Source organism: Ciconia boyciana, chromosome 5 (assembly GCF_034638445.1).
Source record: "Ciconia boyciana chromosome 5, ASM3463844v1, whole genome shotgun sequence".
NCBI lineage: Eukaryota > Metazoa > Chordata > Aves > Ciconiiformes > Ciconiidae > Ciconia > Ciconia boyciana.
In genome coordinates this window covers 7747909-7813206 of record NC_132938.1, presented here as the reverse complement: position 1 = coordinate 7813206, position 65298 = coordinate 7747909, and the positions used below count along the sequence as shown (strand labels likewise).

At 36.3% G+C, this 65298-nt stretch overlaps 3 protein-coding genes and 1 long non-coding RNA gene across 4 annotated transcripts in view; all 4 read left to right on the top strand.

Moving 5' to 3' along the window:
• Positions 1-22748: 22748 nt before the first annotated feature.
• LOC140651765 (uncharacterized) lies at positions 22749-23667 on the top strand. The gene is made up of 4 exons (XR_012042511.1): positions 22749-22792; positions 22871-22911; positions 23073-23149; positions 23599-23667. It is a non-coding gene; the product is annotated as an uncharacterized lncRNA (long non-coding RNA).
• A 14808-nt stretch (positions 23668-38475) lies between these two features.
• On the top strand, positions 38476-45430 carry SPON2 (spondin 2). The gene is made up of 6 exons (XM_072861637.1): positions 38476-38998; positions 39798-40023; positions 40382-40605; positions 40874-41065; positions 42138-42312; positions 44511-45430. The coding sequence occupies exons 1-6, from the start codon at positions 38831-38833 to the stop codon at positions 44687-44689; spliced, it is 1164 nt and encodes a 387-aa protein (XP_072717738.1). The 5' UTR covers positions 38476-38830; the 3' UTR covers positions 44690-45430.
• A 5790-nt stretch (positions 45431-51220) lies between these two features.
• Positions 51221-56549, top strand: LOC140652123 (transmembrane emp24 domain-containing protein 11-like). The gene is made up of 5 exons (XM_072862467.1): positions 51221-51350; positions 52241-52341; positions 53088-53213; positions 55395-55541; positions 56400-56549. Exons 1-5 carry the CDS (start codon positions 51221-51223, stop codon positions 56547-56549), a joined length of 654 nt encoding a protein of 217 aa, XP_072718568.1.
• A 3393-nt stretch (positions 56550-59942) lies between these two features.
• RNF212 (ring finger protein 212) overlaps positions 59943-65298 on the top strand; it is a 22587-nt gene continuing 17231 nt past the window's right edge. The window contains exons 1-2 of the mRNA XM_072863301.1: positions 59943-60054; positions 61676-61737. Of these exons, the coding sequence (XP_072719402.1) occupies positions 59943-60054; positions 61676-61737 (174 nt within the window). The remainder of the gene's footprint in view (positions 60055-61675; positions 61738-65298) is intronic.

The window sequence follows — 65298 nt, the reverse complement described above, 5'->3', positions numbered from 1 at the left end:
TAGTTTGTGAAATTGGCTGCCTTTTGCAATTGATGTTAAATTTGACATGTGTTGGAGACTGCTGGTGCTACATTTTCCTTACCAGAATCACTGATGGTAACTGCTTTAGGCACTTCTGAGGTCCAAAATGGAATGATTGCAAAATGGAACAATTCAGGCAATTGCTCTTTTTTCAGTTCTTGTGCTTGGCTCTTGTACATTACATAATATTTCATGTCCTTGCCTTTTCCTCCTCTTCCTCAAGTCTTTCACAGGAAATATTTCTACTATATATCCTGATTAGATTATATATTTAGCTTTAAGTTGCCTTTGTTGTGATTACATCCTCTTTAAAACACTGTGGTATAACATTACAAAATATATATCATGAGAAATGTGAAAGGTACACATCTTTAAAGATTTGTAATATGCATTTTGGACTATATATGTTTAAATAAAATTGACCTAAGTATGAAGTTGCCAAGACCACATAAGGTACCCCTTTCTGAGATTGTGTTAGATTTAAGGAACCCTGTCACTCTGTTAAATTCCTATTATCTTATAATACCCATCTAAACTTGTAGGCTCTTACCAAATATATTAAGAAGTTTTTTTCTGGCATTAAAGATTAGGCATTAATATCAAGTATGTATAAATAAAAAAGCCATTTTAATACATTTCCTAATAGTGCTGCCTAATAGTGCTGCCTAATAGGCATTTCCTTTGCCTTTATGTTTCCTCCCAGTGTGTTATTATACGAGCCCTCAAGAAGGTCTCTGTATTTCCTACATTTATAGCCTCGTATTTTAGATAAAAAATTGTAGTCAAGATAATTCTGGCAAGAACTTTTTCTTATGCCCACTAATACTAATAGTCCATAAAAACAGAGGTCAAGCTTAAATAATACAAGATGTTGCCTCTGTGGCATATAAAAAGATGAAAAAGATATGTATTTTTACTTTGGTTGGGAAGATGAGAAAAGAGAAAGACTGTGACACAGTGTGTTTTATAGCCCTGTCACAAATAATGTGCAAGATTTGCATAAGAATTTTAGTAATGTCTACAATTAATATTTAGGTGTTTTGAAATCTTTTAGTTATTGCTTCTACTTTTTGAGTGGTTAAATGTAAAACAGAACAAGAATAAGACTAACAGATCCACCAGATTTCTGATTATTATTGTTACTGTCTTCTGGATAATCTCTAGCTCAGCTTCAGCCTTCTTGATCTGTGACAGCCAAAACTGAAAACAGTGAAGTGTTACTCTGTTTCCTTAAGACTAGGGTACAGAGGAATAAACTGCTGATATATCCATGAAGAACCAATGTTGTATGAAACATTTATCATGTATGTAACGTCGATGCTTCTACTAGGCTTAATACTTGTTTCCTCTACAGTTGTCTCAGCTGCTCCTGAATTTTTGCAGAGTCTCCACCTTTATTCTGTTTTGAATTTGAAATGAGAGTGTAATACCCTGAAAAAGAGGTAGCGGTAAATTGGAAACAACTTACTGAAATTGTTTTGGAAATACAGAAATGTAATTCAGAAAGTTCTCAGTCCAAGAAAGATACATTCTCCTCACTTTATTTAAAAGAGCTATGGTTAAGAAACTTGCACTGAGTATGTCAAGCACTTGTCCAGTTTGCTGCTCCAATAAACACTTATGTAATGTGGAAGAGCTGCAGTCAGGGAAATGAGAATCCCACCTTACAGTAACCATGGTCCTGGTGGTGGAATGTCCACTTCAAATAGCTCCTGATTCAAGTCCCTAACTGAAATCAGGTGTGCTTTGATTGGATGTACCACAGGTGAAACGAGTCATTTGACAACAACTCTCCTGCCTATTATGAATTTCATTCTGGACCCCAGAAATGGCTTCTAATAAAAAGTTAATTAATTAAACTTATACTTTACCAACAAAGTTTCGTTTTCAACAATTCTACACTTTATAGTAAAGAAACCCAAAACAATGACAAAAGTATTCCTGATGAACTGTTTGGATTGAATGGAGGTGTAAAAGAGAATGGTAAACATTCAGAGGGTCAGACAAGTTGTTAACCTCTTCAAACAGTGACAGAGAATCACAGAATGATAGAATCATATAATGGTTTGTGTTGGAAGGGACCTTCAAAGATCATCTAGTCCACCCCCCTGTCTTGGGCAGGGATATATGTCACTAGATCAGCTGCTCAAAGCCCCATCCAATCTGACTTGGAACATTTCCAATGATGAAGTATTCACAACGTCCACCTGTTCCAGTGTCCCACCACCCTTGCTGTAAAAAATTCTTCCTTATATCCAATGTAAATCCACCCTCTTTCAGTTTAAAACCATTGCCCCTTGTCCTGTCACTACAGACCCTGGTAAAAAGTTTTTCTCCTTCTGTCTTATAAGACCCTTTATATATTGAAAGGCTGGAATAAGGTCTTCCTGGAGTCTTCTCTTCTCCGGACTAAAAAACCCTAGTTCTCTCAGCCCTTCTTCATAGGAGAGGTGTTCCAGCCCTCTGACCATTTTCGTGTCCCTCCTCTGGACCCATTCTAACAGATCCATGTCTTTCTTGTACTGGGGACTCCAGAACTGGAGACAGTACTCCAGCTGGGCTCTCACGAGACCATAGTAGAAGGGGAGAATCACCTCCCTCCCGTGACCTGCTGGCCACACTTCTTTTTATGCAGCCCAGGCTACAAAAATCTTTGATGTAGAAGGTTATAGTAAACAGGGATTTTATAAGATTTCAGTGCTTCCAGTTACAATAGCAACAGGAAAAACAAATCTCTGGGAGCAATATATTATAAGAACCAGAAAAATATTCAAGAGCCTATGCAAAAGTGGTCCTGATAGCATTTGTTGTAGCTTACAGTTGAGTTGATAGGTTAGATGCAATTAATCTCACTCATCTTTAGCTACCTACATATGTCAGGCTTATTTTTAGTTTTACAAGGATTTAAATATGTTCATGTTATTAGCTAGCAAACAGTAAATTAAGCACTGTGACAGTGCTCAATCTAGCAAAAGCATCAGTAAACAGGAAAATGTAGTAAACAGAAACAAATCAGCACTGGAAACAAAGCTAAGAGGTATCGTGGAAGGTCTCAGATCACAGGGAATGATGAAGTTCTAGATAAAATCCTACTTCTACATGCATGAAAGCAATGGGGAAGCAGGACTGGTGTCTGTACACAGTGAGGGATAAAGACAGGAAAATGAAGGAAAATATGAAAAGGCTAAGTCAGCAGCTTCTCATTACCTGGAAAAACACCTAAAATGCTGGGAAAGTTATTTAAATAGGACTTTAATTTCAGGCATCTATACCTATAGATGCATCTATATCTATATATATCTATACTGCAGTTAAAGGGATTCTCCAAAGCTGCTCTCAAGTCTAGGCTCCATGTCCAAATCAGTGAATTTTCAAATGTGATCCCCCAGTGTAGATGAAGCACAGGGGAGCCTGCAGGCCCAGTCATCTAATACCCTGTTGGTATGGTATCAGGTAATTAGTATCTCTGCAAGGAATGCTCCAAAGTGGTGGTAAGGTCCCTCATTTTTATTTGAAGTAGATCTAAGATGATACCATTTTAACAACATGCACCTAATAAGAATATAGAGGAACGCTGGCTTCACACCCACAACCAAGAAGCTAAAAAAGGATTTCTCAGCGATGAGAAATCTAATATCCACACATAACTTTGAATATACTAAAAATCCTTAAGTAGGGATAGGATTGTACACAAGAGATGTATTCCCAGACTACATGACATTAAATGTAAACCCCAGTAAAAGGGTCAAGACAATAAATTAATACAAAATAAATATCAACATAATTACATGGATAATAAATTCAAAATACAAGGATTCAAACTATGAGAATCAAGAAGGGAAACAGGTGACCCGAAATACAGGCATATTTGTCATGGTGCACATTATGTGGAAAACAATGTGCAGAAAGGCAGAAAGAAAAATGCCCTAACTTTAGGCAATAAAGCACAATGTGTGGGAAAGAGAATCACTTTATCCTCTAAAGTCATACTACCTCAAGAAGGAAAAAATAAGTAACAATCACCAAGGCTGTAAAGATTTATAGTAAAGGGAAGGATAACTTCAGTGTAACTTTAGAAGACTAAGAGACGCTGAGGATGAAGTTTTCCAGAAGAATGCCAATTATTCTGTTTCTATGTTTGCAACTATGCTGTTAGACCAGTGACTAAACTCAACTGCCACTGGTTTATGGAGCCAGGTGCAATTTAATGCCAAGAACACCAGTAAACAGCAACATTAAACTGGAGAATTAAGGCCAAGTGTTGATCATTTACAATAAACTCATTCAGGAGCCAGTGGACAAATACAGAATCTTGGTAAGAAGCCCATGGAACCAACAGACAAGGAAACCAAGGAAATGGTATACTAGAGGCGAGATGAAACTAGAAATAGTTCCTCACATAGTCTGTAAAACTACAAGAACACAGAATGTCTTTCATGTTGTTGTAGCTAATAAAGATGGATGGAGCTGCCTACAAAAAAGGTATCATTTCCACCCTTGACATTCTCAGCGCAGCTGTCTAGAACTGGTGAAAAATCCTTCAAGTAAATTGTCAAGCGCTCAAAACCCAGATATTTTAAAGAAAAAATAAATCATTTTCATGACCTCAACCCTCAAATGCTACTATCATGCAGAGTGATTAGAGTTAAAGTGTAATTTTCAACAGCAAATTAGGAAAAACATTCATCTAAAACTAGCAGGCCAAAGCTGTTGCTAGTAGATAACTAGTATGCTCAGAAAATGCATTTGGAATAACTGTATGATTTGAGTTAGAGTCTTATCTCAGAGTCATTAGAAAATGACTATTAAAAAGCACTGCCAAGTGTACCTGAACGGTTACAATACATGCTTTTGAAACTTCTGTGCTGTGAGGTTAGAATAAAAGTTACTTAAAAAAGCCACTTATGGTGGAAATACAGTGTAGGGCAAACTTGCCAGGATATGGAGAGTGCAATGGAACATGAGATAATGTTATCAATACTCTATAACATCTCTGCAAGACTGAAAACCAGTATAGCAGAATAGTGGCAGCCAGGGCCTCAAAAAAGGACCAGGAAGAGTTTTGGGTATCACTTGGCTTTGTGCAGAAGTATAAAAGGTAATGTATATTAAGAACTACTAGGATACCACCAAACACTTTGAAGACATAAATAACTGTGCGACTCCCACTAATAACAGTACAAACATGAAACGCTTTGAAGACTATCAAGTTGGGAGGATTGTGATGGTTAAGTATATGCAGTGTCAATATTGTTCACATCATCTACATTCCAGCAACCTGTAGTCCCAACAATTTATTAAACACTTTAAAAAAGGCACAGAAAAAGCAGTATTTAAAAGGCAATAAAAGAAACCGTAAGGAGCCTGGATATACATCAAGAAGCCTTAGTCTGCAGGAGGCAGCTGGAAGTCAATCTTTATGGGACTGGATTAATAGCTAAAGTGGTAACCCTGTTGTAAATAAAGCATTTGTTTAGGTTTTCTGTCATTAGTCTTTATGTGATATTCATCATCCTGTGGTCCATAAATGAAGCTGGACTTTTTTTTTCATTTCCCTTTGTAGAAATAAATATCTATCATTATTCCAACAAGATGAACAGCTAATGGGGGCAGGGAGGTTTTTTTGGTTTTTTTGTGAGCCATATTTTCAGAGACTTGAGAAATTTTCCAGAACCCGCTCCAGGCTATTCTATTGATATTTCCAATTCCTCAGAGGTTGTAAGAAGGGATTAACTGTTGGATGATATTCACATGAGAGACCATGAACACTAGAAGTTGAAGGCTTTGCAGCATAATAATCTGTGGAAATGTCATCTGAAAAGCTGAGATAATGTCTGAAATTTGCCAGTGGGCAAGAATACTGTATCTGGGGATGTAAAAAAGATAGGCTTGAGCTTGATTATAAGAATTCAAGAAAGATGGAATTGAATAGAGAGACTTGTGGCTCTTTGGATTATGCCTCACAGGAGATAAGCACTTGCTGACCTTCAGTCCCTTAGTGCTCTTCTGCCCAGACTTTTAGTGCACTTGAATGTTTGTTTCTTGAGCTTGAGCCCTAGCAAAGCAAAGAGGTTTAGAAATACTTGAATTGGATCTGTTGTTATGATGATCTTTTCATGAATAATTTTTTGGCGAGGTTACTGTAAATCTGGATGCTATTCATTAACTGTTAGTGTTGCAAGGTACAGAGGAAAAATCACTGATTCTGTGAGAAGAGCAAATGGCAATGTGCTGTCAAGGGTAGGTTGTTATCTGCAGGACAAATATTTTGATGAGCTGTACGGTCAGATATCTTGCAAGTCAAGAACTGCAGAAGGCTATTAAGGAAAACATTATGTTGAATTTCTGTTCCATGTAGTCCATTATAGATAACTGTGATCAGAAGACAATTCACACATTTAATATATTAGCTACTCTTCTTTGGTTTTGGGCACTGAGTCCCTAGAAGTATATCAGTGTAGCTCTGCGTCCAGTCAAACTAAGGCCAAACAGCTATGTCAGGAATTAGTAGTGTGGCATCAGGATGCACCTAACCATGCAGTCTTGCCAACCTATAGCTTTCTTGAACAAATATATCTAAAATGGGACGTAGTACACCAACTGAGGCCTTTTCAGAGAGTGGTGAGACATAGGTTAAATAATATTTTATGTCTCTCTATGTGTTCTAACATGATGTTTACTATTATTTTACAATTGTATATTATTGACTTCAGTAAGATTTGTAGTCTGCAATAACTCCTAAGCTTTATTTCTGAAGAGCTGCTACCTAACCAGTTCTTCTCCCTCTTACATTTGCACAGATGACTTTTTTTATTTTTTTTGGCTAAACAGAGTACTTTGCTCATACCCTTATTACTTTTTGCAAGCAGAGGTTTCCTCTATTCTCAGTGCCGAAGTGCCTCTCTTCCAACTCTGTTTATGTATTAATTTTTTTCTGCATCTGAAAAACAGTATCTTGAGGAGTGTTGGGCACTCAGTCACTCTTACATGGTACTGTGCAGAATAATGTACCTTACAGCTCAAGATATTCAGAGGTTTTGGATCCTTTTTCTTTTGATATGAATTTAAGCAGGCTGTACTATTTTTCTCTCTTGTGCATTGATGTTTCTGAAAAAGAATCTGAAGCAGAATGAGACCTGGAATGTTTCCACTCTTTTTGCAATGCTAAGGATGAATTCAGTTATGTACCAGATGATTCATGAGGTATCTAGTAGTGGGCACTACTTATCCTGCCCACCCTCTTTAAGGGAATTGATAAGTATCTATTTTGGGAGAACACAGGGTGTTCAAAAGTTAGAATATTTTGGGTTAAATACCATATACTCCAGACAGATTTGCGTTTCTAGGAAAATTTTATTTCCATTACCTCTGAGCAGTTTGGGTCTGCTGGCAGTTGCAGGAAGATCCTCCTCTTCCCCTTAGTCTTCAAGGCTACAGTCTCTGAGTTTCCTGCATCTCTCCCTATCTTCATTCTAAAATATTCTCCAGGCTCAATGTGGTCATTTGTTTTCAGGGAAGTAGAAATCTGCTTCTCTTTCCTGGGAGCTCTTTCTGATCCAGTGTCCATAGGCAGGATAAGACAAACAGGTGGTCTTCCTTCCTGCCCAGCCACATCCTCTTTAATACTGTATACAATATACTGTACACACAGCTAACTATGGTCAAAGAAACCAATCAGCAGCATTTCTCACTCAGACGCTGATAAAGTACATGTCTTTAACATGATATTTTGGTGACTCAGGAGTTGGTGGGTTATTTCTCATCCAAGCAATAAATTTGGCTTAGACAGCACTGGTAGCAAGGAGGTAGATACTCTATCTGATCTATCTGATTCTGGATGAAATACACCTCAAAGAAATACTCTACCCTCCAGAGGTTTGCCATCTTTAGTCTGTGTTTTGTATGTTGTCAGGGCTGCCTGACAGGCAAGATGAATCAGAAAATGTTTAGGTCATCAGTCCCACCACACTACAGAAATAAGGCAGGTGCAGAGACATCTCAGCTCTCTCAAATTTTGAGCACTTCAGCACAAGCCTGGCAGCTGGAATTCTATTAAAAACCGGAGATGCCTAGGGAATGTCACTGCTCCTAGGGGAAAAAAAAAAGACTTAAACAAAAAAAAGAAGCTGCTAGGTGCCCCCATTGACCTTGTGCATATTCTGCTATAGCTTGGAAAAGGTACATGAGTCAGACCACCTATCTTACAGTGATGGGATTTGCAAGTTTCTTAATGTAAATTATTCCCTTTACTAGGTTCTTCCTTCCAGTTATGACTTGGCCAGCTAGCACAGTTATGAAAGGACTAAATTGCATGCACAAAAGCTGCTAAGAAGTGTTTCAATTAATTTTCTGACACTTGAACAAACCTGAAATTTGTATACTGTTGTGTTGCCAGGATCTCAGGGATGTTCTTATAGCTTATGCAGAAGAGGAAACTCCATTGTCATTTCTTTTTTTCTCTAGAAGCATTTAAGAGTTAATTACCTATGTACAAACTCTGTATTAAGGTGAGTGAAGTGTGACTGTAGCTCTTCTCCTGGGGAATGAATTAAGACTTTCAAATTATGTTGTCATTCAAACAAATTTCCTGCAAATATAAGTAAAAACCTTAATCTTTTAAAATTATATGTCCAATAGTAAGTATATAAATCAAAGTTTTCTGATGTATTTGATGTTGCTTGTAACATAAAACTTTAACATTACTATCATCCCTCACAGTGATATGTATGACTTGTGTATTGGGTGCAGTCATTGAAGATGGAAGTATTTGGAGAATTTATGTACATTTTATATTGGCTTTTGCAATTATCTTTGTTCTTCAGGGTTCATACAGGGCACTGTAAAATGTTTTAGAGTGATGTACATTACAGAGAAACATCAATTGTCCTAAAAAGTGTGTATGTTGATGCTTGAAGGCTTTAGCAAAAGCTGTGGGGAAAATGTATTTTCAGGTCACTGGATGTAGTCAATGGCACTGAGTCTCATTTCAAGTGACTGAGATATTACTTATAAATCCTGGAGCAGAAGCTATTAATCTGTTCAACGTAAATAAGTTATTATTTGGACTATACCAATTAATGGACTATACCAATTCTTCTGGTATAATGGACATTGTCATTAATGGACTATACCAATTTTTGAGTACACAGAGAATAGAAGGCTTTATTTGGAGAGACTTGTGAAGCTAATGAGACTTTTAGTCCTCATCTCAACGTTTTGGCTCATAGTCTTGTATTTAGAACTTAAATTTTTAACTCTGGTTAGGAAAAAGAACAGGAAGTGTTTTCAAGGACAAAGAAAAGATTCTATTCAGGTGACTTCCAACACTTAAAGCCTTCCTTGTGCTAACAGCATTTTGCTTTTTCCATTCTTCTACTACATTATTCATTTTTTTAAAATTGATCTACATTGTCAGTACTGTGAGGACACCCGTAGGTGTTGATAGCCCTGAGCAGCCTCACCTGAAAGCCTCAACCATGCCTCATCCATGGGCCCAGGACCTCATTTCAGCTCAACCCAGGGCCATCAGTCCCTGCCCCAGTGATGCTGTAGGATGCCAGTTCCAAGCTCTGCCAAAGCCCTGCCTTCACCACCCTGGGTCCTGCCGAGCTGGGCTGGACCTGTGGGCTGATGTCCCAGCCCGGTCTCAGCCTGTCCCTGTACCCAGGGAGATGCCCAATACACTGACCTTGGGGATGCTCCCAGCTGCCCCCCAGCTTGCCCTCCTCCCTGGCAGTGGGATAAACCCTGCCCTGTGGGACTCCATGGGGACCCTCTGCTGCTCTCAGTGCTCAGCCTGAGGGAGCTGCTGACCCCGCTGCACCCTGGCATCCATTATTTCATAACTAAAATCTGAGGCGGAGATGTTAATTTTAGCTGTAGACCAAACAAATATTCACCCATCCATTATACAGTTACATGCTGCTATGAATCTTAATGTATGTCTCTGTAAAGGAAGGCTTTTGTAAGCTGAATGTTTTAAGTTACAAACTATGGAGTAGATTGATAAGAAAAATGTAGCTTTGAAATTGCTTAGCAGTTGGAAAGTAATATTTGAGTAAATAAGTGCTTTACTGGTCTTAAATTCAAATTATTTCTATGAGACATTAGTCTGACCATATTCTAAGAGATTTTGAAAGTAAATATAATTGTGTATTTGCTATTCAAACAAAACAATATCTGTTTTGGCTAGGTGAAAAGTTTCCAGTTTATAAAACCTTTCTGAATATGTACACATTTCATTTAATCATCCAGAGCCATCATTTTTACCAGTAAATACAGAAAAGTTAATTTCTACTGAACTTATAAAAATCTATTATTGCTTTCAGAAACCATTTGTGGTACAGTTCTGTATTAATGTCACTCTTTAGAGTGTTGTGACTCTTTAGAGAAAACAGCAGAGCATTTTATTTACAGTTGCTTGCAAGCCTGAAACTAAACGAAGCCCTGCTTTTTCAAGACCTATTGAAAGGGTGCTGAGCACTCCACAATTAATAGCCCTGGCACACTGAATCTTCCAGGGAGGCCAAACATAAGAGGAGGGAATTTCCATTTCTATCCTTCAGAACCTGTCTGTATTTGGATTTATTTCTAGATATCTTCGGAAAGCAGGAATACATAGGATGCTATGTTTTTAGGGGAGGAATATTTAAAAGGCAAACAAATAGCTTTGGTTTTATGTCCATTCACAGCATCACTATTTTTAGCATTAAGAACTGGTACTAATCCTTTCATTGTTCATCCTGAAGCTATTTTTTGATTCTAAGTCCACCCTGTCCAGAGGGGGATCCTTGAAGAGTGTGGATCCTGGCATTCAGCCTGTATCTGTATAGCCCTGTAGACTTTCAGTTGTTGGGTTCAGTATCGGGACGACTAAGGCCATCCTTGTAACCCTCCCTGAAGCCACATTGCCAAGACTTTTATTGCAGGCAATGTAATAAATCCCATAAAATATTGTCAGCTGCCAGAGGATTACAGTTTTCTTTTGGGAATTCTGCAAAGTTTGAGATAGTGTCAAAGTATTTTTCCACTTATGGAATAGAGTCTTTCTCATCTGAGGATCTCAGTGTGCCTTGAAGACATTAATTGAAGATAGGTATATATCTGAAATAAGCCTAAATGCATTTAAACTTAACACAGTTAAATTTTTTACTAGACTTAGTCTTTTTGTAGAAAGATATCAAGTTTGTTTCACAGAATATATTTTTCATGAAGCATATTGATAATATTTTCATTCTTTCTGGAAGCAGTCTAATACCCTTCATGCTAATTATTTCTCCTTATATATAGAACTACCTTCTAGGAAATGAACTCTAATGTGGGAAAGCACAGGCTCCAAAAAGATCAATGAATATGCTCAATTGAAACTGAGCAAGTGATATTTGACAAACATCTAACATGATCTTTGATCTAAAAGGATTTTCTTAAGAAGGAAGAAATGATATTTGATGAGACTATTAAAGGAACACTATGTCTCATTTTGGTATTGATAGCATACAGGGCTTCTTACAGGTGTTAAAATCTTGGAGAATATTAGAATAGCTACAACTACAGCTTATTGTCTGCCATGCAGCTTGAACTGTTCAGTTTATTGCATGATTACTGCTTGAAAATGTTACTTGAATTTAGTCTTTAAGTACCTGCAGAAGCATATGTGATACCAGAGTATATATATGTACATATACATTTAATCTAAAGGAGGACTACATAACAGTATCCAATAGCTGGTAGCCAGGGTCAGTGAAGTTCAAATTTAGGGTGGAAGATATTGTTTTCCAGGTAAGCATGGAACCCATAGGCATCACTGTGCAGGAAGTCGGAGCCCTGTGTGTGCAAGTGACAGGACTAGCTGAGCACAATAGTTTCCTGGTAGAATGGAATAATTTGCATTGGACTTCATGCCATAATAAAATGGCTCATTTAAAGCTAGTATTTAGATATACTGCAAGGAAGACATATAACCCAACTATTTTAAAAATATTTAGGGTGGAATTACTTTCACAGAACTTCAGAACGCAACAGTTAGATGTTTAAGTTTCAGATAGTTACTTTAAGCTCCCTTTGTAGTCAATAGGGAGAAACAGAACTGAACTGTAAGAGAGACTGGCTTTTATATGCCCAACTTAGAATAAAATGAAACAACTTCTGCTTCTCTAAAAAATCAGGGTGGAAGGGGTGCTTTTGGTGACCAGCTAGGAATTATGATGCTAACTCTAAAATGTTTACATTAGGATATATGACTAGATTTCTGATTCTTTTGCTTTTCATACACTTTCAAAAATTATTTCTTATCTTTATCTTATTAAAATAGTTTATGCATCCCAAGAAGTGACTTGAAATTTTATTCATAACAATCCTAAACTGCCTTTTTTCTTAGTTCATCAAGTTCTGGTGTTTGGGGTTTGTTTCTGTTTATTTGCTCATTTCTACGTAAAAACTAAAAGTCCATATTACACATAAAATTTCGCAAATGGTTTCTCTTACTGCAGTACCAAATGTCATCACCCATGTCTTACACTTCAGTAATTGGCTGGATATTTGACCAAAAGATAAAACCTATCTACTAATATTTATAAAATATACTTTATAAACTAGATAGAAGCTATGGGGAATATTAGACACTTATTCATGTTTTTGGAGCAGGCTTGAGAAGATACTTATTTGGCAAGCTTCAGAGTAATTTGAGAAGAGGAAATCATACAATGTTATCTTGTTCCTTCCCTTTTCTAGTTTTATACAATGCAGGAGATGAGACTCTTTTTACCAATTGAAACTACAATTATTGGAAATTTAGTTAGTGTTTTGTTTTAAAACAAACTTGTAGCCTTGTAGGATGGGTTTTTATTTAATTTTTTTTCATTTCATGCTAGAAATATTTGTGTGTGAGCTTCTAAACTAAGCATAGCTTTAATTTATACAGTCATTTTGGAAAGCAGAATACCTTGTTTACATCAAATAAAACACATTCATGTAAGACTAGAAAATTAGGCATTGCACAGCAGGTCTTCATCAGTAACCTAGTTCTAAAATATCTCAATCAGAAATTGCCTTTTTTTATGTGGATATTTCTCTGGTATTATACAGTTGTGGAAAAAATACTTAACTGGTGCTGGGAGCAGACCAGAGTTTAGGACTCTTCTGTACTAAACTTCTGTTTCCTCCTTGCTCCAGGCATGTATGACAGAGAAAACAGTCAATGCTTGATACAATAAATTTGCACAACACATTAAATTTAAATGACAATTACAATAATTCTCTAACCACTAGATAGAGAACCATACTTGTCTTAGTCCCAGTGAATCTTGCATTGTTTGAGTGAGTATCTTTCAACAAGAAAGATGGAGAATACTAAACTAGCCAGGAGTTTGTGATTATGGCCCTCATTTAGGAGGTGGGAGTTATGTTTTGCATTTCCTCAGGCTTGGAGGGGGATGGGAACTTGTGGCCCCAGCACCATCCCTAATCAATTATTGTAACATTTTATCACAATTAAATATTCATAGGATTTACATGGTACTGCAGTTTTTAATATTTTTAATCATTGTCAGTGTTCTCTTATTGCTGTTAGTCCACAACCAGACGTGAACACTGCATTTCCATATAAGAAGTTATATACATACTCGCACATATATATTTATATGAATATGTATATATGTGTGTAGAGTTACACAATACAAACGTCACAATAGGTTTTGTATTATTTTCTACATCATTGTGTTTGTAACTATGTGTTTACTCACCAGTTTTTGAACAACTGCGAAGTATTAAAAATGTTTGGTACTCTGATCACAATAACACAAGGATCTTCTTCCTGGAATAACAAATAACTTAGATATGGGAAAAGTATGTGAAAACCCAAGAGATTTATTTCACTTGATGTCAGTTTGACTATATCAGCAGTTAATTTTCTCTGAAAGAAACTTATGCTTTCTATATTCTATGTCCCTCTAAAGTCCTTCACAATACCTTTAGCTTTGATTAACCCAAATTGTTACATCCCACGTGTGCTTTTTGCCTCCGTGTCGCTCATTCCTTTTCCCTAAAGATAGATAATAAACATAAAATTAATTCTAATACAGACTGAAAACATTAACAGCCTTACTGGGCTTTTGCATTAAAAAGAAAAAGCTTTAAAATAAGTTTTTAACCAAGAGAACAATACAATAATGAATTCCAATATGCCTCATTTGCTTATTCAAAATACTTCTAAGACATTACTTATAAAAATGTCTTTATTGTTGTAATGTGAAACAGTAATCTTTTACCTTGATCAACAGTTAAAAGTCAGTGCACACTAAGAAATCCGTGGATAAAATTATGTAAAGAAGGTCCTTTTGTTTGTGTATGTGAATATCCTTTCTGTCTAGGAACATTGGGAAGTCTGAAAGGACCATGAATCTTAATTCAAGTCATTCTTGCTTTTCCTTTTTTTTTTCTCAAAAAATCTTATATTGAAATGCTCATCTGTGTTCACTTCTCCTAGTGAATCCTCTAAGATTGTAAACTTTTCCTAAAGGTCCAATACCTTTCTGTCTACCCCAGAAATTACAACTCCCTTGTAATGAGTTAGTGTTATAATGAAGACTCACTGCCAATGCAGTGTATTTTAATAGACAAATTACTCTAAATTAAGCTCTAACCATCTGTTCCATTCTCATTTATGACTCTAAAAAGAACATATTTTAAAATTATATCATTTAAAAATAATGTAAATGATTGAAGTCTGCAGTAAGGCTTCTGCATATTTGTTCATTCAGCGTAGCATACTTATGGTAATAGTGATGTTTCTTCCTTGCTCCAGGCATGTATGAAGGAGAAAGTGGTTAATGCTTGATACAATAAATTTGCAGTTATTATGACGCATTAAGTATGTCAAAAAAGATATTTTACTCCTAGAGAGTTACACTGAATGTAAATCTCTGTATTGGAGCATCCTGATGGGATACCTGGAGGCAAAGCTTTAGCTAATTCTAGAACTTGTAGGGGGTTAAGGATATCAGAGACATTAAATGCTGACAACTGTAGTTTTAATATGCTGGGGAAATGGAGCTATTCCATATCACTTTCTGTATTTGTTAACAGTTATGCCACCACCAGGGATCTCACTAGGATTTATAGAGAAAGAACATGCTGATAGCTATTTAGAGGGAAAACTAATTTTTTTTTCCTGCAGACTCATTCAGTAGTAAATTGTGGTACAGATTGATAGAGCAGCAAGGAAGAGAATAGAAAAGACATGGTATTCTTAAAGGATGCAGCTGAAAGTCCAAGTAAATCCCTTTTCCTCCCATTGCCTCTCTGCTCTGTCTGTGTTCTCCATGTTTTAAAAATATTGCATTAAATACTTATACTGTTCTCATAAGTGAGATAACTTTATTCCTGTTGATTTTGGCTTCAGCAGTCAATAAGCATCAGCAGTCTAAGAATATTTATCTCTGACTTCATATGACTGGCATTTGATTGGGAGGCCACCTGTGGAAGTGGCTGAGACAAGTATTACCATGCAGAGACACCTTTTCTCCTGCAAGATTGGTCAGGTTTCTGATCTTACTGAAACATAGAACAAGATCAGCTGAAACTAAGAACTGAATCTGACCTGCAGTTTGTCACCATATTCAGCTAAAAGATGGCATCAGTCTCACCAGTTTGCAGTTTACAAGGTAGCCATTTTGCCTGGGCTAAATAATCAGGCTGCCTCTAGAGACGGTGAAGAGTGTGACAGGGTTGTTTCTTCTGTGTGTTTTTAAACAGGATAAATTTCCTTTTGGAAGTGTCACTGTCTATGGATACAGCCCGTTTGACTGAGGCAGGCCAGATGCTATGCTGTTAGACAGCTAAAGTTAGACAAGAAGAACGCCAAAGTTAGCATTTACTCATAGCACTCCATTTAACATCTCCTTTTCAATCATTTATAGAATGACATCAATGATTATAAAGGGAACATCTGCTGATGGCTTTAGGAGGTATTAAGTTTGGAATGACTAATTTAGTCATATAATTAACAGAAATATGGTTTGTTTGGCAGAATAGAAAAAACACACTATAGAGATACTGATGATAATTGTGAAGGCCAGTAATAGAAATCAAAATGTATCACTTTAGTACGTTACATGTCTGTCATTCCAAAGTAAGTGCCTCTTAAAACCAGATGCTCCCTCTGCAATATTTGATGTGTGTTTATAATGGATGGACAAAGGAGATATTACATCTTTTGTTATCACTAAGCACTGAGGTCAAATTTGGTAAGTAAGCAATGGTTTCAGAATTTTAATTATATACAAAATAATTCTATTTAATTCCTGCAGAAATGTGTCTGCCTTTGGGGGATTTTCTAGAAGGTAGCATTTTAAAATTTGCCATCTTTTTTCATTTGTCAGCCGATCTAAATTTATAGTATGTTTTATTTTTAATCTTGTAAATATTGGGAACATAATTCAGATCTTCTCTGGTTTGGCTGAGGGTGTACTGGAAGGATAATAATAGGATGTATGTGGCTAGTTTTCACACTGTAGCATAATGAAACTTTAACAAAGATGTTCCTTCTTTAGAATATTAATCACTGGAATTACAAGATATATTAATACAGGACAAAAAGTGATTTTACTCTATCTAAATAAAACTTCTTGACCTTTCTTTATTTAAACTATTAAAATTTTTGTTTCCAGAGTCTTCGGAATTTATTATTTTCCAGTTGCTCATTTATTATTTAATATATGATTTCATACCATTCCATTGAAATTTATAAACTAACCCTGTAACACTGAGCACTTTCCAGTATACAGTTAAGAGCTGTGATTAAGGCTGTTTATCTGTGGTTCATTCTTTTCCATTTTCCACCCCAGTGTTTGTAGCATTTTGTTTTGCCAGGCTTTTAAAATTTATTTTATTTCATGTGCTTTAATTAGGAAAAAATGCTAAGAAATGAATTTTGCATTTGGGAAAAGAAAGGCAGAAACCTTCCCTCCCCTTACTTTTCAGAACTTCCCTATAGATTTTTGTTTTGCCAGTTATTTTCACTTTGCAAATCAACTTTTTGTTCAGTGTCATAGAACTCCCACTTTTGTCTGATTTCTGACTGGCTGGTACTGTTCCACTCATCCCAGGAGGAATGGATTCATAAGCAAAGCAGAGGTGAGGAGTTGAAAGTTCATGATAAATGAATCTTCTTATATTATTCCATAATTTATACTGTGAATATTACTGCTATCTAGATGGAATCTTTTGGTATACATATGTACATATTCAAAAGAATTATATGGCGGATTTTTTCCTCTCTGGGAGCTAAACTTCTGCTTATACAGTTCTTTATCATACAGGCTTTCCTGGTGAAAAGGAGACTGATTGGAAAAGCGCTTTACAAAGGGAGAAAAAGGAAATTGGACATTTTCAAAATTACTGAAAAGTTATTATTTTATTTTCTAGAATTTGGTTCACTAGCAATGGTTTAACTGTATAAGTTAATATGTCCTTTAGTGAAAGTTTTTTACTAGAAGAGAAACCAAGTCTGATTTTCTTCCTGTCTAAATTTTCCATTTGTATTTAGGAGGTGATAAGTTTGGGGCCACAGTGGCTATTACTGTTCCTTTCTGTGCTCTTTGAGAGCTCAAACTATGAAATGAAGCCAAAGCTGCAGCTGCAGCAGCAAACATGCACTTTTTTAATGAGAAACATCTTGCTGTTTTCCCCTTCCCCACAGTAAAATTTTGCATAAGATGAAAAATAACACTTCATGTTACAATTAGGCCACAATCTATTAATATTTAATTTTGTGGTGATAAAATTAAATACAGATATAACAGATTTTTTCATAGATTTTGTTCTTTGGACATATTATCGCGCATGTACCATTGCATGTAGTACTATGCATTCAGAAGGAAAAATACCTTCTTCTGTCTTTTCTGTAAGTTAAGTTCTTATTCTTCAGTTTTATATGAATCTTTTCATTTGATAGCAATTTTATACACAAGCATCTTCCTAATATAAAATTTTGGTACTATTTCATGTAATACTTTTATATAAACAAAGCTTAGATTTGGTGTGCTGTCATGTCAGCTTCATATACTTCTTCAGTTTCAGTAATTCTAATATTTGTCCATTGAAGGGGTAATGATTTATTGTGTGTGGAAATTCCACAATACCCTATTTTGCTTTGACAGCTGTATTTATTCCAGTAAGTTAATAAATGGGAATCCCAGTTGTTAAGATGATTTTCTGATGTGTCGACAAAACCCAAAGAAACAGCTGACAACTAGATGCTTTGGTTTCAGGAAGAAAAAATGGTTTCTTTCCTTTTTTTCCCCTGCTTTTCAGGTATAAAATACAGGGATTGTCCATTGGAAAGAAGAATGAATCCAGGCAAATCTTTCAGTTTCACTTAAAAAATCCATTTTTGTAATAGTTCCTTTTTAAGATTTGTCTATAATATTGCTAAATGAAAAAAAAACCCCACAAACAAACAGTTGAAGCTAAAATAATTCTATTATTTTCTTAGCTGAGTTACTTCCCACAGTGAATTAAGCAATGTGATTAAAGTGATTTTCTTTCATAGTCTCCTTTATACAGCAATCTATGATCTGAGATGTAGGAATCTTTAATCTAGCAGTTAAAGGCATAACAAGATATAACTATGGCTAAAAGCAGAAGTCAGAAACATTTAAACTGGCAATTAAATGTAACTTTTAAAACCAGGATGAATCTGACCTTATTTTCGAGCATCTTACTACATTGAGGGCAATTAATAATTGACATTCCTTCTCATGGAAAGTGACAAATTCATCATCATTTGGAATCTTGAAATCAAAATTAGATGCCTTTGAAAAAAAATGTTCTGTAGCCCAATCAAAAATTAAGATTGATAATGTTAATATATGGTAAAAAGAAAAAATAATAATTTCCCAATATGAAATAGCAAGAAATTCTTTGGTCCATGTTATTTAGCAGTTGGATAAGATTATAGTGGATTCTTCTGGTCTTAACAGTCTGTGGATCTACAAAAAGCTGTTCAAATAATATATTATATGAGTACGAGCAAGAGATAAAACATTTTGAAATGAAGGATGACATTAGGGAGGCAGTCTGTTTTAGCAATTAGTGCATGGATTCACTATTCAGAAATTCTACATTCTATTCCCATATCTGACATTGATTAGCAAGTCACATTAGGACTTATTATCAAAAGTCAGATATGCAGCTGATCATCTAATTAAGATCATCATGCTATTAGCATAGCTGCATTTGCAAATCATGCATGCAGAGCTTTAGCCTTTGTTTAACCTTGATCTGTGATATGAAAGCAATCTGTGTTACGGACTGATAGAACCCTCTTATTCCATGATTTGAGCTGCTCACGATTTTTAATGTATTTATCCTCATCAGATTCTGTCAAACTGGGTATTATTATTTATCCCCATTTTAAGAGAGTGGAACTGCAGCACAGAAATATAAGGTTCTGATTCCAAAGATACTTAGGCATTTAAAGATGCAGATAACCAATTAATGAAATTTTCATAAATGCCAAAGAAGATCACATCCCTAAGTCCTATATACATTTTAATGACATTTTAAGTGCCTAAATCACTTTAGAATTTGGCTCTGCATCTTGTGAGGGTCTAGGAAGTCTAAGTCCAATTGGAAACTCTGTCCACGTTAGTAATTAGCACAGACCAATATAAGCAGATTAATAAAATGAAACAGTCTGTACTAAGGATCTGGCATTTGCACATTTCAGGGGGCTTTAATGCTGGGCTAGTTCTAGACAAGCTGTGGACTGAATGCTTGTCAAAGCTCACCTTCTATTCACTTTCATTCCAAAATCCAGTTTGTGTGGGGCTCCAAGACCAGTTCATAATATGAATGAAATCATCATAAATGGAAATGATCAGGAAATTTTCTTAAAAAGGTCACACCTGAGCTAAAAAGTTGATGTAGACTTACTCTGTGAATCTTAGAACGAAACCAGTAAGTGTATAAGTAATTGGATTCCTCTCTGCAAAGGTGGAGAATATTGATGTCCTTGCATGAAAAGTTAGTATTAGTAAACAGATTTGGTCATCTGAAAAGTATGGTAAGATTATTTTGTAGTAGCCCACTGAAAAGCTGGATAGAAACAGTTAAAACTAACTTGAGAAGGGATATACTCGATTTGTGGAAGGTTAGCCAACTTAACAAAACAAAATACTTAGCACCTGTCCAACTTTGAAAATATTGCTTTATTCTGGGATTATTTTAGTAAATATTCCGAATCTCTCTTGGCCAAGTTCATGAGACAAAGCAATAATTTTCCATCCACTGCATTGCTCTCACATTTTCATGAATTTTCCATATGATGAAAATGGAAGAAGAAATGTCTCATTTCAATGTTACTAAGTATAAGAGTAAAATGAAAAACATTTATGAAATTAAATACACTTCCATGAAATAAGGTGAAAGAGACATTAAAATTTCAAAGAACAAATATGATTGAGAGTTTCAGCCAGGTAAATATTTCAAACATCTCCTGGAATTACTAAAGCCACTGACTTCTGTGTCATTCTTTTGAATGAATTCATTTTGTCACTCTTACATTTTCCAGAGAAATATCATGGACAGATGAGAGGTGCTCTGTGAACTGATATTTCTAACCTAAATATTTTAATTTTTCCAAAATATGAAATGAACTTTCATCACTTTACATATGAAAAAAATCCCAAAGCAAAATAGTCCATGCAACAACTGCAGATGTACAAGATTTTCTAAGCTATCTAGATTTCCTCCCTTTTTTTCTTGTGCTTTGGTAATGCTGACATCCTTAAGTAATAAATACACATGAGCATTACTCAAGAGAGGTCAGCAAAAGAATGCTGGAAAAAAAAGAAGGTTCATTGTTACCCTAATAGCCTTTTCATGCCCTGAAATATTACATCAGAGTTAGAAATACAGGATATAAACAACAGATATTGAAAACACCCAAATGAATTGAACAGGGTCAGAAGTTAGTATTGCAACACAAAAAACCTATATGGATTTTAGATAAAAAAATTACCTCTTTGTATCTGGTTTTTATTTATTTATTTATTTATTTATTTTTAGGACCCTAGTTATGAGATAACTATAGTAAGTTTCAAGTATTTTCTTGCCATGTTTGCAAGTGAAAAGACGTCTTAATCCACATCCTTTCTTTATCTTTGTCTCTGACTGAAAACTTAGAGCCTTGATGACTTGTACCAAATACTGTGGATGACTTGAGAGTCTTTTTTAACTCTAGAAAATTAAGATACTTCTAGAGATTTTCCAGATGTTACTGCCAAAAGGATTTGTGATATCCTAATACATCCCTTCAGAGTCTGCTGGTCTGATGGATAAATTGAAGGAGGTGGGCTTATAAAAGTATATTACTCTTCTCCCAGTACTGTATATGCAGAACACCTCAGCTGTCCTTTTAGTATAAGTACTACCATGCTTATAACACACTTCCATTTACATTATTAGTATAGCTTGGCAGGAAATTTACAAGGTCCAAACCTAATGCTCCACATTACCCTGTCTAAGAAAATATTTTTAACTAAAATATATATAGTTTTCCTTTATAATTAGTGAGAATACTCACTTTATTAATTTTACAACATTTCCTAGAAATTATTCTCATGGTGTCTCTTCCCATCCAGTTTTACATTTGTGAAGGTTCCCAGATTTGGGAGCAAGATTAATTTTTTTTTTAATCACAGTCTTTTTATTTGTTAGCCATATTGACTCTTCTGGTATGCAGAAATGTGGGTCTCTAAACACCTGGGAAACAGAAGGCTACTTATCAACAGCAAGGCTTCCTAGACTGCTTATCTATATACCTGTTATCTTGGATGCAATTTAAAAATTTAAAATATAAAAGAGCACATATAATTTTTGTGTTCTTCTGCCACAGACTTCTGTTCTAGTTTCTCTAGAGAAATGCTATCTTCCTTTTCTGAATACTGAACAGGTGGGTATAAAAGGTGGGACATTTTCTATGTTCTCCAGTCTGATCTCTGAAACCTCTGTCTTGGATTTCCCTTGAGAAACAGGAAGACTGGGAAGTGAAATGAAGATGTCTACAGATCTTACAAACTTATGGGGATTTTTTTTACTTTTTAATAAATAGTCTTTACAGAAATGTATGGAGCTTATAAATGGCTGTTATAATGCAAAAGTTGGAGTTGGAAATCTGTTCCATTAAAGGCTGATACAACCTGACGTATATCCTGAATGCTATCAATGGCTTCATAATGGCAGTATCCTAGTGGGTTTTAGTGAAAAATCACTATCAATGGCATAGGGAAAGTCTCTGTAGAAAAATACAGTCATCTTTGACATTTTGGGGATGAACATGAATGACTCGGTGTCTGCCAAGACATTTGCTACCCTGGATAAAAGATAGTAGAGTGGACTGGATTATCAAAGTAGCTTCAGAAGGAATTTACAATGTATCTGAAGGAAACATCAGCAAGGAAAAAGCTTTTCTATGAGAAAATGCAGGGAAGACATAATGAATCTAATTTACATATTGAGTTTATAGACAACAAGAAACACATGGCAAGATGAAGCAGTGAGCAGTAGGGTATGGACTGACATATACATAGGCCATGGTGAATCACAGCAGTGGCAATGTCTTTCATGATTAAGCAAAAATGAAGCTGGTGAACTGCAGAAAAGAGGGTTTGGAATTCTTCAGTTTTGTGTAGATTATCCTGCCTGACAGAGTTTTTGAAATCTGACAGAGTCAATCAACGAATGCAGCTGAAAAAAAGAGCTTACAAAAAAGGTGAGGTATGGTTATGGGAGAGACAGTTGTATTACCAACGGGGTTCACTTCCTATTTCTTGTTTATTTTCTCCACTAGGATCCAACAGTGGCACATTCTAGAGGCTGTCCCTGCTTCAGGTGAGAACTTCAACTCGTAGTAATGTCACCTTCCTACAAAAACCTACATTCAGTAATAGTCACCTCTTTCACTGTGTTTTCCTGAAGTAGAAACTTTCTAATGTTATGCTATTTTTTTCATCTACACAGATTGCAATTAATCTTGTATTTTATTATCTTAGGAAGCAGTCAAATGCCATGACAACAGTTAGCAGTGTTAGAAGCTGGACAGAAAATAATTTGACAACATCTTTGAGAGGTAACTAGAGGGGTCAAAGAGGTGGACACAGTTTAATTATTTTGTAAGATCTGTCCATCTGCTCTTTTCTGTGTTGCCTAATACGAGGTATTCATATCATCCTCATTCTGGACTATGCTAGTATAATCCAGACTCTGGAAGATGAACATAAGCCTGAACCATTCTGGTTCATACACCTGTATCTTCTCTCCCCAGAAACCAGGGCCTAAGGAGAGTTGATGAGTCCAGGTCTCACCTCAGGTCTTACCGGAGGCAGGAAAATGAACAGGGTGCACACCTGAGCCTGGAAGCTGGGAAAGCCTTTGCAGTTTAGATGGAGGCACTCAGAGTGCCTCCAATTTCTGCTGCTTTTTGCCTTCCTGACAGATGACAAAAGTAATTTTTTTGTTCATGGTTTAGTCTCTATTTTATGGTTGGATTTATTTTTTCCTTCTTGTTTGTTTTAAAAGGGTGTGACAGAACAGCAGTGAGAAAGGCTGCCTCTGCTTTTCCTGGCTGTGTCAGTCTGTGTCAGGTGGACGGGGGGAAGGAAAGGAGGAGATTACAATGTCTGCATGCAGACTGAAAGACTCCTGACAAAGCACATGGCTTGCTTGTTGCAAAGGAGCAGATCCACAGCCAAGCCTCAGAGGTCAAGGAGAGGATACATTCCTAGAGACCCAGAGGGAGACTTTGTGAAGGTTGCTGCAACCCAGGAAGGCAGTGCAAATTGCTGGACTCCAGAGCATCTGGAAGGAGGGGCTCATTCTGAAAGGAAATAGAAAATAGGGGGAAGATTTGTTTTCAAAACTTTTATTTATCTGCATCATCCAGAAGATCTGCATTTGCTCTGTTTTAAGGGGTTGTCTAAGAAAACATAGAGATTAGAATTACTTTAGTGTTTTGTTTTGGGGTATGCTCATTCTACAGATAAAATTGGTTAGTACTATCTCAAGGATCAGACCTCCTCAGAGTCACATCAAAACCTCATAAAGGCAAATGTTTATATATAAGCTTTCTGGGATGGAGGGCATCTCTTCCTTATTTGGAAATGACTACGGAAATATTAGTAAATTATCCCTGGTGTAATTTATTTGGCCAGTCCTGCTGGTAGAAGGAGACAAATAGCTACTATAATGGACTAGAAACCATGGAAAAATAAGCTTGCTGTTTAAACTCTTGAAGTTGATCTAATTAGTGATGACAACTAGTCTGTAGCTAGCACAAAAGATTTAAGAGCATACTCTAATACTGTGTTCTGTTTCATTCAATTTTTTCCTGCTTTTCTATCTCTAGATGCTAAAATCAAACATTTCAGTTTTCCAAGAAAGCACCTATCATATAATACACACTGCAAGCAAAGTATATTTTCTATTCTGTTTAAGACATCATTTATGTATAAAATCTGTGGTTCGACATTATGAATTCATAGACATGTGGGCCCCCATACAGTGAGTCAAGTTCTCTGCTGTCCTGTATCCTCAAGCAATCCTAGTACAATCCAGGAAAATAAAATGAATAAGCTATAGGACTAAACTGTCAACAAAAGACATTGATCCCTCTGTAAACTGAGCATAAAGCATTATGCATTTTTTAACCCCTTTTCTTTCCTGTTTTGGGATAATTGACAGTGTTACTGAACATGAACTACAATCCAGATGCCACATGCTTTGTAGAAGCATTGTAACTTACATCCTACCTGCATGGCCTCTATCGAGCAAAGCTGCACCATGCTTTGCTTTGTTAATATCTGTTATATTACACCAGCGAGCTGAGATGCCAGTGGATTGGTGTAAGAGATTAATGTTTGGCAATAAGCATAATTTTGATTCTCTGATTTGCCATATTTCATGGGACTTTGTTGAGGTGTCCAACAAAGAATGTATGTAAATAATGTGATACTGCGAAATTATGAGATTCCTGTGATAATGGTTTGGGGCTTGTGACATAACATGTCCAGACTTGGCTTGTGACATAACATGTCCAGACTTGCCTTCAAAAATTACTATGCAGTTCACAGTAGATTTTACAAACTTGTTTTCAGAAATATGTTATTTTATTTTATTATGGTGGGAAAAGGTGGGTCAGGCACTACTGTCACCATTGTAAGCATCTGTAAAGGTAGCTTCTCATGCTAAGAATCGGGAAGGATCTACTTGCCTGCAAATGCAAGGACATGACTGTTTGTATTTATATCAGTTTTTATAATGCAGGGATAATTATTAAAGGAAAAATATTGATATTCTTGCTGGGGATGATCCAAAGTTTGGCAGATTGATGCTTCTGAGAATTCTTTCACTGTCGGCATCATAGTATCTCTGACTATTTTACTCACAAGTAGTAAGCTGCTTACACAATCTAATTTGCCAAAAGTTACTTAGCCAAGAGGAGTGTCAAAATCTTTTTAAGATAAAGACATCTGCTTCTGCATTAGAACAGCAGGGAAAGCAAATGCTGATGTAGTTTTCAAAATAGTGAACATGAAAAGTAGGAGATGCAACAGAAAAGAAATAAGCAGAGTATTGGTAACTGTCAAAGGCATGTTAAAAGGAGAAGTCCCAGAGAAGCACTTCAGGACTTTCAGAAAAGGCAGAGGATCCACACTTGAAAAAAGGTAACAGACTTTTTCTTTATATCATACTACAGTGTGCTATAAACATAGCACTTGATGAAACAGGGTACCCTTGGCAAATATGATGACAAAACTAAATCAGCAGCGTGGCCAACAAGACAAACAATGAATCTACTCTCCAGGCAGACCTTCATAATCTTGAGGAGGCAGGCAACATCACAAACTTCAACAAGGAGTCCACAGTTCTTCCCCTGGGGCAAAATAACCCCACACGTCAACTCAGAATGGGAACTGACTGGCTCAATAGCAGCAACACTGAAAAGAACCTGGGGATTACTATGGATGCCAAGCTGAATGAGAGCAAGCAGTGTGCTCTCATCATGAATAAAGAAAAATGCATACAGGGCTACATCAGGAGTTGCAAGGACAGCAGACTGAGGGAAGTTGTTATGCCCTGTACTCACCATTGGTGAGGCCACACTGAATACTGTATTCAGTTCCAAGATTCCCAAATCAACAGGGATGTTGAGAGACTGGAGACAGGGTCCAGTGGAAGGCTATCGAGACAAGCTAGACTAAAGCACACGACATATGAGGAGAAACTGAGGGATCTGAGCTTGTTTAGTCTAGTGAAGAGGAGGCCAAGAGCAATCTAATAGCAGCCTGCAATCACTTGAAGCATGCTTCCTGTCAAAGACAGCAAAGCCAAAACCCTGCTTGGTAATGGCAGATGATGTAGTAAGGGACAACAGCCACAGATTGAACCTTGGGAGGTTCAGCTGGAGGAGGAAAAACTTTTCCACAAGGAGTGTGGTGTGGCACTGGGACTGGTTACCCACAGAGGTGGTGGCAATCTCCACCTTTGGTGCTTTTCACAACTCAGCCAGACAAAGGCAAAGCTGGCCTGACCTAGTTAGGTGACAGTCCTGCTTTGAATAAGAAGTTGGACAAGAGATCTCCAGAGGTCCCTCCCAACTGGTGTTTCTATGATTCTATAAAATAAATTGATTAAAAATTATTCACAAAACATTTAGGAATAAATGTTTGTGCTTACCACATAGATTTACTGAGTCAAAAGTATCACTAGAGAACATGTTTTTACATTCTATATACATCCAAGATTAGTGTTTAGTTTCCATTGCTTTTTTTCTGAGCATTTCATTACAGAATATTAGGCCTTATTTACATGAGTAAATCAATGCTTTTAAATTTCTGATTTTGACTGTCCTGGCTTTTTCTATTACAGCAATTCTAGAGACTGTTAGAAATGTGTCATATTATAATGATCATATAGGGCTATTACTGTTCATATAGCAAACTAAATGTGGGGACTGAGAAAGAGAAGAATGTAAATGGTCACTGAAGTCTTTCCCCAGTTCTGTGCTTATTCTGTGCTTATTCACGCTTAGTTTTAAGGGAAACTGTAATACTTTAATGCAATTTTTTTCTTCTAATAATGCATTTTATTTGTAATTATAAAATGTCCCAGCAACTGCTAGAACAGTTTCTCAGAACCCATAACTGATAATGTATTCAGTAAACTGCATTGTAACTTTGAAGAACAGGTTAGGACAAGAAGTGAAGAATAATATCTTTTCTTAATTGAATCTGCAAACAGAATTCAGGGTCGTTAATTAAAATGTGGTCTGGGCAATGGCTTTTCTATTGACAAAAGAAATTACAATATGAGCTTTACATCTTTTAAAAGGATAGGTCAGATTCTGATTATGTTCACGTTGCATAATCATAGAGTGTTTCTGTTGATGCTAATTCATATTTATACCAGTGTTTCAGAATTAAAAATCCATTCAAGCATTTCTAGCAGTGCCTCCTAGCATGATACTTGACATTGATTTAGTTTTAGAGGTAAAAGAAGTAAACGAGCAGTACTGCTTCCTGAAATATAAACTGATATCAATTTATCCTTAATTTGCAGTTAATGCAAGAATATAATGGAGAAGACTTAAATTTGTCATCTCTTTGTTGAGTTCACTTTTTCACTGTAATAACTGATAAATAAAATTCACACTCAGGCACTTACGATTATTAATAATGCAGGGATCTGAAACAGCAGTAACAATTACAAGAAATTATATAACCCATTATTTAAACAGCAACTTTCTTCAATTTCAAAATAGCAAACTTTTTTTTTTTATAATTTCACTTTCTGCAATACTGGCAAAACCACTGATTTAGAAAAAATTTGTTCTTTCATTTCACATTCCCAAGTTTTGTTGAGAACCAAAGGGCAAATAGAACATTCTATTTCATTCGTTATTTCTGGAGAAGAGCAAGTTTTTTGTTGTAGACAAGAGATACTGGCCTGTGGTCAGAAACAATAATGTCCTATATATAATAGTCTTGTTTCTTCTGCTCTGTACTGCTTTTAAGACATTTTGTGCTCTTGGGTATGTATGCCATGAAAGCTATTTTTTTTTCTGCTGTCAGAGTTGGTAATTCTGTCAACAGTTTCTTTCTGTGCATTGAGTCATATATATAGCCAAGTTATAAAACAATTATTTATATGTGCAGCACAATGTCTCTGTGATAACCTCCCAATTCCAAATGTCTTAAATGAGGATGGCTGACTATTTGATTCCTTCAGCATAATGATAGGAGTATTGTTAATTAAGAATATCCATTTGATAGGGATTGACTTCACAACATTTATAAAATGCTGTAAAAAAAAGCCTTGTAATATTACTTATTGTGAGGAGGAGAGGAGCCACAAAAGACTTGAAGTTTCCCATAATAAACTCTGTGGGCGTGCATTTAGTTCTCTACAGTATTATTTGTGTTTCATCCAGAGATCGTCCACAAGCACATGAACACCTCTGTGGAAGCTGCTGTCATTGATCAACGTGCAGAGATAGCTGCATGGAGCTTTTCTCAGAACTCAAAAGCAACATAACTGTGTTTGCATGACCCTGTTTCTGAATTAATAGATCCCATCCCTCCATCAATTAATTAGCTCCATGATCACCATGTTCATTTAACTTTAGTATCTCTGCTTTCAGAGAGAGATTGGTTGGTGCTAACTCAGGGAGTTCTGCACTGAATTCTATTGTACGGCATAGACATGTATTCATGTCATCCATAGAAATCAGCCCTACATCACCCTCCTTTACAAACCTTAATTTTGCAATTACATTCCCAGTATTACTTATGAAAGAGAAATCCCAGATGCGGAGAGAGCCTATAAGATTATTAGACAGGTGAAAGTTTTTGCTGTTACCTGAAGCATTGGAATAAGATCAGAAACAAATTTTCTTCATAAGATCATAAGATCATAGGATAGTTCCGGTTATAAGGGACCTCAGGATGTCTCTAGTCCAATCTCCTACTCAAAGCAGGGTCAGCTTTGAGATCAGATCAGGTTGCTCCGGGCTTTATGTAGTCTCACCTTAAAGCCTCCAAGGAAGGAGACTGCACTGCATCTTTGGGCCAAGTGCTCCACCACTTGACTGTTACGATGGGGAAAATGTTTTTCCTTATATCCTTATTTCCATTTGAACCTCTCTTGCTTCAATTTATGCCCATTGTCACTCATCCTCCCAACATTCAGCGCAGTGAAGAGTCTAGCTCCATCCTCTTGATGACCTCCTTATAGGCACTGGAAGGCTGCTATTGGGTTCCCTTGAAAGCCTTCCCTTCTCCAGGCTGAACAAAACTTGATGGTTATCCGCTGAACTAACTCAAGTTTATCAATGTCTTTCCTGTATGGAGGTTAAGGAGGGGCACGATACTGGACACAAAATTCTAGATGAGGTCTAATGAATGCTGAAATGCAATACTGCAAGTGTCTGAGGTCTTTACTATATCTAAGGTCTTCTTATGCTCTCTAATGATATTACCTTTTTTTTAATCAGCTGACATTAAATTGGAAATTCCTAGTTTTTCTTAGTGTGATTAGATCCAATTTATAATGAAGCTAAGGAATGATGACAGAATTACCTTGAATGTTTGCAGGGATGGGGCCTCCACTACCTCTCTGGGCGACCTGTGCCAGTGCCTCACCACCCTTATTGTAAAACATTTCTTTCTTAAATCCAGTCTAAATCTGCCCTCCCTTAGTTTAAAACCATTGCTCCTTGTCCTGTCACAAAAGGCCTTGCTAAAAAGTCTGTCCCCATCTTTCCTATAGGCCCCCTTTAAGTACTGGAAGGCTGCTATAAGGTCTCCCCAGAGCCTTCTCTTCTCCAGGTTGAACAACCCCAACTCTCTCTCTCTCAGCCTGTCCTCACAGGAGAAGTGCTCCAGCCCTCAGATCATTTTCATGGCCCTCCTCTGGACTCGCTCCAACAGCTCCATGTCCTTCTTGTGCTGAGGGCTCCAGAGCTGGATGCAGTACTCCAGGTGAGGTCTCACCAGAGCAGAGTAGAGGGGCAGAATCACCTCCCTCGACCTGCTGGCCACGCTTCTTTTGATGCAGCCCAGGGTACGGTTGGCCTTCTGGGCTGCCAGTGCACATTGATGGCTCATGTCCAGCTTTTCGTCCATCAGTATGCCCAAGTCCTTTTCCGCAGGGCTTCTCTGGATCACATCATCCCCCAGCCTGTATTGAAACCGAGGATTGCCCCAACCCAGGTGCAGGACCTTGCACTTGGCCTTGTTGAACCTCATAAGGTTCTCACAGGCCCACTTCTCCAGCTTGTCCAGGTCCCTCTGGATGACATCCCGTCCTTCTGGTGTATCAACTGCACCACTCAGCTTGGTGTCATCTGCAAACTTGCTGAGGGTGCACTCGATCTCACTGTCAATGTCATTGATGAAAATATTGAACAGCACTGGTCCCAGTACAAACCCCTGAGGGATACCACTTGTCTCCATCTGGACGTTGAGCCATTGACTGCCACTCTCTGGATGAGACCATCCAACCAATTCCTTATCCACCGAACGGTCCACCCATCAAGTCCATACCTCTCCAATTTAGAGAGGAGGATGTTGTGGGGGACCATGTCAAAGGCTTTACAGAAGTCCAGATAGATGACATCCATTGCTTTTCTCTTGTCCACTGATGTGGTAACTCCCTCGTAGAAAGACACTAGGTTGGTCAGGCAGGACTTGCCCTTGGTGAAGCCATGTTGGCTGTCTCGAATCACCTCCTTGTCCTCCATGTGCTCTAGCATAGCTTCTAGGAGGATCTGTTCCATGATCTTCCCAGGCACAGAGGTGAGGTTGACAGGTCGGTAGTTCCCAGGGTCATCCTTTCTACCCTTTTTAAAGATGGGCACAATGTTTCCCTTCTTACAGTCACCAGGGACCTCATCTGACTGCCATGACTTTTCATATATCATGGAGAGTGGCTTGGCAGCTACATCAGCCAATTTCCTCAGGACTCTGGGATGCATCTCATCAGGTCCCATAGACTTATATATGTTCAGGTTCCTCAGGTGGTCACGAACCTGATCTTCCCTTACAGTGGGAGGGGTTTTACCCCTCTGGTCCCCAACATGTTGTCCATTGACTCAGGAGGGGTGAGGAGAGCAGTTGCCAGAGAAGACTGAAGCAAAAAAGTTGAGTACCTCAGCCTTCTCCTCATCTGTTGATACTAGGTCATACATATGTAAACAGGAAAGTTGTACTGATTTTCCTATATAATTTCCATGAAGGAAGGTAAAAAATACATCCTGGTCCCAAAAATGTGGTTCCACTCTGACAGTGGACCACAACTCCTCATTCCAATGCTACCCTTAAGTCTGCATTGGCTCCTCGCCCATACTGGGATGGGAAGAAGATACTGTGCTATGGTAGCAAATAATGGATCTTTTACTGAATTAGAGCTATGTGCAGACTGTGATATATGGATGACTTCCCAGAAAAGATCAATTAATTTTTTACAGTAGCTCATTATTCACATGAATTAAAGATGTAACTCCACAGCTATAATTTAATATATTTAAAACCTTTGAAAAAAATACAAGAGAAATCAACAAAACTGACTGTGAAGCAGGAAATAATATAAGCAAAGAGTGGCCTTGATAGTGACTACTTTCGAAATATAATTTGGTGGTCTTCTACAGTGTTGCCAGAGAGATAAAGGGCTGACATTTCTATAGGGAAAAGAAAACATCAAATTGGTCTCAAAAAGTCAACACTTTGAAAAGTAGCCTTTGTAGTGGTATGAGTAGAATTATTTAGTGTTTAAATCTTTCTCCAGTGGAAATTCAATGGCAAACAAGAAGTACAAATGTTAATGGTACAGGTTCATTTCACTTTACAAAAGAAGTGAAAGATATAATAGGAAGATTGGATTTGTTGGAAGATGCAATCCATGTTTGCCACAAAATGAGAATTAATTTTTTTTCTTTTAATTATCCTGCTGTAGTTTTGTCCCCTTAGGGGACAAAGGCATCTACCTTAGGCAGTTTTCAGTTCTCTTCTTCCTCAACCTTTGTATAGACAGCTATCTTAAATATTCTCTATGATGTAATAGAAAACTATTGAATTTATTAACAAGTGAGGGTTAGAAATAAAGACAATTCCATTAGCAACAAAAGGATGTGAGAAGAGTGAAGTCCAACAAAAAAACCCCCAAATCTCTTCACATTGGAAACAGTGGAACAAAAAACTAAAACTGGTATGTTAAACAAGTACAGTAAACTTGAAAACTACCATATTGGAATGACCATAGGAATTTCTACACAGGCTGTATACTCAATCCTACTAAAGAATGATGGAAGGAAGTAATATGGTAATTAAAACACTTTTTTCTTACATTGTGTATGTGCACAATGCCACAAAAATATCCTGTCTTGTACTGTAATGAAGCTGTAGTACAATACACGTTAGATTCTCTTCAGAGCAATTTTTGTTTCAGTTAGAGGTTTTCCTGCAAATATCAGAAGTAAATTTAAAAGCAGGGATTCCTGCAAGTGACCAACTTGGGTCTGCAAGATTTGCCTTCAGCATCTTCTAAATATTCAGCTTGTTTCAGAGTTCTGCTAAGTCATGCATGCTATACAGTGAGCTAATACTGCTGGTGCAGGCACTCCACAGATAAGCAGAGTGCTCTGAAAGCTGACCCTCATCCCACAGCTCAGAACATAAGACTGATGAACAGGTCAAAGAAGCTAGGTTTTTTCCTCAGCTCTGTGGGGTTTTGGTGCATAGAAAGATAGCATGAATTCCTGTTCCAACATCCTATCGCAAGACCCTTTGGAAATAAAAAGAGGCAGTGGCAGTAACAGCTGGCTGTTGCAGGTATGCAGTGGTCTGAATGACTGAAGTCCAGGATAAAGGAGCTGCCTGAGTGCATAGGCCTTGTGAGTCTGCTTCATACTTATCATAAGCATTAGCCATAGTATGGGAAGGAGGCCCCTGATTTGTGATTTAGCTGCTGAGTTGGTGGAGAGGATTTAAATGCTTTGTTTCCAGTTGAGTTCCTTGTTGCCAAAATAATTCTTCTTTACTCATAAAGGATATTACAAGATTTCATGGTTTCTGCTACAGATGAATTGGATAGATAACCTGGATGGTTAGGTCATTGGGATGTTCCAACTGCTGAGCACCTGTGAGAGCCAAGAACAACCAGCTGTGCATATTATGCCTGAAGGACTGTGGTGGAACAGGAGAAAATGGCTTTGACCTTACTAACAGTAGTGGATTTCTGAAGGATGCTCATAGAGTGGAAGACAGTTTCTGTGTTAATATGATAAATGATAGATTAGGAAACCAAAAGTGCTAGTGAAGGTGGCTATGTAGAAAAGTCAAACACCTTAGGTACTAGAGAGCTCAGCAAACTGGAATAGCCAAAGAACTCCCAAGCAATGGGTGCACTGACAGATACAATCCCTAGTCTCACTAACCTATGTGTAATCTATGGTTATGCTGCCACTTTCATGTAAATTGAACCCCATATTGCCATTGACATGGGTGTTCCCATCCTCTGCTCTGTTGGGAGCTGCTTGTTTTGGTGTGTTTCTTGTGTCAAAGTTAGTCAAATGAAGGAACTAATTTGACTGAAAGCTAACTTAGAAAGATTCGCTATTAATTAGGTCAGTTCTTCAGTTTGTCTCACTGCATAGCCACCTTTTACTGGTGTAAAGGAGATGAAAATAAGAAGCTGGGATGCAAAGGGCGGGATTCTAGGATCTTCTTGCAAATTCTTTTGGAAAACAGAAAAGATGATATAGTTGCTATTGTTGCACAGTTTGGGTGAACCTAAGCTGTGGGCAGGGGAAGCAGCCCAAAGAGAAGCATAGTCTCTGGTCACTGTCATAGAGGACCTTGATTTGATTATCTAGTGCTGGCCTACGTATTAGGTTTTTCAGTACTAGAAGTGACTTAAATACAGATGGCAGAAGAATACAGAACGTGACAGAAGAGCTTTTTGTTGCTAATCAGTGTCATTGTGGTCAATAAAACTGGGATTTTTCCTTATCCTTTTCCTTATCTTGGCTTGAATTCTCAGTGAGCCTTGAATTAAAATAAAAAACCCAACAATAAATCATGCCCCCCCCCCCCGCCCCCCCGCCAACCCCAAACCCAAGACCCTTACAAAGGAATTTCTAAACTCAAAATACAGAGTGAATTTGCAATTCCCTACTACCAGGTTGAACCTTGATTATAGTCATCAGTGGGAACCTCTAATGAAGTCCACTTGGCTTCAGATTCAGCAAAAGATAGAGATGCCTGAATCAGTTACTTATGTGTAGGTGCTTACATGAGAGCTAGGTGTCTGGTCAATGGAGAGCTTATCAATATAGTTAGTGGAGAACAGAGAGCTACTCCTCAGTTATTCATTTGGTCAAATATACGTATGGATTAAAGGGTGAGCTGAGCAGTTCTCTAGAGTCTATCAACTATAATGACTAGACCTCTATTATATATATAGTGGCAGTTTACATATCTAGTTCATATATATAGACTCATTTTAGGTACCTTAATCTGCAAACTAAATTTTTATCCCAAAAGATAAATAGAGATTAAAGCTACCTTCACTACTGTTGTACCATCCAATACTGGGAATGCTTTATTCTCCTATGTAAATGCTTTATTTTATAAAAGCTTCCAAACCAACACCTCAGTTTCTCCATGATAAAATATTCTGCTGCTTGCCACTCTGCTACTGAGATTTTACAACTTAGAGCTCAGAGGGTTTTGACTGAATGTAAACCTTTTGGCATTGCTGAGTGTCCATAATCGTATGTGTATCCATGGTAACTACAGGAGAGAAAGTATGGGTGTATAATCCTTCTTAAGTAAGAGAATGTTATGTTTTTCTTGGTAGACAAAGAGATACTAGCTAGTCATAAGCATATTAAACAGCCTGTGAATATCAAAGTTGCATATATACTCCCTACCAGCAAAATGGAAATCGTTTTAGTAAAATTTTGATGTGTGGTAATAGTTCGGGAATATAGATACAAAATTTCTGGAGTTTCTGTTTTGAATAAAGGTGGGCAAACTAACTTCAAATCAATCGTTTTAGTTAAATCTCCTTTCTCTTAATCTTACAGTTTAATAGAAAGGTCATAACTAATCATGCCAATCTTGTTGTTTACCAGAGAAAGGGCTAAATTATTCTCTGACTAATGAAAATGGAATTTACACTCTTTTAATGTGCTGTATTCCTGTGTGATAGCCTAAACATGTTCATGTAACTGTTTTCATATGATGTAAATGATTCAAGAATCAACATGATATTGACTGTATTGCTATACTTTTAAGTAGGACTTTTTTCCTTCTTTTTTTGTTTTATTAATTATTTTTGGTTAGCAAAAATGCAGAATATTTTAGACAGTTATGACTGTTATTTAAAACCCAAAAATATCTGGACACCATTTTTGTTTTAAACTTTTCAGCTTTCATCCTGTGAATCTTGGTAAAGCCTGCAGGAACTGTAAGACTGTTGTCTCATTGACATGAAACAGCAGAAGTTGCACACTTCTGCAAGTAAAATTAAACACAAGGCACAGTTTGGCACTGATGCTTAAGTAAAAAAAGCTTTGTATGCCTACTGCCTCAAGCATTAGGGGTTTATAGACGTATGCATATGGATAGAAAATAGGTGTACCTGAAGAGACACAAACTTGAAAAACAAAAGCTATTTTGTTGTAAAAGAGAAAGAAAAAAGTCCAATTTTATATAAATGGTAAAATGGTTTCTAAATGGAAGAATTTTTTTCCAGTCTTCCATAAGTTTCCAGCTGCTTTCTAATGGGACATACAAACTGAAGAAGGAATGCAAGCATAGGTTCTGATCCCACAGCAATTTTTTTCTCCAACTGCTGGCCCACAGAAATTTGGCAACTGTGGCTTCCCGGCCATGAAAGTAATCCATTGAGTGGAAATCTGTTTTTCTTTCTGTGTTTTTTTTTTTCTTCCCATCTATGAGATACTAAATTTGGTGTTTTGATATCCTTCACAATGTCAGAGACTGATTATGCTTAGCACAGTTTCTATTTGAATAAATAAGGCTGGACGTCCTCAAGTTAGTATTTTCTGACAACATTGGTAGGTACATTTTTGTCTGTTTTCCCCCTTCTTCAGCCATGGGGGTGGGGAGGCGGGGAGAGGAGATAAGATAATTAAATAAAATTTACAGTCGCTGTATTTTGCTAACAATTTAATTATGAATCCAACAAAGATAAGAATGAGGCTGTAGGTCCTGAAGATTTCAATCCTTCCTGAGAAATCTGTACTGGTAGAGCCCTCGTTGTAAACAGGAAAAGGTCCTGTGTAGGAATCATAAGGAAGAAAACCTCCATTCTGGACAAGGATCAGAGAACAAGAATAAGGACTATAATCCAGTTTTCCTGTACGTATCTGCAGCCTTTGAGGAAAGAATCCCTCTTTGTTTTTTCAAACTAAAATGCTTCAAAGTCTCTCATTCCCACACTGGTAAGGTACGAAAGTAAAAGATCTAAACACAGGTGTATTCCATTAACTGCATATCTGATGAAGAGTATGATAACCTCAAGAAATTGCAGTAATGGAGCTCTAGAAGAAGCATAAACTGATTACACAGAATTGTAGAACTGGAAAGCCTCTTGGATGCTCAGTACAAAGTATCACGCACTCCTATTATTCCAAGGGAGAATCAACTATAACTTCTGCGAGTTTTGGTATTTGTTTGTCTACTCTGTACTTAGAAACCTCAAATGACTTCCCAAGTTAATGACTTCCAACGATTCAGTTTCTTTTATAATTTAGTAAGTTTTTCTTATGATAGCTGTGCCAAATTATGCAGCCTGCATGTATTGTCCTGTTCCTGGACACATTCATAACATGTAGTCATGCAACCAGAATGATCTAGTCTGGGGATGTGCCTTTTGGCAGTAATTTTTCTTCGAGAGGAAAAGGCTAGTCTGATATATTAAATAATTCTGTGCTGGATCCAGAGCTAATTGCTTTGTTCTCATTTTCAGTGTTGTCCTGGAAGTGTCACAGTATGTTTCAACATGTGAAGTTAGCTGGTTCAGTAATTGTGACGATAAACAACAAAACCGACTGAAGTTTAAAGCTACTTAGTAATAAATAAGTAAGCCTTAAGTAATTTTAACAGTGCTCTGAGCAATATACTTTAAAACTTGTGGGACTTTTGTATAGTTCTTCTAGAGGGCTGCATGGGCTGGAAAGATCACCCACTTCTGATGTAAGTAGACTCAACTCTCTAAGGAACCTGTGGATCTGGAATTCTGTGCATAGGAGGGAGTGAGCTGGATGTAATTCAAATATCATCTTTCAACAATCACTCAAAGAACTGGTATAAAAGTATCCATGAAGCCTCTTTGCTCTTTTTCTTAGCGGAGTCTGGCTCCTGGAACATAAATAAATCACAGAAAACATTGCATTAACACAGGATGGAGGAAGGGGCCTCGGAAGTAAAGGGCATGTCCATGTCTAGATGGCTTAACCTGCTTTAGAATTCCCATAATCTATCCAGATATAGAGGAATTGTGGTTATGGGTGCTGAATCCATCTATGTTGAAACTTGCAATTTATTCCATTTTGCCAGGGGAATAATCAATGGAAATTCCATTCAGACATCCCAGTTTATTCATCTCTTGGCTTTTCTTGTTGATTTACTATGGGGTGGGGGGCAGAAGGGAAGGATAAGTTTCCACAAAGCTCAAACTGGTTGTTTGGTAACCCTCTCCTGGCAGACAATGGCGTGTCACTTAAGCTATATACCTATGATGGCCTGGGAGTTTCATCTGAAAAATAACTGGGTTTTTTTTTCCATATGCGGTACCATCATATTAGAGATCTGTGGAAGTACTTAAGTGACATTCCTCACAATTTCAAAAGAAGACTCTAAGAAAGACTTGCTTCATGGTTCACTGTAAACTTTTGAACTTAATTTCCTTTGCTGATCAGCCTTTGTTAACCTTATAGGCATGGCATAAAGCCCTTGTTTTCCCTTATATGAAAGGTGGTGGGGAAAATAAATATTAAACATTATTTCTTAATTGGGTCACTGTATTATGCATAATTTTTCATAGACAATTTAAATAATTTTACTGATGTAAATATATGTACTGTGCTACAGAGGATGTATGATTTAACTGTAATAATAAGATTTTTATTTGGGATTTTTACTCTGAAGACAGCTAAGAAAAATCTCAGAGCTTCCCAAAACCACTCTTTCCAAAGAAACCACAATGTTACAGAGCCCTTTCATCATCCAGCATACGGTACTGTAGAACACAAAAATATACACTGTACTACTTTAAATTAATTCATATTTGCAGGAGACACAGTCTGGGTGAGTATGTGCAATTATGAAATGTAACTTTTTTTTCCTCTTGACTTTTTTAGCTGCCTCACCCCTTTTATTTGAACACATACATATGGTGTGTGAGAGTGAGCAAGCTCTCTGTAAATGTTTGGAAGAAGCATCTGTCAGACAATAAAACTCACAAGAAAACATGCTTCTCATTTAAAGTGTATTCACTAGAACTATTTCAGCGTTGGACTCAGTTCATTTGTATAGCTTGGAGGCATTAATAAGAGCAGAGAACTGTAAAGGCACCAGAAAACTAGAACTGTTACGAAGAATCCAAGGTATTTTTTTAAAGCATTTCGTCTATTCGGCATCACAGTCTTCTGATAGGAAACTGAATCAGTTGACAGACAGGAAACCTCTGATAGTCCATCCAAAAAGATTGCAAACAAGAAGATGGCATGCTTTTTGCAAACCTGGAAAGTCTAAAGATTACAATAATTGTTGGACCAAAGGGACCCTCTTCAGGCATAAATAGCAAGACTCCTACTGTCTTCTCTTGCAGACCAACTCAGCTGCCAGCAAAAGCAGGTGCTCTCCCCCTACCAGTGCTCCAGAGGAAATATTTAGTGAGTATTCACAGCTCTTTTTACAAATTAATATATCATTAGCATTTTAGTTGTATTTGTATAGTTTTCTCAAAGGACAAAATCATTTAAAAATAAGTTTTTAAGGCTGTTATTTTAAACAATTGCTGGAGTTCAACAGTCTGATGCAATTACCATATTAATTTAAAAACAAAATTTTCACAACCTATGACAGCAACTTTTTAAAAATATTTTTTTTTAACAACTGTGTAGCTTAAACAATCTGTAGCAATTACAATGTATTTTTTAATGCACAAGTTATGTCAGCAAAGTAATTTATATAAATATGACATTTATTTGACTTTAAATGTTATGCCATAAAAAAGCCTTTGTAGAACACAAATTTAAAATAAATCATTTCTTTTGGCAAAGTAACCTGCAATTTAATCTTTAGAAGAATAAATATACCACTAATGTTTTCCACAGAAACAGTTGCTACTCTAATTAATTCAAGATGTGACTCTAATAAGATTTCAAAAGAAAATCAGAAACAGATTTTTCTCAGAGGTAGTACTATGGACAAGGTTAAGATATTTTTATTTTCATTAGAAACACTTGTCCCAGGTAGAGTTACAGATTTGTAGTATATAGCATGGAAATATCAAATCTGAAAGCATTATAATAATGTTTTTAGAAGCATAACAATTTTTAGTGTTTCAGATATATGTTTTCTTTTTCATTATAACTTATGGTACATTACATTTTATTAGGTAACTGTTATTCAATTTTGAGTTTAGAGTGACTAATATGGCTAACATATTTTTTTCTTTTTGTGTGGAAGGGAATGGAAAACCTGATGTTTGCCTACTGCTCCTGTAAAGTTATCTGGACATTACTTGTAACTATACTAGGTTATGCCAGCAGCTTGCCTGTGGGTGATGATTCTATTTGCACAGCAGAGGAACTTGCTAAGTACACCATAATCTTCACAGGGAAATGGAGTCAGACAGCTTTCCCTAAGCAATATCCACTTTACAGGCCCCCAGCACAGTGGTCATCAATGCTAGGTAAGTGAAGTATGTGCAGTTTTAAGAACAGATAAATCTCTTGACCGCTGTGATCTTTTTTCTTCTTAGTAGTCAATTTTAAGATAATTAATGAAAAAGGAAAAAAATAGCCAAAGTTATTAAGAATGAAATGCAGAAATTGAAGTATCCACAATGCTTTCAAAAATCTACAACTGTTTTCAATTGACTTCTGTTTTCATTGGCTGCAGCTGAAATAAACAGTGATAAGCCAAATGTTTTAGTGTTCACTCATTTTTATGCACAATTTTTTTAACCTCAGAAATAAAACAGAGAAATTGAAGAAATAGGGACAATCTAAACCAGACTTTTAAGTCATGCCATGTATTCACTCAAATAGGTGTTACTCATAGTTCTGACTACAGCATGTGGAAAAAAAATGAATATGCCAGCAATGGTGTACGTGATTTTGCTGAAAAGGGTGAAGCATGGGTATTAATGAAAGAAATAGAAGAAGCTGGAGAGAAAATTCAGAGTGTACATGGAATCTTCTCTGCTCCTGCCATTTCCAGTGGTATAGGACAAACCTCCACGGAATTAGAAGTGCATTCAAGACATCCCTTAGTAAGTAAATGAACATATTGATTTTAAAAGTTTATTGTATGTCACTAGCATACAAAATTAAATATTTGAGTTCTCACTTGTAAGAACAACATAATGCAAATCATTACTAAAAAGCATGTCACACTGCAGGGAGCATTGTACAGGTTATATAAAGTAGAAGAGCTTAATGACATTTCTTTTAAAAATTTTAAGTTAAAATTACTATAAGCAGGACTGGAGCATTTCAAAATAATTGATGCAATCCTGATGGATCATTTTGTTTCATTAGGTTTCATTTGTTGTACGAATTGTTCCAAGCCCCGACTGGTTTGTGGGTATTGACAGCCTAAATCTCTGTGAAGGAGACCACTGGATGGAAGAAGTATCAGTAGATCTATTTCCGTATGATGCTGGAACTGATAGTGGTTTCACATTCTCCTCCCCAAACTTTGCCACTATTCCACAGGACACAGTTACAGAGGTAGGTGTAAATACGTAGTTTAGCACTTCATACCTATATATTTTGAGTCCTCCCTTTAAAAGATAACTATCCTATGACTACACGATAGACTCTTGTGAAACTGATTTCAGTATTTGAGACTGCTGATGCTCTCTATATATGGATTTATGACATAGCCGATAACCCTACTGCTTTTGTTTATTTTCTGTATCTTTCAAGTTTATTAGGTAAATGCAGATGGTTCATGAAAATTTGGCTCTACATTTAAAGAATTTTCTGTAAAAGATGACTATTTTTAGATTATTTTTAACAATTCTTAAAACACCAGGAAAATAAAAACATTCAAAAAAGTCCTGGCATTACTAAATATGTATCTAAACAGGAAAATTTTTAGTAGTGAATACTGAAATGGGGAGGAGTTTTCAGTTAAAAGCACTGCTGAAACCTGAAACTGTTACATTTGAGGGAAAGGAGCTAAGGGAAAGCAGAGAACTCCTTTGCTACTGTGCGGACCCCACTTTCAATCTCTTTTGCTCACTCGATACTCTATATGCCTCATACTTTGCTTTTGTCATTTAAGGGTGCTGGGGAACAGAGCATTTTGATTCAAATGTTTTGAATACTATAAGCATTCAGTCAGTCCTTTCTTTAAGGTCAGTTTTTCTAGGGCCAAATGCTGTGCTAATGAGTAATGAGAAAAGAAACAGTGGAAAACAACACATTTGGCCTCCTGTATCTGTATGACAGCTGCTACAGCATACCTAATATTATTATTTAATACTCTTGTATTCTCCCTTCTAGTAACATCCACTTCTTCCCATCAAACCATTCCATACATTACTCTGTTTTCAGCACCTCCCACCGCAGTCCTCTATCCAAAGGTTTGCACAATTCATTGTGCTCAGTCTCAAAGCATTATGCATAAAAATTCTGGGATTACCCGCAAGTAGTTGTGTGAATTGAGGTTCATAGAAACTTGTTATATGCATTTTACTTGCCAAAAAGTATTAGCATGATGTGTAAACATGATTTTACAGCTATCTTCTTACTAATACGATATAGTTTCTTTAAGGTTCCCCTTTTCATTTCACAGATCACTTGTTCCTCTCCAAGTCACCCAGCAAACTCATTTTATTATCCCAAACTGAAAATTTTGCCACCTATCGCTCAAGTAACAATGGTGAAATTAAAGAAAAACCATCTGGGTCTTCCTCTACCTTATCTTAATCTTCCAGCTAAAAGCAATGAAATAATAGACTCTGTCTCAGGTAAGTGATTAGTACCTTGATAGGCTCAATTCTGTTATTTCCATTCATTCAGAAAATATGTGGTAATCTGGCAGGTGATGTCAATGAAATAGGTGATTAGGCAGAATATTCTCCTATCTGCATAAGAATACTTTTCAGACTCACACATAGGAAATAAAACAAGGCAGTTGACATAAAAGAGAATCCCTGAAAGAATAAGGAAGAGATTTCATATTTGAGCTATGGTTCAAAGGTTTGGGTTATATACACAGTGAGGGTTACTCAAGCCTTAGCATCAGTATAGATCACTGAATTTTATGAGAAATAAACATTTGACCAGAATCAGAGTTCCCAAATTCTTTGCAGCTTTGAAGTAAACACTCATCCTTAAGTTTTTACATGACAATGGAGCAAAAGAACTATTATTGTTGTCTCTTTCTGGGCCAGAGAGCTTGATAGTTATGTGCAATAAGAATTTATATAATTCAATTGATTTGGACATATTTGTGATAGAAACATACATCCTGACAAAAAAATAATGTTATCTCTCATTTTTCTTTTCTTAAAAATATTAGCTAATAACCTTGTTTAGGTAGGAAGACATACAAACTACTGAGTCAAGTCAGTCTTAAGGGTAATTGTCAAATCTCCAAATTAACGAATACTATATTTGCTCTAAGGGACAGATAGCAGCTGGACAGTGTCCACCGAGATTTTCTCTTTATACTTTTCCAGTGGATTTTTACAAAGTATAAGAGGAAGGGTTAAGAATAAGAAGACTGACATCCTAAATACTATTTCAGAGACAGCAGTAGGCTAAATCCCCAATGTATTTCTAGAACAGCTGCCATGTTCCAAGGACACCTTCTCCAGAATAAGTCTGAGGATTGTATGCCTCCAGCTCTGTGCTAAAGTCACCTCACAGTCACTAAAATAAAGCTCATTCCCTACACAGCTAATAATGCATGATTTATACTTTCATAAATGCATTTCTCTATCAATTTATAGTGTTTTAATGTATTTCTATTAGTAAACAAGACATATGCAAAGTGAGTGCTACATATCTCATTTTCAGTCATATAGCTTTCTCACAACATTTGAAAGGAAGATTTGGCCCTCTTCAGGATATAAGTTCAAAACAATGCATTTAAAGGATGGTATTTAAAAAATAATTTTTAATCATATATCCCCACTTTATTGTGTATTAACCAGTAAATCAGCCTGTTCAAAACGTATTCCAGAATCAAAAGGACAGATTTAATTACCAAACTGTGACCCTCATTCCCACTAGAAACAGGGGAATAAATGATCACAACAGAGTTCCACTGTAATACCAGAAATTTATACCAGAGGCCACAGGTTTAGTACAGCATTTAAAGCTGGTTTTGTGCACATCTTTTTTACCCACAAATGCAAATACACAGTTTTGATGCGATTTCCTGTGACAAGCAATATTTTTATTTAACCTGCTGAGGAATAATCACTTATTTTTATGAGAGATATTTTCAATGGAAGTATACATTATGAAAAGTACTTTAGAGTTTCTGACATCTTTTCTTGCAGTAAATTAAAACTATATTGAAAACCCTTTTAGTATTAAAAAGCTTCTAGTGACAGAATATCTTTATTGGCAAAGGGAACTGTAGTGTACATACCAAACAATAGCAAAATGATTTAATGATTAAAAAAATGGGACTTTTCTTTATTTTTGAAGCAAATTGGAACAAAAGTTAAATGGAATTTGATAAGAACAACTATAGGAACAATATCTATCTGCAAATAAATATAGGTGTACCTAAATAAACCAGAGAAAAGCTTTAATCCTAATCCTTAGCCCATGCAAAGGCAAATGAGTTATAAAATTGACAGTAAATGTTTTTTAATGCAATCTTTTGAATGTGATTATTTTAAGCATAGTGTTCTTTGACAGGAATTCTATCTTTTCAATTCAATAAATAATATGCTGCACTACTGATACAGCACCTCAGACAGTCTCTAGACTGCAACAATAATAATAATAATACCAGTGTCGATGAGCTTAGGAGCTGAAAACAGACGTTTTTATTTATGAGACAACATATGGATTTTATTAATATCACATGTATTTTTGTATAAGAAAGGACACTATTTGATCATCATTCCTTAATGCTTTGCCAACTATGTATTTGCCTTAAGTACAAATTTTTGTAAAGTTACCTTCTTTTTGGTGTGTATTGCAGAAACACCACTGGACTGTGAGGTTTCACAATGGTCTTCCTGGGGTCTCTGTAAAGGTCTTTGCAGAAAAACAGGAACCAAGATCAGAACTCGTTTTGTACTTCTTCAGCCTGCCAATAATGGAATGCCTTGTCCAAATCTGGATGAAGAAACATCATGTGAACCAGAGAATTGTGTCTGAAATAAAGAAAAGATAATAATTTAGATAATTTAAAAGTAGGATAAGTTTAACTAAATCTAAACTACATGTCAGTCAATGTTCCTTGTAATTCGGATATGCTGCACTATTTTGCTGAAAAGGTGTATTAGATTGGTTTTGAAAGTTGTTGTTTAATATCAAGATTTTGGGGGGTCCTAAGGTTTAGTATGGCAACAGTACGTGGTCATTCACAGACCAAAAACCCCCAAATAAATCCCTGCTATAAATATACTGTAAGTTCTTGGAGTACCCTCTAGTGGCAGAAAAGAAGACATTTGGAAGGATTATATTTTACACATGTAAAAATCTTTCAATCACAAAATCTAAACTAATGACGTACTTAAATACTGTAATTTGTTGATCTACAGCTATTTATACCTAGAAATTAATTTTTTCTCTAAATTATGTTTTTATAATTTATTGGCATTTTTGTCGTCTTTCTAAACATGTTTAACACGCATTTCTTCAGAAACTACTTATATAAATCAGAGTGACCAGATGTTTGCAGTGTGGTTAAGGCAATAATATAACTAAGTGAACTTGTCTTGAGACTTATGAATACATGAACATTCCTTTCTTTTTCTTTTTTTCTCAAAAGTGAGAAGAATATCTGTCATGAGCACACTCGGCCAACAAAATTACTAGAAAAAAAATCAGAAGTGTGAAGACTAGTAGAAAACCTCTGAACTTAATTAAAAGTGTTAGCTGACATTTAAAAACTGACTGATTGTTGGTGTGTGTCCCTCATGAGACAACTATCTCAAAGTTAACACTGCTGACCACAACATAAATTATATCTTTGTCTTTATATATGCAGTAAATGTGTCCCTGTTTCTTTAAATGTGTTCGCTGCTATTTGTGTCATCGTAACCTTTTTACAGAGAAAACTTACCAATGTTTTAATATTATCTAAAACTGAGGTATACACAAGATATAACAAAACACAATATGTCAGAAACTGTTCCTGAATGGAAGTTTTAATGCTCAAATAACTGATAAAATGAGTGTAACATATGGTTTATAAAGGCTTGTGGCTACCAACTAGGAAAAGGATTTTGGAATAACACTGTACAATACAATATGTTTACAGTCAGCCCACAAAACTTTTACAGCGCACTGCAATTTTACAAATATACAGCACAGATATCAAAAAGGAGACGCTGATTTGAGTAGGTTCTTCTTGGAATATGCCAAATATCAGAAAATATATTATGTACTTAAAGGAGCACACTGTATTCTCTGTAGGGTTGAAACACTTAAAATGTTCTCTATATTTTTTTTCCAGGAGACAAATCCTGCAAAGACCCAAAGAAATTTGAAACTTTATCAGGCTAGACTAAGTTGGTCCTGCAAATGCTGATAAATGCACAGTTGTTAGAGCTAAGTATAGGAATTTCTACATCTTGCATTGTTCAGATTCCCACTGTTGCCTCGTTTTCAAAATTGTTTCACTTACTCTTTCTATTATACCTATTTTTTCTCAGGTTCCGCTGTTTCCATTCTGTAATGGAAATAGTCTTATTAGACTATCATTTTCATATTTTGTGTATAGTTAATTTCTCCACCTTTTCCATTTTTTCCTTTCTTCTTTTTATATTAATTTTTACTCATTCTAGGTTTTGTTTTCTGTTAAACTTATTTACTATATAATTACACAGTTATCACCATCTTAGAAAACTGAAGTATATGGAAGTATATATTTAAATATTCTTTGAGGACAGGAACTAATTTCAAATTGATTGATCAACTGGTGATAGACTAAACTCAATAAAGCTCTTGGGAAGAAATCAGATGCAATTCAAAATTATGACTTAGGGAAAACAAACCCACAAACCACAAGGTATTCTTGGAGGAAGCTTCCTGGAAGTTCTCTAAACACTAGAGTTTTGCTTCTTCACATATCCAGAACAACTAAAGGGCTAGGTCCAGTAGAAGAGTATCTGCATCTGTAATTGTATACATGACCCGAATCTAGGATTTCAGTCCTACAATATGTGATTTGATAGTGGAGCAGTCCCAGTGTTTACCCAAACTCCTGAAGCCAAAAGTTTCCCAAAGGACACTGAAGGAGAAGGGATGAGAGGGGGAGGTGGAGTAGAAAGGGAATATGTAAAAGGCCAACACATTTCAGAAAACTCCAGTTATTGATAAATAATTTTTCTATTTTAGAGTGTTTACATACATGAATATTCACTGCAAGTTCCTTCAAGCAGAAGTTTCCTATCCAGTCCATTACCTGGACATGTTTTTTTTTGTAAGCAGTGATTTCAGGAGACCTTGGTAAATATGCCATTCTTTAAGGATGCCCTTGTGGTAGTATAATGTTTGGCCATATAGTTCCAGGTATTCACTTTGCAAACACCAGGGATGGAGACATTTCTTGGCAAGACTGTGGATACAGTGACTTCTAGTGAAGCACATTCTAATGATGGAGCACATTTCTCACAACATATCTTTATTAAACTGATTAGTGAGGTACATGATCCCTGTGTGGATATGGCTAGGCCTTTTTAGCTTTTACTTTCAACACAGTCTTGGATTTGTCTTAAAAATTTTAGGACAGAAGAAAGAAAAATATAAAAGGGGTGGGGGAGGGGCCCCCAGCGGCCCGGTGGGGTGAAGAAACACAGAAAAGCTCTTCCTTCCTTTTCCCCTACATACAGTGTTACAGATGGCTGGCAGCCAAGATGCTGTGGTCCTACATATATGTGATTTAGGGAAGGAAATAGGTAAATTATTTTCTGGGTTAAACTAATCTCAGAAAACACTTTGGGAGGAAACTGGAAATGGATTTGTAAAGAAAATTTGTTTAGCAAGAATGTTTTGTAGGAAGAATCAGCTTTGATGCCTTGGCAGATATTCTTGCAGAATGGAAGACATGGTTAAAGGTAAGTGTAGCAGCAAAAAAAGTCACCATAGACTTGAACTGTGGTCCTACAAAAACCACAAACACCAAATTCATTTCCTATAGTGGAACAGGGTACCTTATTACTGAGAACAACTTGTCCAGTACCTTAAGGAATTTAAGGACAGTTAGCTGTGAACACATGAAAGCTCTTCCTCTTATCTCCTAGTAGGTAGGAACGCCAGCTGAAGCTGTGTATACATTTATGCTTTTCTATGGGCTGTGATTTCTCTGCAGACATCCAATATAGCACCTTGGTTGTTAATGACTAGGAAAAAAACAGGGTACTTTTGCAGGTAAGGCAGGATACAGGAAGGACTGATGTGATCTATGAACTGAACTGAACTGAAAAGCTCTCCCTGGTACCATAGCATACATGTTGGTTGTGTGAGCCTTAGGTGGACTAAAGGAGAGGGCAGACATTTCATTCTATCAAACACTCCAAAATGACTGGGATGAATGCCCAAGGTGTGTGTGTGAAACAAACTCACTGACTGGAGTTTGAGGCCCTGTTCCATTTTGCTAAGTAAATATGCCTTCCCACAACTGAGGAGAAGCTGTATCAGAGGGCCAACTCTATACTATATACGTGTACCGTATAAATGGGCCAACTTTAACTGACCAAATCTTGTCCACCGAGCCTGCTATGAAATGTTGCAGGCAATTGTTAAAATGGCACAGGGTCTACTGTTAAAGATCATTCTGGGGAGGGACAGTCTTGGATTCATTGAAAAATAGCTCTAATATTCTAGCCACACTGCCTAAGTTAAGCATGGTCACAGAAACTAACGTGAGCCTAACTTCTAGAATGGGAAGGAAAGCATATGCCAGCCTTTCTGATCACTGAATGAGCACTGTCCCCATCAAGACATAACTGGAGTGTGAGCAAAAGATCTGAGAGTACTTGATGGTATTGAAGGCAAAAAAGTCCATTATTCCCAGTCCCAGGTAATTGAAATACATTGGGAATATCTGATCTGTTACGAACGATGCAACATAATAAAGTAACTCAGACTATTCCATGACAATATTTAATGTGCTCAGAAAATACATCTAACACTTGATACAGCAATTCTGAAGTCAGCCAAATCCTGTTTAATGGGATGTAGTATGCAGAAGTTGTGTCCATAGTAATTTACAGGTACTGTGAATGCCTGAGACAAAAAAGCTCTCAATATGCTGCATGACAACCTGATCACCTGGAGGCTGACTTATTTTTGTTTGTTTGAACTCCAGCAGCCCTACTATGTTAGCATTTGCTAGCCAAAAGTACAGAAGTAACACGTCTGTCCCAACTGGTCTGGGCAGAGTGAAGGATAAAGTGGCATCCCCTTGTACATCTTGTGTTCTACCATTGGAACACAGAAATTTGGACACCTCAAGTAATCATGAAAAGCTAAAAGGATGATTGCTTAAGCAGCTCACAATCTGCAGACAAACCTATACTTCTTGCAGGTATAGTATGGCATGAGAACTTATGCATGTGCATGTCAGTCAAGATCTCCCTGTGCTGGAGGGGTAAGAGTCCAATTATATGATGAGATTCTGTGTAAGCTAAAATTATTTCTGACACGTAAATGTTAAAGCAGTAATGGAGTCCTAATATCACGCTTGAGACTCCTAAGGATTCAATGGCCATGAGATGTAATTTGTATCCCTCTATCCTTAACCATATAGAATCAAAGAAAAAGAAGCAATGTTTAAGGAATCAATGCTCCTCATCTTTGACAATCTCTTTTATCAGTATAGGGATGTTGTATTTTGCTGGAGGTGAACTAATGCTTGTGCTAGAACTTCTGTGAAGATAATTCATGCTGTGGAATGGACTGAACTTATGATGGTTGTGAGCCTGTGTCAGTGTTAGGCAAAGACATTTTTTAGTGAGACGACTTTATAGATAACAGGTGCAGTGAAAGGCAAGAAACCACCAGACATGAAATAATCCGGTAAGAGTTACCATCCTGAAATTGTAGGTATTTAGATTACAGATATTGAGGATAAGTTGCTGTCCATCCTTCTTCCTTGGTACTAGGAAAATACATGTTCTTGTGTTAAGACAGAGCAAATTCTACAGCTACCGGCACTAGCAGAATGCATCTCCTGCTAAAGCAGATTCTCAGAAGGGCTGCTCAGAAATGGATGGGAAGACCAACATAGTTTTATTTACTAATAAATAGGTGTCACCAAATAACAGTAAGTGCAAATGGGACATTGTATGAGGAAACTGAAAGAAAAATTCAGGGGAGGTGTTAAACAATAAGGGAAAAGGGCTAGTCATGATCCTTCGGTGTGTGCGTAGTGTTGAGGATACAACTTATGCAGCTGAGCTTTTGACAGATATATAAAAACAAAACATAAAATAAAATCCAACTACCACCTTTTTAAGCAAAATAAATGCTGGTAAAATTCCAGCAAGGAGATGGTGGTTTCCCTGTCTATGGCACTGTGTACCACCTATATGGCATGTGTGTGTGCAGTAGAGGTAGCTTATATCCCATACCCTGAAGTCAAGATGACAGAACTCTGAAGTGAACTAAGAGGTTCATCAAAGACACGTTCAAGGACATGACTGAACAATTTCATCTGCAAACGCCAGCTGCTGCTGAGGAACATGGCAGGGTTGGAAAGAGTCAGTGATCAAACTAGAATCAACAGGAGTGTAGGGAGCTTCTGAAGGGGAAAATGAGCTCAAAGGTGGCACCTCCCTACTGGAAATGATCCCAAAGGTGGGTTCTCCCTGCTGGAAAATGACCACGTATGCTCTCATTGGGGCCAACCTTTCAGAGCAGTGATAGTTCATAGGGCAAGGAACACTTGAGTGGTAACTGAGTTCATCATCAGGCATATAGATTGTTTGGTCTATATTAGTACAAAGAAAGGGTAATAATAAAAACCTCTATCATTTTTTAATTTACACTATAACTTTCTTTAGAGAATTTATTAGGCAGTATCTAAAAGAAAGACATTCTTATGTAAAAAAATCTTATTCAGAAAGTGTTAATTTTTTTTTTTTTCTGCTGTATCATATTCATTAGTGTTTCAGAGTCTTTTATTGACTCTGAAACACTTTCTTCTTCATATTTCTTTCAGCCTTTTATGTAGTCCTTATGGATTTTGTACAGGTGTATACATATGTCCCATGATTTAGGTTGGAAATTACAGATTTCGTAATAAAAGAGGAGTGAAGCACTGGAATAATCACCCAGAATAAATGCAAAACATAAATTAACAAGTTTATTTAAGTTGGAAATTGAGCAGTTTATGGAAAAATATAGCCAATGTGGTTGCTTACAGTAATCTAGGGAACCGATCTCAAGTACCTGAGAGGTCCTTTCCAGTTTCATGTTCTTCTGTGTGTATAGAATAAAATTTTAATCTAGATGCTGGGAAAGAAGAGAGATTTTACAAGTTGTCTTTTTCATGTTATCTCATTCTGCAGAACATACTGTAGTTATTTATAAATGTGTAACTACCAGCTGCTTTTTCTCACAGTTTTTTTTCTCCCTCAAAAATACACTGATAAGCAGCAAACAAGGAACGACCACAGGACTACACACATTTGTAAATAGTTATCTTCAAAAGCAGTACAACTGGGATACATAAAAACCATGAAAAGCCAATTAACAGGATTTCTTATGAACTTTTGGATTTCTTTTTCACTTGCTTTGTATTTTCACAGTGGAGAAAGAGAAGAGAAATGTATAATTGAAGATGTTCCCAGTGACACGTTGGTAATTGGTAGGTACCTATCAATGCTATATGATAATCTAACCTATGCAATAATAAAGATAGCTTGTAATGTAACAGGAAAATCTATGATTGATAAATAGGGTAAAACCATGGTGATAAGAAAGAGGGCACGCTGAAAATAACTCCCTGCAGCAGGGGCTAGTCATAATGTCCTCACACATTGTGTGTATCCATCACACAAAGAAATGCAGTTCCCAGAGTGCTTAACTGCCTAGACAGAGAAAAAGACTGACTTCTAATTCTGCTGCAGTGGAATTGCTGCTTCAATGTGTGCTTCTATACATTCTGGCTGATTTACTCATTCATACCAGAATTTCTGTAACATGGTTTTCCCCATATGAATGGGAGAGTTACTTTTTTGATTAACACTGGTCTGGAAAGAAGCAATTCAAGATGTACTAAAGTTCCATTTCACCTGGGATATCACAAGCACATTAAATTTGTCTACAAGACTGTAAATGTAAGATTGAAAGGGAATAGTAAAGAAAAAAATAGAATCATCTTTTTTTATAAATAATGTGATAAATATGAAAGACAATCCTAAAAATGTAATTTGAATACAGCGCACTTATGCTTTTGGAGGTCTCAGCATGCCTTCTGTATGCTAATCTTGCCAGGGCATTAGGAGTAATCAGAAAGTATTACATGTTAATCAACCATTTTTGTAGTATTCTAGAACATTTTCTAGTGTAGTAAAAATTTATTGCATTTCACACTGTTATAGTGCCCCCTGAGCAATTTTAATCATAAGCACATGAAATACATATATTGTTTTATTGTTAATCATTTATCTTTATATTTTTGCTGAAAAAGCAATAAAGATATTTAATATTAAGCTATGTTTTATTTAACATATTTTAATCTATGTTTTTATTCAGGAAATTACAAAGTACAACGCTGGGATATACATAAACAAGAATTTCTTGAATCTGCTCCTGGTTTGGGAATGTTTGTGACTGTCACAACTCCTTCTGCTGAGGTAAATATGCTTTACGAATGTTTCTGTAGGATTTATGAGTTGACTTTCAGCACTGACAGGCAGCACTAAAAGTAGTAGGCGCTTTTGGGGAAAAAGAAAATCTACAGTCTACCAGCTAGTTCAGTATTTTTATGCTGAAAGGTATAACCAGCTTGTGATTTCTATCAAAGTAAATAGAAAAGACAATGTTTGATAATGATGTGTGTGGACAATTTTTGCATTACTACTGGATTTGGGAAACTGTGTCATTAAGAACAGTAAGTGACAACTGAGAATACAGGTTAGTTTAAAAAAAAAATAAAATTAAATAATGAAGTAAAATGGTACAGAATGTACTTGAGCAGCAGAAAGGAAGGCTGATGATAAACTAAACTGCAAAAGTCAAGATTACCATGAGGCTGCATATATCCATCAAGCATAGCAACTGCCTGCGTTGCCATGAGGTCCTGAGCTTTTTCAGCAATGGACAATTTATTTCTGTGCCTAGATAAGGTCTTAATTTTCAAACTTTAAATGCTTTAGAGAGCATTGGCTTTTGTACATTGCAGAAATCTATAGCATTTCAATGTTCACTGTGAGATAAAATTGTTTATTTTTCTCTAAATCTATTCTGAAATTCAGATAAATGTAATGATGTCAGGAGGTTAATTGATTACTTTTTACATGCAATTCACAGTACTTGTTTTTGACTGTTTTATTGATATTTATAATGTACATACCCAACATATATAACATCTAAATTACAGGTACTATTGTCAAAACTGTATGGGCCACAAGGAACATTTTCTTTTACATCCTATCTATCTGGGGAGCATGTTATCTGTTTACAGTCTAACTCCACAAGATTTGTGGCATTTGCAGGAAGCAGACTGGTAGGTGTATTTCTTAAATATTCTTTGTTGTAATAGTATCAGTTGTTTACAAACTGCAGAGATTACAAACTTGATTAGAAGTTGGTCTAATGAGAAGAGATAAAAAGACTCTGTTCTGATATTTAAGAAGTCAAGAAGAAAGAGGCAAGACTAATAACTATAGAGTGACTTAATGTTTGTACAGTGCTTTGAATATGAAAGATTCTGATCAATCAGAACTATTGGGCTCAAAAAGATAAATATGTAAGACTGACTAACACAAACACTTGTCATAAAGATATTCCATGTCTTCACTAACTTAGATTGAATTCCTAAAGAAAATTTAGCATTTTGATTTTTGAAAGATATTCAAATTAAAAATATATTAGCATACTCTATACTGTCTACTACCAACAAAGTTAGTCTTAATACAGATTTTGAAAGAAAAAAGAAGCCATCAGAGGTGATATCATGGCTCTAAACTATTTCAGCAAACAACTTCATAAACACTGTTTTGAAAATTTTATCTATATGCCTCTTCTCAAAAGATAGTTGAACAGGTGAGAATTACTCTCTAGAGGTGCTTTTTTTTTCCAGCTGACTGCAAAAGAGTTAGATAACCAGCCAGATATAAACATCTCGTAAATGTGTTAAGTGAGGTAGGCCAAATTTCATTCTAGATGTATGCTTTGGGAACATGTAGATGACACAGAACCAAGAAGAGCTAACAGTACTGAAGTGGTACTATTACACTGGAATAAGTAGGTGTTCTTATGGATCGATTTATGTAAATGAGGAGAAATTTAATCATACACATTGTAAAAGCACTTAGGTTCTAATAATAAAAAAATTTGTGGAGCTCATCAACTAGAGAGGGTAAGGGGGATAAAGCATTGGTTGGTCATAGTTAACTACACACCATGAATGTGATTCTGAGGGTACACCAGGAGATTTTTATCTGGTATAGGTGGATATGTATTAATATCATTTTACATGATGAATGCACCACATACAGTTATGGTCATCCTATTTAAAAGTAGTGAACAGGTGCAGGGAAGGACAATGTTAATGGCACAAATATTAAATAGGGTGGTTTGTTTAGCCTAAGAACACAGAAGTAAAAAAGGAAAATATTGCTCTTTATATCTGCAAGAATAAAGATCACAAAAGGCAGAACATTCTTTAGGTAAGTTAAATCTTTATGTGGTCTTCTGTAAGAACCAGATGCAGTGGTGGTGATCTGAACTGCTCCAAACCAATGTTTAATAAATTAAAGGACAAAGGCTACCATAAGGTTGTGAGATGGATGTCTGGATGTTCAGTTAGCTAACTCTAAGAGAGCTGAAAGGAGATGTGCTCTTCATTTGTGTTTGATGTCTGAATAGACCAAATTTCTATCGTGGTAATACCAAGCTCTAGGATTTCTGCAGATTATCTGTTTGGCTAAAACTTTTTTATTTTCTCTTAGGTACAAACTGGCTTCTAGGAGAACTTTCTCCTATTAGTTTTAGTAAAATTTTTCATTCATGCCAAAATAAGTTGCACAATATTGCAAATTGCGTTATTCTTTCTTCTTTCTATGGGTCTATTGCTTGGCAGGTTTGGGGCATTTTTGCTATAGATCGTACAATAGCTTACAGGATATTAGAAGGTATTTCATACTGGGTAAACTATGTGAGGAGAAAGCAAAAAGATACCTTATGGATGGTTCTGCTTTAATACCTATTATAAACTGCAAATAATGATTCAGCTGGTCTCCTTCCAGTCTGATATTCCTAACTGTTAGTGGAGGAAACCTAGAAGTGCATCTATAAAAAGAGTCCTGCAGTACTACTGATGAATGTAATTTCTGCAATATTAGGATGGAATGTGAAATACAATGAGCAGTCCTAATGGTGCTTATTTTTCTAACTAGCTTGGACAAAGAACAGAAAACATTTTCATGGTGGTTGAACCAATACTAGCATAAAATAAAGCCCTAACAGTAGTGAAGATTTTAAATTTGTATAATTAATTTAAAAATAAAATTAAGAAACATTTTAAATATCCCACCTGATTCTAATTTTAGGAAGGAGTTCTATAAGCAATTAAAACTATTTTTCTGTAATGACCTTAAAGGGAAATTATCCATTGTTTCTTTTTTCCTAAGGAATTTTGAAAACACAAAAGACACAATAATGAGAATATTTTTTCTGTTCGCAGCGTATCCATTTGGACATTAGAGTTGGAGAACATTTTTTGGATGAATCTGCTGTTCAAGCCAAAGACAAAGTGAATGAAGTTAACTTTAGACTAGAACATCTAATTGAGCAAATTCATCACATATCCAAAGAACAAAACTATGAAAGAGTATGTACGTTCACTAATGGAAATGTTAAAAATATTGTACATAGTCTTATTGATTTATAAGGTATTAATAGGTTTATTATTTAATTGCAGTGTTATTTTTAACTCATAAAAATCAATTGGTATTTAACCAATATAGCCTACATTACCTTGCAAAATATTTTTAAGCTGAAACTTAAAAACTAATTAATCACTGTGAACTCATGCTTATAGCAACAGGTGTTATTTTAAAGCAGGAATTTCCAAATATAGTTTTCTTGGTCAGAGTCAGTAACAGCAGCTGAGCAGGTGGCGGGTACCATTGCTGGTGATGTTGCCAGCTGTTGTTTCCATGCTGCTCTGTATGCATAAACTTTATTACAGTGGATAAGGAAATGACTGAGTCTATATTTATATACCTCCATGCAGTTAGAAATAAAGCCCTCCTTCCAACAAGTGTACACCCACTGTCTTCACTTTTCTTTACGTATGCAGGCAGTCAGACTGTGTTTGAATATCAACTAGTTACCTAAAAAAAGAAATTTGCCTGCAAAAATGTTCTTGACTGCAGTATGAAAGTGACTGTAAACTAAAAAGGATTAAGCCTGTACTACTGGAACATATTTAGCACAATATATATTTTGTGAACAAGGGAAAGCTCTGTTTGCCTTTCTGCTTCAGGATACAGTGTGTCTGCTTCTTGGTTTTGATTTGTAAAGATATCCACCTTATGGATAAGAACAAACTTTCATTTTTATCAACGTGAAAAAGGTGTTTGTTCACTACCATGCAGAAGAGGGATGCCTGTCTAGTTACCCAGTTAGCAGCACAAAATGTACAGATGCCAAAAGGTAATAATTATGCTTTTCCATTTTTCTTCAGGAGCGTGAAGAAAAATTTCGGAAGACAAGTGAGGAAACCAACAGCAATATTTTGTGGTGGGCTATTGTCCAAACACTAATCCTCATCTCTGTTGGAATCTGGCAAATCAAATCTCTCAGAGATTTCTTTATATCTAAGAAGCTTGTTTAAGTCTTATAAAGTAAATGCACAGATTCAAAAATTGCACACCATATAACACCTAACATCAAATGAAACCCTGTATCTAAGAGAAAATTGGTGATATGTAACTCTCAAGCTTCTCTCATCTTCTGCTCTGGTTTTTACTCTAACTCTGGTTTCTCCATCTATATCACAGCCTCTGGCATCCCCTTACATTTTACTCCTTGAATCCCATCTTTTATCTGTTTCTTTTCCTCTGCAGATGTAAAGCTAAATCTAGAAGAAGGGTTCAATGACTAAGGCAACATTTAAGTTCAACTCAGGATTGTAAAATCTAAAATAGAAATCTAAAAAAAGTTTCCTAATTTTTCAAAGTTCTCTACTGTCATGGTTTAACCCTGGTCGGCAACTAAGCACCACACAGCTGCTCACTCACTGCCCTCCTGCCCCCGGTGGGATGGGGGGGAGAATCGGAAGTGTAAGTGAGAAAACTCATTGGTTGAGATAAGAACAGTTTAATAATGTAATAATAATAACAATAACAATAATAATAACAACAACAAAATTATAAGGAAAAGATGAAAAAACAACAAAGAGAGAGAAAAATAAAACCCAAGGAAGACAAGTGATGCAAATTAAAACAATTGCTCACCACTAATCGACCGATGCCCAGCCAGTTCCCAACCAGTGGCCCCCCTGCCAACATCCCCCCTAGTTTTATTGCTGAGCATGACGTCATATGGTATGGAATATCCCCTTGGTCAGTTGGGGTCAGCTGTCCTGGCTCTGTCCCCTCCCAACTTTTTGTGCACTTCTAACTTACTCACTGGTGGGGCAGTGTGAGGAGCAGAACAAGCCTTGATACTGTGTAAGCATTGCTCAACAGGAACTAAAACACCCGTGTTATCAACACTATTTTCAGCACAAATCCAAAACATAGTGCCATACAAGCTACTATGAAGAAATTTAACTGTATCTCAGCCCAAACCAGTACATCCACTTGCTTAGTAACCTTATTGTGTACTAGCATGAGCAGTTCAGCATTTCAGACTGATTCACATAGTAGAGAAACAACTATATCCCCTGTGGTGCTTAATTTGGTGAGAGTGTCTTGAACTCAACTTATGTATGTGTAACACCTAGCTTTTCCTCAAATATAATTGTGACTGCTTTCTTTTAAAATATTCAAAGTTTTACGTGACAGTGGAGCCCACCCTTAATATTATGATCAGTGGTTGCAGCAGTTACTGTGGAAAAGAAAGACACAGACAAACAATCTGGAATTGTACTTACTTTTTGCTCCCAGATAAGCTCTAAACATTAGGCTATAGAGTTGAGATCAGACCTCTCCCACAGTTGTTTATGTAAATTATAGTCTTTATGAAGTATGCCAACGTAAACCAAATTACAGGTTTCTTGGTAAAAACTGAATTTGTGCCTATATAATTTATTTTAAGTTCTACACTAAATTCTTCAGTCTGTTTCTGTGTTAGAGAATTATTTTATTTTAATTATTCAGCAACTGTAACATGACTGTCCAAGGAACTTACAAGTTTTTCACTTGATCGTGTATTTCCATTTCACTTATTGCTGCTTGGTTGAATATATCTTTATGCCTTAATTTAGCTAGTTTATGTACAACTAGCAGAGTAGCTACCATATCATGCAATTACAAGTCAAAAGCTGTGGTTAAAAATTCAGATAATTAGCTTGACAAAGCAGCAGTAGTGTAAGAACGAGTTGGAGGTGGTTATAACATGACCCATCTCAGCACTTGGTTAACATGAAAAAACATGAAAATTGAAAAAGTTTCTAGAAAGCACTGTGATAGCAGAATATTATGGTTTGGCTTCCTACTTGTCTTTCTAAACCCTTTGCTAGTCTAAAAGGTAGTGACAGCTGAAATATCTGTAGACCAATTATTGTTTTAAAGGCACTGCTTTCTTTTTTTTTTCTGTCTTCTCACCTTTTGTTTTCATTAGCAAGGAAATGACATTGCCCTTTAAGTTCACTTATGTTTACAGTATGGGAATGAAAATACAGCTGTGAGTATGTAAGAATCCATAAAGTTGATACAAAGTAGAGACAAAAAGCAATGCTCTACGGACCAAATCAATCAAAATAAAATCTCATAAAGCTACTCACCGAGGTGTGTCCTATATTTTAAAATTCTGAGAATTTAGAGTTGTCACTTTAAATACCCAGTAAATAAGTGTTATTAAATTCACTTTTATAGAGCACTCACTTACAATGCGTCTTGTAATAATATCTTTGGTTGTGGGAAAGAAGGAAAGATGTGTTACAACCATATGGTATATGAAGTCGAAGAAGAAAGTTTAATAAAGGGTTGCTACAAGGTTGTGGCTCAGACTTTAGCTGATATTTAGTGTAAAGCTCCTAACTACTTCCCAATGACAAACTTAACTCATCTCACTTACAATACACTTAAGCTTTTAAATCAAAAGGACAGGCACCATGTCAGAATTTATAAAGGAGCTGATTATATTCCTCTGTATTAATTAGGTCTATACTCAAACCAGCACTGAGACTTGGAGCCTTGACTACAGCTTGAGAGCGCTTCATTCTTTATCTATAATAATAATAATTAAATATCTTTGCTTTGATGAAATGTTTTCAGTCTCCTTCAAGATTTTTAATGAACTCTATAAAGCAGAAACTGAATCATAGCTCTTTTGGGAAGCACTTTGGGGGCAGTAGTCTTTATGAAGTTAAAAGCCAGGGGTTCCTCCTATGCAGTCAGTGGCTCCGTTGTACTCAGAGCTACAGCCTGCACTGCAAGTAGGGCTGTAAGGGAATTTTCCCCTAAAATTTTCATCGTGGGAAATTAGCAAGCCCTGGGGTTTTTTTAATCTAAAAAATGAAAATCAAACCTCCTTGTTTTACACTTTTTTTCCCCACCAAAAGAAGCAACAACAGACCTGTGACAGTAAATTAATAACCTTCCCAGATTCCTGCATTTAAAAGAGTGAAAAGCCACTACCATTTTCCACACACCTGCTGTCCCAGTGGCAGCCCCTGCTATATGGCTGCCTCTGTGAGGAGGACAGGGCTCGTGGTGAAGCACCTACCCGGAGCTCTTGGTGGCTGGTCCAGCTCAATTGCCCACATGTGGTGAAGGGAGGGGGAAATCTCTCAGAGAAGACCCCCTGCCTGGGCACCCTCTCCATTTTGGCAGTGAGAGGCGAGAAAACCCCTTCCTTTGGGGTGTGAGGGTCAAACTGCTGCCCTTGGCCCCCCGGGGGGGAGGGGCGCTGCCACCCCTCACCTCAGGGCCTGGCCGTGCCTCAGACTGCAGGAACATGGCGGAGGGAAGGCTGTAGGCCTCACCCCAGGGGCGGCAAGGAGGATCGGCCTCTGCCTCAGCTGCCTGCTCCCTGTCAGGCCCTCCTGCCCCTCCGCCCCATGGCCGTCCCCGTCTTTTGCAATGCCTGCTTCTGTGAGCCCCGCAAGCCCACCCCACGGTTCAGCCTCACCAGCTGTGGCCATGTTATCTGTGAGATCTGCCTCCAGAAAGGTAATGGCTGCGGCAGGCACGGGCGGCTCAGCCCTCTGCTTCAGCGGGTCAGGCAGTGCCAGCGTGCACACATTTACCTTAACTGTTAGCGTTTCTGACTCACTGTGGAAAAAAGAAAGGCCTGAGCATTTCTTCCTGTCAATCAAATGTTATTGATAAACCTTTTCAATTCTTGCTATTGATTTTCTTTAAATAGTAAAAAACCACCTGTGACTGCTGCCAGATGAATCTGGCTGGAGCCATGTGGCTTTGAGAACAAGCCTTAGACACTGAAAACTGGAGGCTTTAATAAAAGCTGAGTCTGGAAGCTTATGATCCATGATTGCATTGGAAAAAAAAATAAGATGGCATTCTCTTCTGTCTAATTTTGGAAAGGGTATGATTTTCATTAGTGAAAGCGCAATTTGCAAAACATAGGATTTGTTTAGGGCAGGTTTTGCTAATAGTCTTAAGACATTTTAAATCTCAGTATTGTCACTGAAACGCTAGAAAATTTTCAGCAGCATTAGGAGGATTGGAGGTGACGTTTTGAAGCTCTTGTGTGTTATATGCAATTCCTGAGTCATATTCTGGGACTCCTGTGATGTGCTTAGATGAAGATCTGTGGAAAAGATAGTGGAATAAGGAAGTTGCTTTCCAAAAGAAAAGAACTGCAGACAAATATCAATGTTTTTCTTTTTGAGGTCATGCTAAATGACCTGGTTTTTGTAAGGGCACACAGAATAAATGATCAGTCTGTATGTCAGCATTGAAAACTTTTGACTAAACTTTTCACAGGATTGCTGTTGAGGCGAGAGGATCAAAAAATGCGGCTTCTAAATACAACTTGCAGGCTCCCAGAACCTGAACAACAGTTTTCCTTTCTGCTGTTAATATTGTTTGGCAGAAGAAAACCTGAGACTTTATATTTTTTTTTTCTGTGAATTCAATAATAATGATAGTATCAGGTTTAAAATGCATTTACTCTTTAAAGATGTTTATAAACATTGATCCTTAGAATCCTTAGAAAGGAAGCAGGTAGTAGAATTATCAATTATACAGATTGTAGTCATATGCATTTACTGGAAATATTTGCTAATATGTTTGCAAATAATCAAAGAGACATTTTAAAAAATGATAGTTTTAAAAAGTGATGTGATGAATTTTTCACTGGAAAAATTCACAAGGTAAAATTATTAATTCTTTGAAGTTAAGGTTTCATATATTTTATTAAGAGAGCCAGACTGGGCCCCAATCTAAAAACTCATATATCTGGTTGACTCTAACTCGTTAGTGCACTTAAAGCATACATTTAATTAAACCCAGGCAAGTAGTCCTATTTAAATCAAAGAAACTAAAAGTCACCTGCATTCAGTGACACTAATGATATTCATAAAATCATTTACATGAATGCTTATTTGCAAGAGTAAGACCTGATGACATTCACACACATTTTCCCTGTGCAACTATATGTAATGGTTATAGAATCAAATTCTTTATTCACGTTTATTTGCATTTCTTGTATAATCTTCAGATTCCTTCCACAAGCTCCAAACAAAGGTTTAGGCATCAAATTCTATTAAAAATGTATTCAATATGTATTGAGTTTGATGTATATTTTAAATGTGTCTTTACCTTACAGGCAAAAAAGATGAATGTTTGATCTGTAGAACTCCTTGTCGTACATTATTCCTTTCAAAACAGGTAAATGAAGCTTTAGTATTGTTGTATTACATTAGTCTGTAGTTTGCTTAACAACTAAATTATTTACATTACAAAATACTTCGCTTTTTTTTGCCAACTGTGACATGAATATTTACTGATGATCGGCTGGTAGACTTAGATACTTATGCACTGTACCATTTTTAGTTTTATGGATTTCTTCAAATACAAGCCTATGGAGACTCTTGGTTTTCAGTTTCTGCTGGACTGTAAATCACTCCAACATTTTCAAGAAATGTGACTGGCTACTGTGTAACATCAGTGACTACTTTCAAAATGTGGAAGAATGTTTATTGACTTTGGCATTTGTACATCAGATAAAGTGGACTGTAATGAATTATTTCATGTAATGGACTGAATCAAAAATCTGCATGGCAGTGCATCAATGTTTTCAAGTGTATTTGGTTTATTTCCCCTTTTTCTCTTAAGCTTAACTCTTTTCCTCATGGCCATGTGATTAAGAGAGGATCTGAAGTATTATTGGAAATTCTTGTTATTCACTAGAGAATGAATAGCTTTTAATTCCCTTTCTTGAGAAATCATTAGAAAGATTTAATTTTCCCATTTCTCCCAGGAACCGTCTTCTCCTTAGCTGATTTCATAAATGGGTTGTGAAAACATTTATATTTTCCTAGACCGATGCCTACCTAAGAGACAAGCTTGCCTTACAATGATAGAATTAAAATACTAAGAGCATTCAACACAGCTAACACCTAAGGTCCTACAAGGCTATAAGGCAATCATGTATATGAAGTAGAGGACAATTTGGGACTAACCCTAAAGTGGTGACCTTGAAGGAGGGCATGTTTTCTCTAGATATGTTTAAAACTGAGCTGATGTATATCTAAATACAGAAATCTCTACCTCTACATTCTTTATATAAAAAAGTAAAAAAAGTTACATTATATTTCATATTTGTAAACACAAAATCTTGCAGAACTGAAACAGGGTGAAGAAGATAATGCTACCAAAAATAAAAAATTGCAGCAAAACAACAGAATGCAAACATAATACAAAGGAAAAATGCACACAGTAATCAAATAAAAAAAAAACAAAAAGCCCCTCATAAAATTTCTAAAGGAGGTGTTTTAATAAACTTTCAATATCAGCCTACCCTGGCTGCAAGTTTTGTTATTAATTTCAGTCACAGAATAATTTAGATTGTCAGGGACCTCTGGAGGTCATCTTGTCCAACACCTTGCTCAAAACAAAACTAATTTTGAAGTTAGATCAGTCTTAAATTGCAGCATTTCAACAGAACTTGATAATTTTCTTCAAAAATACTGAAGGAATTTAAAGATGCAATGATTGGGATACTAACAAAAATATGTTTCATTAGAACCTGCCACTGCTCTGGAGGACTGAAAGGAAGCAAATTACCATATTCTTTAAAAAAGACATTAATGATGATTGCTTAGCCTTGATTAAGAACAGATAAAATGATTGGAATGATAATTAAAGATGCATATAAAAAAGTCATGGCTCTATAATTCACGAACCTGAGTGGAAATATACCTGGTAACCTCTATGAGCTTGATGCTATGGAAGAATTCCCAATGAGTAGGAGGTCCTATAAATGTGTTAAAACTCCTCATTAAATTGTATATTGGGGCAATCAACATCTACACATTAAATATTCTCATCTTTACAGTAATGCATGCTTGTCACCTTTATATGTTCCTTCTATGTCTCACGATCCCCGCTTGCGTTTTCCCAGAGGATGGTTAAGTGCTATGATAAATCAGAATCTTGCTGTTCATTATTTCAGAATATCATGTTAACATCTGCGACTCCTCCATGCAACAGATAAAATATAAACAGTGTTCTACAAATCTTTATTTTAAAGAGTTTTTAAATTATCAATGAAGCTGGTTGGTTTTCATTTTACTCAGATCTAATAGGTTCTTAAACCAAGGTCATTGCTTTGTTAGGACTCTAAATAGGTTTCTAGAGCTTGCCTACTATGAATTCACTTTAAAGATGCCAAATGTATTTTTATGAATACATTAATTTTTCTAGATGAAATTTTATTATCTTGTTTGTATTTTCTTTATCTAAATACCATTGATAGGTTAGAGTGTGCTGCCTATCTGCTTTTCTCTTTCTCTGTCTGCCAATTCACTCTGTGGAAATTTTTGAATGCTTTGGCTAATGTCAACCAAATTCAAAAGAGCAGAGGAAGTTTCAAATGCAATTAATTTCCTCCTGTGAGTTCTATAAAATTAGTAGCTGGGGAAAGCAAGGAAAAGCAGTCTAGTTCCCCTGGTGAGAGAAGTGCAAGTACAGCTCATCAATAATCAGAAGCGCATTTGGCAGCCACATGCACAGTTCTACAGTAACCAAACAGTGCATGCCACCTTTGCTCAGGTGAATTGCTATACAGGACATCGAAGGAGCTCATGTCAGAATATGGGGAACAAAAGATATAAATCTGTTGTAAATCCAGGTTATGAATTTAGCTCCTCACATAATTATTTTTCATACATATGAGACTCAATTCCCTCTTATTATTAAAAACATATAATATAAGCACACACCTAAAATAGGTTTGGCAAATGCAGCTGTTATGTAGTCTTGGATATTTGACTTTAAACTAGTGTCATACTATTTTTGGAGTAGGTAAAAATATTGTCTCTCTATATGTTTGTGCATTTCCAAATGGAGCAAAGAGTAATTCTTTTTTATTTCAATGCAATATTTTTAATTTAAGTGATAGCACTTATCTTTCTGTTTTCTTAGTAGCCTAGAAAACTGTTGCTTCATTCACAGGTGGCCTACTTCTCATTTGTTTCAATAATTCACTTTTCTTTAATTTTTCAATTTTTTATTCTCTTTGAGATTCTTAGTACTTCTGGGATTAATTTACATTTTGCTTGCAACAGTTTTAGTTATTTTTCATTGGATTTTGAAAGGTGGTTCCTTACATGAAGGATGCCTTTTTTTCTGAGAAAATCTTCTTTTATCATCTAAATATGTTGGGATTGTTTTTGATTTTTTATTCAACTTTGGGCTAGTCGTAAACCTACCTTCTATTATACAATCACTACATATGAAAGAGAACCTTCCAGTTTGCAGTTTACATGTAGATTTTTTTTTAAGCTAGATTCTTAATTTTTAAAAGCTGTTTACTGTTACAGTAGAAGATGATTGAAATATGATCACTGTTAGTAATATAACTATTTTAACTTAGTACTATGACTAGTGTAACTACTTGGGGGTTGTATTTTGTTTGTTTTTCTTATGAATAAATTAAGAATACATGTATTCTGGATTAAAGTAACACTTAACTAAGTTATCTACATTGCTTTGTAGATTTGGATAGATGTCCAAATGTCACTATCATTCTGAAATTAACTTTATATTTTGTAGCATTTCTTTCTCACTATAAATAATCAATATATACCTGAATTACAATGATAGCTTAGTACAGAGCACTTACTCAGCATTTTCTAAAAACATAGAGGGCCATTTGTGAGGCCACATCATGATCTCTAATTAAAAGTCTCAGTCATAAAATACTTGAAAAATTCAACTATCATTTTA

Excerpts from the sequence above, each read along its gene's own strand:
- SPON2 (XM_072861637.1), top strand. The coding sequence starts at position 38,831 with ATGCTTTTTGCAAACCTGGAAAGTCTAAAGATTACAATAATTGTTGGA. Across the intron at positions 40,024-40,381 it reads ACAGTGGTCATCAATGCTAG|GTGTTACTCATAGTTCTGAC; the intron begins GTAAGTGAAGTA and ends TCACTCAAATAG. Across the intron at positions 40,606-40,873 it reads TGCATTCAAGACATCCCTTA|GTTTCATTTGTTGTACGAAT; the intron begins GTAAGTAAATGA and ends TTGTTTCATTAG.
- LOC140652123 (XM_072862467.1), top strand. The coding sequence starts at position 51,221 with ATGAAAAGCCAATTAACAGGATTTCTTATGAACTTTTGGATTTCTTTT. Across the intron at positions 51,351-52,240 it reads CAGTGACACGTTGGTAATTG|GAAATTACAAAGTACAACGC; the intron begins GTAGGTACCTAT and ends GTTTTTATTCAG. Across the intron at positions 55,542-56,399 it reads AAGAACAAAACTATGAAAGA|GAGCGTGAAGAAAAATTTCG; the intron begins GTATGTACGTTC and ends ATTTTTCTTCAG.